This window comes from Triturus cristatus, chromosome 12 (assembly GCF_964204655.1).
Source record: "Triturus cristatus chromosome 12, aTriCri1.1, whole genome shotgun sequence".
NCBI lineage: Eukaryota > Metazoa > Chordata > Amphibia > Caudata > Salamandridae > Triturus > Triturus cristatus.
In genome coordinates this window covers 736,114,331-736,186,419 of record NC_140595.1, presented here as the reverse complement: position 1 = coordinate 736,186,419, position 72,089 = coordinate 736,114,331, and positions in this window count along the sequence as shown.

Genomic DNA, 72,089 nt, shown 5'->3' with positions numbered 1-72,089 from the left:
TGATGGACTGTATGGGTGGGTGTGTGAGTGTATGGTTGTGTTAGTGAGTGAATGTATATTTCAGTTGTATATGTGTGAGTAACTACATATGTGAGAGGCAGTATATATGTGTGTTGGAGTATATAAATGGCTATAAGTGAGAGTGAGTGATTGTGAGAGTGGCTGTATGGATGAGTCTGTGCTTGTATCAGTGATTGTATAAGAGTGTAAGTATGTGCTAGTATTTGTATGAGTAAGTGAGCTGGTGTGTGTATAACTGTATAGGTGAGTAAATGGCAGTGTGATTAATTATTTGCATGACTGACTAGGTGTGTGAGTACCTCTATGGATGAGTGGCGGTGTGTGAGTTTCTATATAGGTGTATGAGTGCATATTATAGTCCTGTACATAAGTATGATTGACTGTACGGGTGAGTGAGTGGATGTGTGTGTAAAACTAACAATCAGTGAGTGTGTATGTAGTTATTGATGTTGGTGTGTCTATGGTTTTGAGAATGGCAGTCTGTAATTTAGAGTGGGTGTATCAAAGGTTATATTAGGGTGTGAGAAGATGCATCAAATTATCACATGGATGATGTCATTTGAGATGTCATCAGTGATGTCATCAGTGATGTCACTGACCATGTCATGAGTGATGTAATATGTGACGTCATCAGCAGTGCATTGCGGGGGCGCGAGTTATAGTTAGTTGAATTAACTATAACGGGGGAATTTCTATGGTTTTGTACGAGTGAAATGTCCAACTAACTATAACTTTCCCTAAAACCTATGTTTTTTTCAGTGAATATATATATATATATATATATATTTCTTGAATCGCCTCTCACACTCCTTTAAGACAGAAATAGACGATAGCGGACCCAAATTATGGTGCAATCTTTTTTTATTTATTTCATGCCCTGCACCACTGCCATAACGCGTTATATATATATATATATATATGTATATTAAAACACGCTGTGGTGATGTTGTCTTGTTTTTTACTTTAATGCTCCAGAACATTCCAACATGGCGGTTGGCCCAGCAGTATCAGGATACGCGGGTCTTTATCGATAGAGTCTTAAGACAATCTGACGCACTCCCCAGAACATAGCACCATCCATGTTTGAGTGAGCACCACATGCAGAATCAAACCCTGGGAGAGGGAGAAACAAGAATGAGGGAGAGAGAGAGAGATAGAGAGAGAGAGAGTGAAGAGACAGCAGGATAAGAGAGAGAAGAGACAGCAGGATGAGAGAGAGAAGAGACAGCAGGAGAGAAGAGACAGCAGGAGGAGAGAGAGAAGAGACAGAAGGAGTGTTGGAATCACATCACCCACACATCTCTCGTACTTCAGGGATTCACAATAGTGTTTTTAAAGGTGAATGTCAAACGTGTACTAAAGGTATGAAAAACAAAGACTTACTGTGTTGTATCAATATTAATTTGATCGCAGAAAAGAAGACATTGCTGATCAGAGTCGGATTGGTAAGGCGGGCACTCGGGCAATGGGTGATGGGCCGGTGTCTGAGTTCCAGCTGTGGGACGATCTTTTGGCCAGGGTGGTGGCTGATTTGGGCTGTGTCTGTGCTGTTCAGATGCCACCAGCGGCCCAGTGAGGGACTGAGAGGCCCTTCTGGAGGCAGATGGACCTCTATTGAACCCCTATTACCACCGGGGTGGAGGTGTCATTACCAGTCTCTCGCTGGGCCAGCATATTAATGTATGCAGATTGAGCAGGGAAAGAGGGCCTGAGTAGAAGTGGCCTCACATATATTCAGGTGTGGTTCATCATTATGAACTGATACATGCACAAACAATCCTGGCGACATTTGCTTTTTTTTGTCTTAGTGAAGCTAGGAAAATGTGTCTTTTAGACATCCCCCCTTTTCATAATACTTCAAACACAGGAGCAGTGTTTTGCGAAAAGGTGCAATCTGCAAATGTGGGCTACATTTTTTGGGGCGCCTGGGCCTATATTTGACCCCGATCCAACCATGTTGCTGATAATGATTACCATAGTGGCAGCCCACAGAGAACCTAAGCCACACTCAAAGGAAGCTGTTAACATCTACTGTGGAATCCTGGGTCGAAAGCGAACCTGGAATCGAAGAGGAAGCTTGAGAACAAGCACAGCACAAAATCCCAAAACATAATCCGGAGGCAAGTCAAAGTTCAGGCAACGTTCAGCAAACACAACCAAATAGAAGCCTATTGGGCAAATCAGAGTACAGGCATCTGGTCAGCCAACAAACTAAAATCGTAATCCAGAGGGTAAGTCAGAGTTCAGGCAAGAAGGTCAGGGAACCTGTAAGGGAAATCAAACAAAAAACATGAGGAATGCAATAACAGTGAACCATTTGTAGCAATAGGCAAGGATTGAATTGAGCAAGTAATGTTGCCAGGCACCTTCCTAAGGGAAGTGGACTGCGTGTAAAGCTTTACTACCCTCCCCATGACCTCCAAAAGTGATGACCTTGACACCCCAGCCGTCATAACTAGACTGCTATAACCATTGCTGCTTTCCCATACATTGTCCAAAAGAATCTGTATGTATGTGTGATGACATGAGGTTTGCCAGGTGCCAATGGTGCCTGAAGTCTAGACCTTAAAACCAAGGCACTGCATCTGTGCTGCAGTGCACAGTAGGCATGCAATGCGGCACACTGCTTCCCAGACTTTTTAGAACCACAACCAATCTTTAGTATAACAAGCGTTTGCGACCCACTGAGCTTTAATAGGTATGAGGCGGCCGGTTTTTAATATAGCTATAGCATGAGGTGGTAGCAAACTGTCATTTACAAACAGCACATTTTCCACTTGAAATGGCAACTCAGTTCAGTTCAGTTCAGTTCATAAGGCTTTATTCGGAGCTTAAAAACAAAGTCCATAAAAGCACAAACATACATAAAAAACTTCATCATTTTAACAATCAGATATATAAATACATTAAAAACAATTTAAAATGACAGATTAGGCCTCGCTTTAATAGCCCGTAAAAGGAAAGTGGCAGTAAAGAAACATACATCCGGTGGCGGGTTAAATAGCAGATTCATAGTGTCTTTTACAGTCCTGACTCCGTGTTTCTGAAAAACAGGTTTTAAAAAAGCTGATCGGAAGTTTCCGTAAAATGGACAGAACAATAAGAAGTGTACAGTACTTTGTGCGGTAATATTGTCACATGGGCAAGGACCTGTTGGGTGTTTCTTAATGCTTGGAAATGCGACCAGATGATGAACAATACCAAAACGGAGCCTTGTCAAAACAAATCGATGAGAGGGTCTAGAAACAAAACTCAGATATGGTTGAAACCCTATCGTTTCACTAAAACTTCCATAAAAACGACAGGTTGTTAAGTTATCACTAGTCCTCCCACGCTTCTCATTTCTGTGATTCATAAAAGTAGATTTCAGCTCATTTTTGGTAAAACAAGAGGCTGCATGATGATCCTCTAATATATTGAGATCAAAAATTTCGGAAAAACTTTCAGAAACAAATTTTACCCATGGAATCAATAGATGCTTATCGGTGGAGAGACAATCTTCAATAATGGCTCTGTTTAGAGATGTCTCTTCCTTTATCCATATTGCACGCCAAAGCATAAGCGGTCTAAGGGCTACATGGTCTAAGAGATGTTGGATCCCAAACTCCCTATGCACCAGATCGGTGGAAGCCGAAGTAGGTAGACTTAAAAGTCTTTTGAGAAAGGTGTTTTCTTCCACTTGTAGACTGCTACTCAGTGCATGCCCCCAGATACCGGCACCATAGAGAGTAATAGAGAGACACCTCATTTGATAGATTTTTAACATGTCCATGAGCCGTTTATCCCCTAGTTTGGAAGCGAACTGAAATACCCCATGGGCACTTTTCGCCATTCTACCCCTTACATAATTAATCTCATTGGACCAACTACCGGATTTAGAAAAGGTGATACCTAGGTAGTTGAAGGTGTCCACTGTTAAAACCTTTTGTCCTTCTATGAAAAAGGAATGTGGCTTTTTACAACTGTTGCCGCACTCCATGACAAAGGTTTTTGATTTGTTAATCTTCAGCTTCCTGTCCTTAATGAACAGAGAGAATCTGTCCATTAGACGTTGCAAACCGATGGGAGTCCTAGATAAAATAACAGCATCGTCTGCATAAAGTAGAACAGGAATATGAAAATCAGGGGTTTTAGGGGTATCGGCCGCTACGGTCTTTAGGACCGAATCAACCTCATTAATAAAAAGTGTAAAAAGCAGGGGAGCGAGTACACATCCCTGCCTGATACCACGTCTAATGGGGAACTTAGGGGTACATTCCCCAGCCGAGCCGTAACGTACGCTCGATCTAAGGTTGGCATAAAGCCGGGCCAAGAAATGAACAATGCCCTCTGGTGCACCCATTTCCAGGAGTTTCTCCCATAAGATCTTATGGTTCACCATATCGAAGGCACTGCTCAGATCTGCAAAGCAGAGATAAAGAGATCCTTTCTTTGCCCTCGTATATTTCCCTATTAGAAGTTCAAGATTGAGACACTGTTCTATTGTTCCCCGTCCCTTCCTAAAACCATATTGAGAATTGGCCAGGATATTATTAGAATCAGCCCATTCTTCAAGTCTAACCAAGAGCACCCTACTCATAATTTTCACGGAGGAATCAAGAAGGGAGATTGGGCGGTAGTTCTTGGCATCACTTCTATCCCCCTTCTTGTATATTGGGACTATAATAGATTCCCCCCATGAGGGTGGGACACCGAGGCAGACTGCTGCATTAAACACAGTCGTTAATAACGGGCCCCAGATCTCTGGTTCTTTTTTGTAGACATCAATGGGCACCCCGTCCGGCCCCTGGGCCTTACCTCCCTTACTGGCAGAGATACTATTCTCAACCTCAGTAATGGAAATATCTAGGGGAATGGCAGACCAGTCGTCTCGGACTACATCCAAGTTTATGTTCGACTCAAAAATCATTGAAAAATGGGAGACCCAACTTTCCACGCTGACGTTAGCAGTCAACTCTGGCATTTCCTCGTTTTTAAGAAATGGACTGTTAACAGTGGCCCAGAATAGGGAAGAGTCTGAGGTTTCAGCAGCTTGTTCTAACTTATCCCATGCCTCTAGCCTTAATTCGGCCTTCCTGTTATTAATTGCAGACCGATAGCTGGCTCTAAATTCCCTTACCAAATTTATGTCTCTAGGTTTAGCAACAAGCGCCTCCTTGAGACCCTTAAGTGCATTGGTACTAGCATGATCGAACCATCCTCTAGACCTGCATGATTTTTCCTTTAGATACACTGTAAATTTGGCATCAATGGCAGTGTTAATATTGGTAAACTTAGGGATAATTACATCCGATACTTTATTATTCTCTAAAATAACAATAATATCGTTTAAACAGCTATTAATAATGGAGTTGGACAAGATATCTGCTTTGTCCCCTTTCCACCTAATTCTAATGCCATTGGGACGATGGGGTTCAATATTAGCAATGATATTAGGTTTAGGACCCCTTTTCGCCTTCCATAGTACAGCTTCCATAGTTAAACAATTATGATCACTGATAAGGTTTTCCACTATCAGAGGGGCTGTACACCACTGGTTAAGGCTGGATGAAATGCAAATAAAATCAATCACAGTGTTTGCATTCCTGCCCGTAAAAGTGGGGATAATTTCACCAGAGTCCCCCGTCAAATTCTCCAATGGTTCCATATCATAGGTCACCAGAATTTTATTAAGTGATTCTCCATATGTATTGTGGGGAAAGTGACAGACACCTTCCCCGCAGCAATTAATAAAACCACATGCCCTTTGAACCAGAGGTGGACAGACAACTGTGTTAAAATCCCCTAACCAAATAAAATCAAACATAACATTGTTACCCGTTACTATATCCGCCAGAGCGGATTCTAAAGCAAATGCCACCTCATGTCTGGTGTTATCAAACACATTATTGTAAAAATTGATTAAAAGGATATTTCTACCCAGCTCCTCAGAAAGCCATAAGACCTGAGAGTGGACCCCGATGGTTACGTGTTTCTTTACAATAAGTGGCGCCTCTACAGAAATCAGAGTCAAAAGCCCACCCTTTGCTCTGCCTGAAGTGGAAGCCACGGCCGGCAAGTGGTAAGAAACAAAACCAGAATAATTAATGGGTACCAGACTCCAGGTTTCCTGAAAACAAATAATACTAAAATTGTTAATAAAATCAAACCAACCTAGACAAGTATCCTTTTGTGAGAGACCAGCAACATTCCAACATGCAATAGTGCACCGGCCTCTATTGTCTAATGCGGTAGGTGTAATTTGGTCAATCCTGTCCGCAACGTCATTGGCTGGCCTTACAATTCTGCTGTCCACTAAGACATCATTTAGATTAACATTAGAGTCTATTAAACAGATAGTGTCAGCTAATTCGTGAGCCCCCTTGATCGGCCTACAATTTCCTCTTCCCAAGGAGACAATCGCAGACCCTGAAACCACCGAAGGTAGCCCCAGTCAGTCATTACAGTCAAGGCCACTCAGGGGCTGGAATCTGTTAAACATAGAGATACTAGGGCCATCGCACATATTCAGGCCGCTAGACCTCCCTTGATAACACTCAACGTCAGATTGAATTTTGAAATCCCTATAAAAGAACCCCAAAGGGCGTAAGGATATTCCTTCATCCCGTGCCGGAAGAGAAGCAGCTTTAATCAGCACTGTAGATGTAAGTTGGGGGTTTCGAAAGTTGATGACTGCACAATCCCCTCCACAAGTCTTGGGTGATTTCCCCACCCAATTCGTTCTTCTAGTGCTTAAAATATCCCCCGAAAGTGCAACTGGGAAACCGCACTGCCTATGGAGCTGTTGGAATCGGGTAGCGTGGTGCAGAGCGGGCGGGCCAAACTCCAGAGGAAATGTGCAAAGCATCCACGCAGTACACACATGCGACACACAAGGCACACTACAAAAAGAGACACTACACCAGTTTCGGTAGAAATAACTTTTGTATTGTCAAAACCACTAGGTGTCAGGTAATCTCTACACTGCGCCAACTGGCGCTCGGTTCCAATTTACAGGGGGGAATTATGTACAGGGCAGGGCCAATCGGGCCCCTGCCGGAGTCATTGCGATTTACAGATAAAATAATTGTACGTGAGAAATAAAGCTCCCATCCATCCACATTAATCCTGCAATAAAATACATCAGGGCATGACGTGAGACATTAGGCCGGAACACCTGTAACGGAAATCTCACAGCATCACAATAAACATGACCGTCCTGGGCATCCCCTGAAGCAGGAAATTAGGTTAGGCAGAGCATCAATACATTAACCTGGCATTTAGACATAACCATTAACATAGCACTTAAGCACAGGACATTCAAAGATAGCGCTGCACCTTTCACGGCGATAGCGCGTTAAAACAAGGCCTTAGCGCGCAGGGCATGGCAACTAAGCATAGCGCTGCATGGGGCAATTGAATCGCATTTTAAATCAGGCATTTACCCTAGCGCTGCCCATATCAATTCAATAGCGCCTTAAAACCAGGACATATGAACATAGCGCTGCTTCTTGCCAATCAATAGCGCTTCAAACATGGCCTGTAAATCTGGCGCTGCACATAGCATAACATTAGGCCAGAAATGCATTTAATTATAGTCCCCGGCAGTCCAGTAGGTCAGGGCATCCCAGGTTGTGATGAGGAAGGGACACTGGGGGCGGGCACCGGCAATGTACCCCGAATTCACCCCCTATCCCTCGGCATTATCTTCCCCCTCACCGGCTTACTGAAGAGTTCCCCGGGCCGATTAGGCACACGTGGCAGCTGCCCACTGCCAGTCGGGGCAGCTGTACCGAGTCCAGCCAGTTCTGGCGAGGTGGAGGTCCCTGCCAGGACCTGGAAGGCAGGGGGTGTCCCTACAGTAAGTATGGGCCCCACGGGGCCCTCCGGGCATTCACCGGGGCGGGCACCGACTATGTGCCCCGACTTAGCCCCTCCCCACCAAGGCAAGCGCGGACCAAGGCCCCACGGAAGATAACGGACCCTGGGGGCGAGCACCGGCAACGTGCCCCGACACTCCCCCCACTCCTCAGTGGCCCCACTCACCAGGACTCTTCGGCCTGCTCCGGTGTGGCTCTCGGCCTCTTCTGCCCTCCTCCTGGACGCTCGAGGGCTTCCGGTGTGCGCGTTTCGCCTCCTCCCTGCAATCGAGGTTGCTAGACGACACCTCGCGCCGGCTTCACCCGGGCAGCACTCACCGGCACTCTCCTGGCGGGGGCAGGCACCGAGGCGTGCCTCGACTGTCCCCCGCTCTTTCCGGACCTCTTGGCCTTCACACGGGCGGTGGGGGCAGGCGCCGACAATGCGCCTCGGGCCCCCCTGACCTTCCGCCTCTCTGCTAACCCCACGGGGCTCTCTTCAGCGCAGGAGAGCCCCGACCACATCCGCGCTTCCTCCCGCTTCACCCGGGCCCCCTCCTGGGACCCGGGGCGGCAACACGGAGCCCGCGAGGCTCACGACGACTTCGGCTGCACCGGGGGCTCTCCTCAGTGCATGGAGAGACCCCCGGGCCGCAGCTCCTCTTCTCGCCGGCTCCTCGTTCTTCTTCTCGGGCCTGAGCCCGTCAGCCAATCCTGTCGCGGCTTCCCGGGGGCGCGGCCACTGACACGGCCGGCGCCCTGGTTGCCGGGCAACACCTGCTCGCGTGCCTCAGGCCTAGCACGGCCTTCACTGAAGCCGCGGCGGCTCTCCCTGGGCCGCGGCGGTGATTTCGGCGGCGGCAAAGTGCGGGGTGGGCACCCGCTTAGGTACACAGCAGGTAACGCGCCGCCATTACGCGGGGTAGGCACCCGCTGTACACAGCATTCACAGGCGGCACACACGCGGGGTGGGCTCCCGCTCCGCTTTACATACGTTCAAATGTGCCCGAGTCACGGGGTGGCCTCCCGCTGGCTTTGTAGGCGTTCCGGGGTGGCCCCCACGCGGCGCTTCCACGCGAACCAGTCCTTCCCTCCAAACAGCGCTACTGGGGCCGTAGCACGGGCGCTTCCCAGGCGCTAGGCAGCCTCCTCAGCTCCAGGGGCATCAGGCAGCTGGGTTACCACACTCACCAGCCGAGCACCATCCGTTTCAGTGTAGCGCTCCCCAGATTTAGCGCTCTCCTTCCAGGGAGCTGGGGAATAGCGCTCTCCTTCCAGGGAGCTTGTAGATAGCGTTTCCTGGTCCCTGCCCCTTGATTGAGGGTTTCTTGAGGGGGGGGAAGTTGCGTTGGTGGCTGCAGGCGGACTACTCAGTCTCTGCCTGTCGTCCCTGGATTCTCCTCTCGCCGGGCCAGATCAGTGGGTAGTTCAGGATCCCTCACTCACTTAAAGGGCAGTGCCTAAACCCTGTCACCTTCAGAGGCATAGGTCCCTGACTGTTCCTACCGCCTAAATCTCCTGCGAGGGCTTCTCCAGGTTTGCGTTGCCCCAACTATATCTTTCCCTCGCCCTGTGGACAGTAGGGGGGGGGTAGGTAGGCTCAGGGCCCAGCACACAGGCCCAGGTGGCGGTAACCCCTGGCAGCAGGTCCCCTCTCTCCCAGGTCCACCCTCTGACTGACTGCATGGCAGCCCAGCTCCGCCCTTTAGACGCCCCTCACCTCACCTTCCAGACAGTGCCAGAAGCTTCTAGAAGCGTCTGGGGAAACTGGCTCTAACTGGCCTAGGGGGAGGGGTAGAGCACCCTGGGTGCCAGGCTTCCCTCCAAAAGCTGGGGCTGCTGGGAAATAATGCCTAGACTGACAACCCAGCTCAGTCAAACGGCGCAACCACACAGCTTTGGCATCCATCTTAAATTACATTTTTAAAATGGGGAAACGCAGTCTGCACACATTCAATCTTTCCATTTACACATTTATTTTCCCAGAAAAGCGAAACATTTCTGGAAAAAGGGCCAAGTCCAACAGGAGCCAATCCACGGTTTTGTTCTTTAAAGATGAATGTGATTCAACAGAGCCGTGGTTGCTTCCAGATGTATTAAAAGGGGGGACATTTGTTAATACTGCTACAAATGGTGCACAGGACGGTGGTAAATCCGGCTGGGGTCTGCTAGAACTATTATGACTTAAATTGGGGTCCATATTTTTCCTCGATACTGAGTTGAGAGTGGATTTAGCCTGAGCCGGCAGCTGCGAAAGGGAGTTAGGTATAACAGGTACAGCAGGGATAGCTACCCGATCGTTCTCAGAGCTAACATTATTACTATCAATCATCATTGTGTCAGATATGTGGTGATTGGAGGACGCCACAACAGATGCCTTCTCTTTATCAACTACAGATACTGCCTTTATGGTGCTTACTGAACTTAGGAGGTTATCCACTAAACCACCCAGTCTAGCTACTTCATTAGTGATTGTAGCAAGTTTAGTCAGTAGGGGTTTAACAAGGAGGTCAAGCTTGGCCTCTAAAGCATTCAGCAAAAAGTCTAGTTGCCCCTTATCCAAACTGATCGTGGGCCCATCCTGTGACTTAGTTAGGTCATGCTGGATAATAGACGTTGAGGGGTCAATTCTTTTGACAGGGCGATTCCCCCCTCGTTTAGGCTGGTTGGTTTTACTGTTAGTTCTACAAGAACGTAATGATCTTTGTGTCCTAGGGGCCTGCGCATTTGGGGTTTTTGGATCTAGAGACAAATCCACACCTGATGCTAATTCAACAGTGGGCGTAATAGTATCAGTGGTCTCACTTATAGAATCGTTGAGATCACCCAAAATGGGGCTATTTGATAAATTTGTATGGACACTAACATTTGGGGTGGAGGATGGCTAAGAAGCTGACTCAGTAGGAGAACAAGGGCCTAAACTTAGTGGCCCCGATCGTCCTAAGGACTTTCTCCTTTCCTGGTTAATTTTGTCCACCATTTTTACTAAATAATTATCCATAGCGGACGACGCAGCCGCTGGTTTAGCTTTGGGCATTGTAAATATCAGCTGTAACACAACCAATATAGATATACACAAAATAACACACTAATTAACTGCGTACATAGATTAACCGGCGAATAGTCAAAGTTAGTAGCCCGCTCCTACCCGCTCCTGTCCCGGACTGTCTCAGACTGTCCGCCCTTTGTCCGGGCTTCGTCCGGCGGCGTCCGCGCGCGTCCGCTGCGCGGGAGCGTCGGGGCGCTTTAACGGCGCCGGCAGGATGGAAGGCAGGCAAAGTGATACCAGGTGCGGGCGATAACAGCAGGCCCCCTGGTAGTTGTGGTCCGCCCAGAGTCCTCAGTTCAATCTGGCCAAGCGGCTCCCGCGGCAGCCTGAGCGTCGGGGCGCTTTAACGGCGCCGGCAGGATGGAAGGCAGGCAAAGTGATACCGGGTGCGGGCGATAACAGCAGGCCCCCTGGTAGTTGTGGTCCACCCAGAGTCCTCAGTTCAATCTGGCCAAGCGGCTCCCGCGGCAGCCTGAGCGTCGGGGCGCTTTAACGGCGCCGGCAGGATGGAAGGCAGGCAAAGTGATACCAGGTGCGGGCGATAACAGCAGGCCCCCTGGTAGTTGTGGTCCGCCCAGAGTCCTCAGTTCAATCTGGCCAAGCGGCTCCCCTTAAAGCCCTGGCCTTACACCAGCTGCTGTCCCACTGGCAGCCCACAAGAAACCCCTCCTGGCAACTCAATTTGCACAGACACACAGTCTTAGTGATAAAACTATGTTGCACACAAATAATAATGTGTGGAAATCGGATTTCAGTCAATAATTGCCATTTGTACATCACCAAGTAAAGTGTGTTGATTTGATTTGATCCCATTAAAATCTGTTTCCATCACACTTCAGAATTACAAAAATGTGCTTCCTTTTTGCTTTCCTAATTGCTGAATGCGTACAGTTCATTTACATATACTTACATTTAGCTGAGTATTATAAAAAATGATGCCCTGTAGCCTTCCCTTTCATACTGCCGGTATCCCAGGACGATTATCACATAATTCACTTATTCTTTCTCTGACTGCAAAGTGAGAGCTTGTAAACACCAAATCACATGTTAAAAAAAATAAGCAACAATTTGTCAGAAGATACAGGTTGCCATTTGACCTCTGTCCTTACAATGCAGCAAATGTGACAAGATAAATACATTAATTAAAGGCATCTTTATTTATTGCTTAGACTTTCGCGAGCCACAGTTTGGGAAAGGCTGCTGTAGCACACGTCCAGAGTGTGGAAATCCACTGAGCTTGTCCAACTGTAGGAATCTGCCCTAGAAGAGCATGTCTCCAATACAAGTCTTAAGTTGGACAGGGCACACTGGCAGATGCACCTTGGGGCAAGGTTATGCATCACTCAGAGCATCATTGTCGGAGTGAGTGCCAGTTTTGCTCCCTCAACTGAACAGGTTTGGCCTCTAGTCTTCCAAGTCTTGGGTGAAGCGACGCCTCAACAGTGCTGAGCAGAGTCCTTATAAGCTGATAGAACATGGATTTTAGTACAATAATTTCATGCACTGTCAACTATTGCAGAGAGTATTTGGGAGGCGGTACATGATGCAATTGCTTGAGTTGGTATAATACTTCTGCAGCAATAACTGGAGAATGCCAATCTAGAAGCCATTGCCATGAGCTACTCTAGAATATACCTGTACCTATTAATGACTTGGCTTTTTAGTATTGTCTAAGGCATGCAAAGATTCTCTTAAATAGACACAGATATTCCATTTTCAGTCTCGAGCTCCGCATCCTTACAGCCAGGTTCTTCACTTGTGAGGCTGGAATGGCGGAAGCGCGTGCAAAGTCTGGCACGATGTCTGCTGGCCATGGAAGGTCAGGGCATGGGTGATCAGAGGCTGGATCTGTGGCATACAGCATAAAAATGACTTCCATTTAGATTTATTGTATAAATCTATCTTATGTGTATATCCTGAAAATCTGGCATGAATACACCCCTGCCACTCCCCGACACCTGGGACCTATTTTGGTACCCACTACCTCAAGAAAGAACCATCTATCATCATCTCAGTTTTGTTCGTATGCCTCCTTAGAAAATAATGACTCCTCAGAGCACAAATGCAAATAAGAAAACAGAAAAAGCACCACTGTTTTACTGAGTCTCTAACAACAGCTGAATCAAAGCGTAACACAGGCCCCCGCAGCCCCCGCGGTGCGAGGGGGCCTCCATGCTCCAGGGGGGACCCCTCAGACCAGTGCTCTGGCCGGCGAACTCCCGATTGAGTCCTAAGAGGGCCCCTCCAAGTAGTTTGCAGGGGGGCCCCCTCAAGTTTCGTTACACCAGTGGTCATTTCCTGAGTTGAAAGCATGAATCGAAGAGGTGTATCAAATTCATCAATGAGTATAAAAGCAATATTTACAAAAGTATTGGTAGGTTTCAGTATGGGAATGTCCCCTGCATTGTAAACTGATGTGCATCCCTGCTCTGTGTGATCCAATGGCATTTGACACTGGTATTCCTATTTTCCTTCAGAGGCGGCTCCTCCGCTATGGCGAAGGAGCGTCGCCCCACTGGTTTTCATAAGTGTAAAACAGGAAAAATAAAATGATAATAACTCACTGTTATTATCATTTTAATTTTTCCTTGCTGAAGCCAGTTATGGGGCGGGCGGGGCTTGGCTGTCATCACAGCCGGCTGGGGGAGGAGTGGTATGGCACTTAAGTGCGAATGACGGTTTGCCTGGCGGTCTTGGGCCGTTCCAAACAGTCATGGCCACTTTGCATGTTCTCCACCGGGCTGTAATGCACAGCCTGGGTGGAGATCATGCACAGTCTTGCAGTCCCCATCTGAGCGCCAAACCACAGCGCTCAGACCAGTAATGACGCTGCTGTCATGGTGACAAAAGACACACAATTGATGGACGGAATGCAGAACAAATTAAAACATTCACCCCCAGTCAAGAGATCTGGGTTAAATCCATCATTCTTTTGTTCACCATGCCATCCCAGTTTAGACCTGGCCATATGCAAATCAGTCTTGACCCTGTGCTTCATGAGAACAGTCCAGCCCGAACTGCTAAGCCTGGTCCTCCATGGACTGGAAACAAGCATCCTAGGACCGGTTTCAGGGTTTCACCCCTCTTCAGCCAGGGAAGGATAGCTTGAATCCAGTGGCACAGTGAGCCCGGGACCCACGTCTGGGCATACCCGGCTCACTTAGGGCGAGGAAGCAAAAGACACACAATTGATGGACGAAATGCAGAACAAATCAAAACATTCACCCCCAGTCAAGAGATCTGGGTTAAATCCATCATTCTTTTGCTCACCATGCCACCCCAGTTTAGACCTGGCCATATGCAAATCAGTCTTGACCATGTGCCTCATGTTAACAGTCCAGCCTGAACTGCCAAGCCAGGTCCTCCCTGGACCAGAAACAAGCATCCTAGGGCCAGTTTCGGGCTTTCAGCCCTCATCAGCCAGGATAGCTTGATTCCAGTGGCACAGTGAGCCCGGGACCCACGTCTGGGCATACCCGGCACACTTAGGGCGTGAAAGTAAAAGACACACAATTGATGGACGGAATGCTGAACAAATCTAAACATTCACCCCCAGTCAAGAGATCTGGGTTAAATCCATCATTCTTTTGCTCACCATGCCACCCCAGTTTAGACCTAGCCATATTCAAATCAGCCTTGACCCTGTGCCTCATGGAAACAGTCCAGCCCGAACTGCCAAGCCAGGTCCTCCCTGGACCAGAAACAAGCATCCTAGGACCGGTTTGGTATTTCAGCTCTCATCAGCCAGGATAGCTTGATTCCAGTGGCACAGTGACCCGGGACCCACGTCTGGGCGTACCCGGCACACTTAGGGCGAGAAAGCAAAAGACACACAATTGATGGACGGAATGTTGAACAAATCAAAACATTCACCCCCAGTCAAGAGATCTGGGTTAAATCCATCATTCTTTTGCTCACCATGCCACCCCAGTTTAGACCTGGCCTTATGCAAATCAGCCTTGACCGTGTGCCTCATGGGAACAGTCCAGCCCGAACTGCCAAGCCAGGTCCTCCCTGGCCCGGAAACAAGCATCCTAGGACCAGTTTCGGGCTTTCAGCCCTCATCAGCAAGTAGAGCTTGGTTCCAGTGGCACAGTGAGCCCGGGACCCACATCTGGCATTCCAGGCGCACTTAGGGCGTGAATGCAAAAGACACACAATTGATGGACGGAATGCTGAACAAATCAAAACATTCACCCACAGTCAAGAGATCTGGGTTAAGTCCATCATTATTTTGCTCACCATGCCACCGCAGTTTAGACCTAGCCATATTCAAATCAGCCTTGACCATGTCCCTCATGGGAATGGTCCAGCCCGAACTGCCAAGGCAGGTCCTTCCTCGACCGGAAATAAGGATCCTAGGACCGATTTTGGGCTTTCAGCCCTCATCAGCCAGGATAGCTTGATTCCAGTGGCACAGTGAGCTCGGGACCCACGTCTTGGCATACCCGACGCACTTAGGGCGAGAAAGGAAAAGACACTCAATTGATGGACGGAATGCTGAACAAATCAAAACATTCACCCCAGTCAAGAGATCTGGGTTAAATCCATCATTCTTTTGCTAACCATGCCACCCCAGTTTAGACCTGGCCATATGCAAATCAGCCTTGACCCTGTGCCTCAAGGAAACAGTCCAGCCCGAACTGCCAAGCCAGGTCCTCCCTGGACCTGAAACAAGCATCCTAGGACCAGTTTCAGGCTTTCAGCCCTCATCAGCCAGTAGAGCTTGATTCCAGTGGCACAGTGAGCCCGGGACACACATCTGGCATTCCCGGCGTACTTAGGGCGAGAAAGCAAAAGACACACAATTGATGGATGGAATGCTGAACAAATCAAAACATTCACCCCCAGTCAAGAGATCTGGGTTAAATCCATCATTCTTTTGCTCACCATGCCACCCTAGTTTAGAGCTGGCCATATGCAAATCAGTCTTGACCCTGTGCCTCATATTAATAGTCCAGACCGAACTGCTAAGCCAGGTCCTCCCTGGACTGGAAACAAGCTTCCTAGGACCGGTTTCGGGGTTTCACCCTCTTCAGCCAGGATAGCTTGAATCCAGTGGCACAGTGAGCCTGGGACCCACGTCTGGGCATACCCGGCTCACTTAGGGCAAGGAAGCAAAAGACACACAATTGATGGGCGGAATGCAGAACAAATCAAAACATTCACCCCCAGTCAAGAGATCTGGGTTAAATCCATCATTCTTTTGCTCACCATGCCACCCCAGTTTAGACCTGGCCATATGCAAATCAGTCTTGACCATGTGCCTCATGTTAACAGTCCAGCCTGAACTGCTAAGCCAGGTCCTCCCTGGCCCGGAAACAAGCATCCTAGGACCGGTTTCGGGGTTGACAGCAGTGTCGTGATTGGCTTAGAGGAGCCTGTGTGCTTCTGGGCAGAGAAGCGAGGACAGACAGCAGAGGAAGATGGTGGCCATTAAAAGGTAAGAGAATTTTTATTTTTTAGCTCCACCCGCCCATCCTGTCCCAACACCACCATTATGTATCAGCCACCAATGTTTTCCTTTGGCTTCAGAACATACTAAATCCTGAGTGCATGTTGAGGCCCAGGCCCGAAATTGACTTTGTGGCTCGGGCCCGGCTTGTGGTCACGAGGGGCCCCAAAAGCATACTCTCTACCAGGCACAAGACTACAGCCTGTATCAGGTGGGATAAGTAGTGTGGACTGTGGTGGCACCATACTGATTTTTAATCTATAGTATTTAGACAGACCATTCTACCTGACCCAAATTGAGAGCGCAATGCATACAGGTCTGCTTGTGAAATCTTCTACTTACATTCAATGCCCAGGCCCTGCGCCGACATCCCTACGTGTATTTTGAGTCAATGTATGCATGGTGAATGGCAGCGGGACTTCATGTTGTTTGCCGGGGTTGAATGCCGGAGCCAGTGGGACCCATTTGGATTGCTCCTGGTTTTACATGGCACAAGTTGGAGATTGTGATACAGGTTCCTCCGGTAGTGGACGTGTATTGCTTGCATTCCTGAGCTAGAGACTTTAACCCTAGATCCTGAAGAATGACGGGATGGAGAGAGAGCTGCATTCAGCAATTCTATGGTAGCCGTCAGCAGGGGATTGCTGACCAGTCCTTTCTCAGCACTGCCACTTGTTTGAGAAAGGGGTGGAGTCAGCAGATTGAGCTGTTAAAGGGACAGAAGATTCAGGGCAGAGTCTGGCCCTTTAGTCTTTGCCCTGAGTGGCTCATTCAGGAAGGCTGATAACAGCCACATGCAGAGCTTCACAATTATTGTGTCTTTTGCAATTATATATAGCACAAACTTGGCCCAAAGGCATTAGAATGATTCACATGAGTACCAGATTACATTACTCAAGGTCAGATTCATTTTTCTTAGGCACGGGAAGGTAGATTAAGTGATTTGCCCAGAATCACAGGATGTTAGCTGCAACCGGGACATGGACCTGGTTCTCCAGTTCCAAAAACAGCAGCTGTGGCCTTTAGGCTCATGTTATAGGTGCCTATGCTTAGAGTCAGGGACATCACTAGCAGCTGGGAGAGCCATCACCTTACACAAAGACTGTGTCTGTACTACAGGCAGAAAATTAGATGTGAAAAGAAACCAAACTGGTCCTGGACTTTATACAGTGGATCCAAACCCCTCCTAAGAAAATTGTGTGTATAAGTGGGATTCAAACTAGCACTGGGGAACAGGACATACAGAGCCAAACCAGCACAACACCATCCAATACCTTGTTCCATCAGCATGCGCCTTTAAAGCTATTGCCTGCTTATACAGAATGATGCGGGGGAAATGTTGCACCCTCTGATCGCCCTTTGAGATGCATGGATAACTGATTCCCGGTGTCCCGGCAGAAATCTTAAATAGAGTACCTAAGGTATCCAAAAACGCCTGCTTCAAACGGATAAACTTTTACATATTCCACAGTATTCCCCATACCTTTACGTATTCCACAGGTATTCCACATACGTGACACCGGATGTTGTTAACTGGTATTTTGGCACTTCGACAGCCGGCTACCCATGATGCGTGGAGGAGGGTGCTGGCTTTATGTACATGTTCTAACCTTGTTCGTCACTTTTGTCCTACTGCATGCACAGAACCGCCACACTTGCTGGCATCGTGGACAGGGAGGTTCCTTGTATCCTAGAACACTGCCTCCTTAGTTGGTTCCCACATACAGCTAAGCATAAAGCCACAAGCAGCTTCCAAGACCTGGCGTTCTTGCTGGGAAAATGGAAGATCACTCAGAACTGGAAGGGTGCGAGGGGTCCCCGGGTGAAGACTGGCAGACAGACCTTGAGAAGTGTGCGGGCTAAGAAGGAGAGGTGCTCATGAGAGAAGCTTGAGGTGGCGGAGGTCTATGGAATTGGCTAGGGTGTGGGAACAATAGTGGATAGTATAAAACACCTGGACCCAACACCGCGGGGAGCCCCGACTGCAGACCACTAATGCATACACTGTATCACAAACTCTATATACCTCCTACATACTGTAAGAGCGGACTCCTATGCGTGAACTGGTTTCTAGGTACAATTAGTTATTTTTGTCGGTCCGAACACGCATATGGCACATCTGTCTGCACCTAAAATATGTTCACATTTGGCAGTAATTGGGAGGCACAACAGGGTGGTACTATTAGGGGGATAATGGGTGTTTACAGCAGGGAAGGCCAATTAACTTTGTCTCAGAATAATCACGTTTTGAATGTGCCTGACAACCTGCTTGAATTGTGTTCTTGAAAGCCAATAACAATGTTTTAAAACAAATAATAAGTGGGACTCAAACTTTCCCACTTTGTTTCGGTTCCAAGCTTCTTCGCTGACAAAGGACATGGGTTCTCCATAGAGTACTCGGAGAGCTGTTCTGATCCACTGCTGATGGTCAGTCTCCCATAGGAGAAGGGATATAGCCTCTCTGATCCATTGCCGATGGTCAGTCTCCCATAGGAGAAGGGGTATCGCCTCTCTGATCCATTGCTGATGGTCAGTCTCCCATAGGTGAAGGGGCATCACCTCAAGGTTGCACATCATACTGGAGAGCGGTGAGAGCTGCTCTGATCCACTGCTGATGGTCAATCTCCCGTGGGTGAAGGGGCATCGCCTCTCTGATCCACTGCTGATGGTCAATCTCCCGTAGGTGAAGGGGCATCGCCTCTCTGATCCACTGCTGATGGTCAATCTCCCATAGGTGAAGGGGCATTGCCTCTCTGATCCACTGCTGATGGTCAATCTGCCATAGCTGAAGGGGCATCACCTCAAGGTTGCACATCATACTGGAGAGCGGTGAGAGCTGCTCTGATCCACTGCTGATGGTCAATCTCCCATAGGTGAAGGGGCATCGACTCTCTGATCCATTGCTGATGGTCGGTCTCCCATAGGTGAAGAGGCATCACCTCAAGGTTGCACATCATACCGGAGAGCGGTGAGAGCTGCTCTGATCCACTGCTGATGGTCAGTCTCCCATAGGTGAAGGGGCATCATCTCAGGGTTGCACGTCATACCGGAGAGTGGTGATTGTGTTCAAGACCTGGAAACCTTCCTGCCTGACAGGGGAGAAGGAGCGACTTGCCCCACAGCAGCTGAATGCCCATGAAGGACAGATTAGATACAGAGTCCTCAGGAAGGGTCAGACTAGTAAATGTGGATTGCTGTGGGAGTGTGCCCGAGGGTCTTCCTCCCGCCTACATGCCCAAGATAAGGCAACATGAACCTATGAATTGCCTGGGTACCCACCCAATAGAGCCCTTGTTTTTGCTGCACCCCAAGGACTTCCACTATGCACCACAGACCAGAGGTGGGAATCCTCCCAGCTGTGAATGCCGGACCTGCCTGAATGGAGTGACTCGGCTTCTATCAGGTTGCTATTGAGAGAAGGTGGCAGGGCCATCCAAATACCCCTGCGACTGAGAATGCATGCGCTCCCACTGTGCGGTTGAAGACTGCACTCCTGCGCTCCTAGATCCTTAGTGCACTTCACCTCAGGCAATGTGAACACCTGAACAGAGCATTGATAGAGAACTTGAATAACAGATTTTGCTGGGATTTTGTTGAGATTATTGCAAACTGCCTAGTCAAAGCATCTGGACTGACCTACTGGTCACAGAACTCAGGAAAGCTGCCCATTTTCTCAACATAGTGAGCCCACACGCGGGTGAATCTTCTGTTGCTCTGAGTAGGAACCCCCCCCAGCAGCATCTGTTGAATTCCGTCCCTGTAGTGCTGCATATTCCTAATATTGAGTTGTGATGCGATGAAAGTACTTCTATTTTTCTTTAATGAAAGCACTGGGCTGGTCAATTGTTTATTCTATTGTTTGACTGCTTGGAGTCTCTACCCCCGCACACCTCCCTGAAACGCCTTGGACTGCTCACCCTTGTTACCCTGAGAGTCAAGTGCAGGATGGGTGTGCATGTATAAATGATGGACCACAGGTCACAAGAGGCAAAAGACTACAGCCCCCACAGTTGAGCCCACGTAGACCCCGCCTGCACTATGGCCCTTGTACCATGTCTGACCGTGGGGCTCAGGTGATATTCATAGTTCCACTCTTCCAGGGCTCCTCAGCCAATGCTTCCACCGTCTCCGAAAAATGAACAAACTCCACCAAGCTACTGTGCTATTACCTACCAGTGCTTTTATTTCTTTGAAGACAATCTTTTCCACTCTTCTCTCACCTCTTTCTCCTCCCTCTATATTATCACCTTCTTTTCATCCCTCTCTTTTCTCTTTCTGTTCCTCACTCCACTTCTTTTACCATTCATACTTGAACCGGACTCTATTTCTTATTCTGCACTCTCACCTTTATCACATTATATAATTCTTAATCTCTTGCTCCACCTCTCACTCTATGTTCTTTTCATGTTTTTCTACTTTTCTTTTGTAAAATATTACCTTCTCTTTCGTCTCTTCCTCACATTTTACTTTATCATTTAATTTTCTTTCTTTAAAGCCCCCTCTTTTCTCTCCCTCTTTTCATCCATGTTACAACTTCTTTCTGTTATCCAATCAGACTTTATTCTAATTCATTCATTTCCCTTATCATTCCTACTATTCGACATACCTCTAGCCTTTATTTTGCTCTGAATCATAAAGTAACAATTTAATTTTGGACATTAAGCCCTTTGTTATGAATGATCTCTTAATTCCTATGTGGCCGATAATAGTAGTTTATACACACAACAAGAGAGTAGGGGGTCTGAGGAAAAAGTTTAAGACCCGCGAGGGTTAGCTCCCCAGTTTAACACTATTCCCAAAATAGAACCCTTGGGTCTGAATTGTAAACAAAAATAAGAAAAACCAAAAGTGAGAGGATACTGTCCAGGAATTAGCCTAAACGTCCACTGGGGTTTCCCTTTATTAGGACGAAATCCCTCACCCACCATAGGTGGCATGCTTCATCATAGGGAATTCTCCTCGTGGCGGGATGCCTAGTCCCGGCACGGGCTACAGCCCCCTCTCTGAGAGGGAGGAGCTCAGGGATGTTTTGTTTCTAGTTTGGGATATACTAAACCCCCCAATGATGAGTAATAACTTGGGTTAAGTGAAAGACGTTGTGCTAAAGAATTTTGTTAAAGTGAAAAAATAAGATAAAACTGACTACCAGGTGCGCAATGTACCTTTATTGACTCGTCCTGGTGCCAGGGTTAAAAAAACGGGCGCTGGCAGGGGTAAAATATACCTGCAAGTTAGTGACGAAAATGGTCTACATGTTTCAGCCTCTTTATCCTCCATGGAGGTGTTGTGGCTTTCGTCTGGACCAACATTTGCTGCTGCTTACTAAAGTGGTGTAACCACAATACGATATTAAATAAAGTGGTATAAACAGTGGCTGATAATCAGGAAAAAGACAATTAGAATTCAATTAAATTAAAACATAGAACAGTGTATATTAACTCTTTAAATATATGAAAACAAAAGAGAATGTCTCTCCATGTCTTACCCGTATGTTGTGGGAAAATTTGCCTCACCTTAAAAGGGCATGCAGCTCAGAGAGGGGGCACAGCTCTGTAAAAACATATATGAGATGAATTGGTGGATTCAATCACATCTCAAGTTTATGATTTGAAATGAGATATATTCAAAGAGTTAATATACACTGGTTTATGTTTTGCGGCAAAATATATTGTCCTCAATTAATTTAATTCTAATTGTATAAAGTAAGAGAAACTAGGTCCATGATGCAAACTCTTTATGAACTACTTGAACCTAATTTATAATTATGCCCCTATGCAGGTATTACCAGTGATCCATTAGGAATTATGCCTGAGAAGAAAAGGATCACTGGTTTTGTATCTTTCTTTCCATTATTTTTATTATTGATTTGAGATATTCAGAATTTTTTTCCTGATTATCAGCCAGTGTTTATACCACTTTATATAATATCGAATTGTGGTTAGACCACTTTAGTAAGCAGCAGCACACATTGGTCCTGACAAAAGCCACGGCACCTCCATGGAGGGTCAAGAGGCTGAAAAATGTAGACCATTTTCATCACTAACTTGCAGGTATATTTTACCCCTGCCAGTGCCCGGTTTTTTAGGTCTTGCCTAGTCAGCGCGCATGCGCTGTCTAGGAGGGCATTTAGCCATCGGTCTGCTCCTTTTCAAGCACACTCATGCTTGTGCTGGCATCCACCGTGGGGGGCGAGCAGCGACGCGCGTTCAAATTGAAAACATATGGCTTTGGGGCCGCCGCTGCTCGCTCCCGCAAGGCGGAGGCCAGCACAAGCACGAGTGTGCTTTAAAACAGCCAGGGGCGGCTGGTGACATTTGAAAATGGCGGGGCGTAAAAGTGCCCCGTAACAAAGTCGCGTCAAAACGCACTCTCAAACTAGGACCAAAACACCCCTTCCCCTCCATGGATTTTCTTCAAAACACTTGCAATCAAAATTAGACCTTCCCAACTCTGATCCCAGCTAAGTACATATCCCGCCATTTTCAAATGTCACCAGCCGCCCCTGGATGCGTCATAAAATAACGCGCGACCAGAGGACCCTCCAACTAAAGTAAATAACTGTATTACAAAAGAACTTACACGCTAGCAATGCACAGTGCACGGGTACATCATAGACAAATCATAAGAAAGCCAGTAAACAGAGCTCTCTGCTATGACAATGTACAGGTACATCATAAAAGAACAAACAGACAGCAAGCACAAGAATGATAAACTCCAGATGCATCATAAAATAACCCACAAGTAGAGCACCCTGCCATACATAGGAATCGAAGAATCATGAAATAAACCACACAGCACCCTGCAATACACTGTAAAAGCACATCACCAGACAACTCATAGCCAGCAAGCAGAACACAGTACAATAACACTGTAAATCAAGGGGCTGGTCTCCCCACGGTGAGCTTGCCTCTCTGTGTCCACAGCTCCAGAGTAGACCCCATCAGATCGTTCCTGGCTACTGTTCCTGCGCCGAGTGCTGCATTGCCCAGGTTATGAGCCTTTTTCACAAGGGAAGCGTCACAATGGAGCCCTTTCAACATGTCACTGTGACATCACTAACCCTGCGTGGGCGATTCCATCTGTTTCCACGCCATTTGGTGGGGGCAGTAAACCCTGCGGAAAATAGCCTGTTCCTTCATAGGATTAGTAAATAGGACCATAAAACCGATTAAGTAATGAGCCTTAACAGAATAACAACTGCTACCCGACAAACTGCCATAGCAGCGTTCTCTGTTGCTGCCTGCTGCAATAGCGACCTCTCCTGAGCAGCCCCCTTGTCTTCAAGGAACCCTGAGCCTCGTGACATCATTCGAAGCGGCTGTGACATAATTAATGTTCCCTTCGCAGAATTCTAGTTATGGTGCTGGCTGCTGTGAAGGGGTCGAGGCGTCCAAGTCAATGTTAGAATGCACGTTTTTCTCAGTTCTGTTTTACATAAATTATACTCTCAATGTAACCCTCCACAGTTTATTTGCGTCTGACCCGCTAAACTCCGCTAGTAATAATGTAAATACTTTCCCTCACTCCTTATGTCAGGGAACAATGCCTGGGAGCGCTCCCTTCCAGCCCCGCGTGGCTGGGTGCAGCTTCCTGACAAGCAGGTACAAAGGGCACGGGATTGACTCAGTCACTCACGGCGCCCGATGAAGATGGCATCATTACTTAACAAAACTGATTGATTAGCAAAAAATTCATTTCACCCCAAGATGCTTTCCGGCAATCTCGCTGATTAGTAAGACCCGTAGGGCACTGAACAAACATTTTCAAGAAAATAAACTATACCCAGAGGCCACCCGGCATCTCATGGTCAGAGAAAAATATTCACTAATATTGAAAAAGGATTCGAGCAGAAAAAAGAGTAAAAGCTGCACTTCATGTATTATTAAAAATTAAAAAATACTTACCTGACCGCCTCTTCTCCTGGTCCGCGTTGGCGCCTCTCTGCCCCTTCAAACGGTCCAAAACACCACGTCCACGTGACGTGACGCAAGTGACTGCAACCCGGCCCTCAGCCAATCCTGGCGCTGCAGCAGCGCCAGGATTGGCTGACGGCACCGCCTACTCCTCGCCCGCCGCCTGCCCATTAGGAGACCGAGGGGCTCCTAATGGGCATGCGCAAGGCAGCAAAAATACAAGTACGCATGACTGGGCACGGAGTAAAAATTAAGCTCCATGCCCACTCATGCGCACTTGTGCTGCCTTTCCCAAAGGCCTCTGACAATGATGTCAGTCAACATGACGCCGGACCGCCCACGGTCCGACGTCATGCTGACTGCCATTCACAGAGGGAGCTAGGAGGGAGCTGCGGGCGCGGGCGGGGGGGCTACGCCCCCACGCCCCTATGGACGCACCGCGCCTGAAAACAGCTGCTGCTTGTTTGCGTCCCAGCAGTAGTCATTCACAGTGATTAAACACAGCGCGGGCCAAGCTTTTTTTTTAATTCCCCCCCCTCACTCTCTTTCGCTTGCACTCTCTCTTTCGCTCTCTCTCTTTATTGTCACAGGTCGCATGTCGCACAGAGACAGCAATTCATCTTACAATGTTCTTTGTAACGACAATTAACAATAGGCTCAATACAAGGCAGACACTACTGAGCCATAAAATATCACATTATAAGTTTTCCCTCGTGCACGGCTCTCTCTCCAAAGTGTCCCATCACATTCCATTTGACTGCATTTCATTATGTTTGCATGTCACTTTCCTACTACCGGCCGCAGGGCCTAAAATGCTTGAATAACTCAAGTAGTGGCAGTACTTTATCTGCTATGATTTCAAAATAACAATCAACAATTGCTTCCATTTATGGAGGAAAGATACCATAGAGCCAACCACAGAGAAATTAACAGGGCTTGTCCAAGTCCAACACCACCACCACATCCACCACCACCACCACGTCCACCACCATCACGTCCACCACCACCACGTCCACCACATCCACCACCAAGTCCACCATCACCACATCCACCACCACCACCACCACAATGTCAACCACCACCACATCCATGCCCACCACGTCCACCACGACCACCACGTCTACCACCACCACCACGTCCACCAACACCAGATCCACCACCACCACGTCCACCGCCAACACCACCACCACGTCCACCACCACCACGTCCTCCACCACAGCCACGTCCACCACCATCATGTCCACCACCATGTCCACCACCACCACCATGTCCACCACCACGTCTACCACCACCGCCATGTCCACCACCACAACATCCACCACCACCACGTCCACCACTACCACCACGTCCACCACCACCACATCCACCACCATGTCCACCACCACCACATCCACCACCACGTCCACTACCACCACCTCCACTACCACCACCACCACGTCCATCACCACATCCACCACGTCCACCACCACCACCACGTCCACCACCACCAAGTCAACCACCACAACGCCAACCACCAGCACCACCACCAGCACCACCAGCACCACCAGCACCACCACCACGTCCACCACCACCACGTCCACCACAACCACATCCACCACCACGTCCACCACCATGTCCAGCACCACATCCACCACCATGTCCACCACCACCATGTCTACCACCACCACGTCCACCAAGACCACCACGTCCACCACCACGTTCACCACCATGTCCACCACCTTGTCCACCTCCACCACTACCATGTCCAACACCACCACCTCCACCACCACTACATCCTCCACCACCACCACCACATCCACCACCACCACATCCACCACCATGTCCACCACCACCACATTCACCACCGCCATGTCCACCACCACATCCACCGCCATGTCCACAACATCCACCACCACGTCCACCACCACCACCACATCCGTGGTGTTCCCCAATGGAATTATGAGATCCATGGTGATCCCCATTGGAATTATGATATCCGTGGTGTTTCCCAATGGAATTATGAGATCCGTGGTGCTCCCCATTGGAAGTATGAGATCCGTGGTGTTCCCCAATGGAATTATGAGTTCTGTTGTGCTCCCCATTGGAATTATAAGATCAGTGGTGTTCCCATATGGAATTATGAGATCTGTGGTGTTACCCAATGGAATTATGAGATCCGTGGTGCTCCCCATTGGAACTATGAGATTTTGTGATGCTTCCCAATGGAATTATGAGATCAGCGGTGTTTCCAAAGAACTGTTAATTTTCACATGGAGAATTCGACTGCTTTCATTTGCTGAAATCTTCCTGTTAAAACATGGGGGAATGAGGGATTACTGAAGAATCAGAACTGGCATTCCTCCTTTCTAAGGGGACCCTTAGAGTCCAACATGTATTGACCCATATTTACCCCCACCTCCAGATTTGCCCCTGGTATCAGTAACTCTGTCGCTGGGACAATTCCAGGCCATTTTCTGTGGGTCTCACAATAAGGGCCACAGTGTTCTGTGCAGAGGCATACGTATTAATGTCTTCCCTACATGCCAGAGCAGCCCAGCACCACTGGTTTTGCAACACCTTCTTACAGCTGGCCCGCAACCAGATCAGAAACACTGCCTTCCAAAGATGTGCTGTGAACTGCTTTCAGCAGCAAACAAAGGCAGGGTTGTATTTAAAGCAGTTTCCTTCCAGGCCATATTACAATTGGGATATTATATTATGCTTCTGAAAGCTTCCTGTCACTAGAGTTTGAAAAGAGAGGCTTAAAAACCACTTTCAGACCCAACCTTTTGAAGATTCTTCTTGCAGATATTTAAGAATGCAAACAACATATTTCTCAGTCATGTACTGCTGCTGTGATTACTAACTGGACCAACCTAGGAAGATTTAAACTGCCCACAATAACAAACATCACTCAGTGATGGCATGTAATATATGTACTGATGTAATCTGACTCAGAACCCACATGATCACTCCCTCTGATCCCTATCTGATTTTTTGCCATGTGATTTACTGTAATGTCGCTGTTGCCATGATGGTCTTGTGATGTAATTTACAATGTTGTCATTAGTATGCTAATTAGCCATTAAAGAAACCTAAAAATACTACTACTTTCTGATCACTGAATATTGGCGGGTATGTGTGCAGGGGTCACTTGAGTACAAATCTAGTTTGTTTTTTATATATATATATAGACTGCACCTCGGGCATGTCTAGACTTGATTTGTATGTTGCGACAAGACGCACTTAACACTTATTGAATCTATATTTTACTTCTTAAATAGGTCTTTGAATGTTCTATCCACATGAATTTCTCTGTATCGTCACGCTCTTGCTCAGGGGGACAGATGCCCTGGTGCTATCTTAACTTGATATACGAGTCATTCTATTTTTTTTTTTTTTTTTTAAATTGACGATTTTATTTTTTTACTTTTAGAATTTACTGACTAGATTTGTAGTATTTAACTGTGTCTATTGTAGTAACTAAGTTTTTGTATATTGTATTGGAGATATTTTTGTAACAATTTTTGTTAATTGATACAATACATTTTTTACTTTACTTACTTTACTTACATATATATTACTCCACAAATTCCGGTTTAACCAGAAAAATGGGCCGCACTCATCGCAGGTACTTTTGATAATTTTTCTTTTCTTTTCAGCATTTTATTATTATTTTCGGCATTTCACATAGACAGGCAAACAAACCTACGCGTTTCGGCACCACCTGTGCCTTGATCACGGTTTCCATGATCAAGGCACAGGTGGTGCCGAAACGTGTAGGTTTGTTTGCCTGTCTGTGTGAAATGCCGAAAATAATAATGAAATGCTGAAAAGAAAAATCCATCAAAAGTACTTGCGATGAGTGCGGCCCGTTTTTCTGGTTAAACCGGAATTGGTGGAGTAGTATTGAGCAGCTTGGTCCCGCCGCAGGGCAACGCACCGCTTCTTGAATGTCAAAACCACTGGGAAAATGGACTGTGTTGTGTGTGTGTAGACATATATATATATATATATATATATATATATATATATATATATATATATATATATATATATGTATTTATATATATTTATATACATATATATATATATAAACATATGCCTGAACTGCTGTCCTAACAAAAGCCCTTCGTGGATTCCCCACGTGGCCTCTTCCTTCTGCTTGCTGGAGGTTCGTGTGGAGTTATATATACATATATATCGCACACACTGCCCGAGTGCCCCACAACCCCCAATGACAGATCCACCTGCCAGGCCCATGTAGTCTGAACGAGTACATGCTGCTGCAATACTGCGTACCCAACATGAGCTCCACTTCTGTCTCTACTTTTCCACTCTCACCCTCCCCCCCCCATTATGAATCATGTTTCTTTCCAAGTAGTATCACCGTCTTTATTTATTTAATAGTTTTATATAGCGCTAGTGTAGGATCGTGGGTGGAATGAAGACGACATGATAGCTTCGTGTGTAGAAAATATGCAGCTACTTTATTCTCATATATTAAATGCCCACCATGGACGAAACGTCCAGACACTTCAAGAAACAAGCAGAGAATCATCCCCAACATTCCAATCCGCATCTCACACATTCCATCCGAACATGGAACACACATTCAAGGGAAAATCATACATCTTTAAAGACACACTAAGCGCCAAAGAAGACCTACCTAAATGCACATGCTACATCACCTCTCCCCCTTAACAAAAAACAATAACGCATCATTGTAAACGAAACAATACATAAGGTATCTCTAATACAGTTCATAGGGGCACATAATCAGTATTTTACCAGTCGCAAACGGGGCGATTCGCAGAATCAGCCCGTTTGCGACCAGTAAAATGCTATTTGCGATGCATCAAGCCCAAAGGCATTCGCAAAACAGGTAATCGCAATTTTAGCGATTACCTATTTTGTGAATGCAGTTAGGGAATCGCAAATTGCGATTCCCTTTATGCATTCGCAAATTACGTTTTAGTAATTTGGATATGCAAATTACCATCAACTTCAAGTTGATTGTAATTTGCAATTCCTTTAAAAAATGCACATAAATGCATTTTTCAAAGTGCAATGTGGTGCATACACATGCCCTTACATGCATACTTACCTTTGTTGGGGGTGCATCAGGGTGGCGTTTTGGCCCCCTTGCACCCTTTAAATTGTAAGCGTAATTTGCGCTTCCCTATTTGGTAATCACCAATTGCGAATGCTGTCCCATTGGACCTCTAGGCCAATAGGAATGAATGAAAAGGCATTCCTTAATTGCGAATCGCAATTTGCGATTTGCAATTAACGAATGTGTAGGAATCGCTAATATTTTAGCAAAACCTACATGCAAAAGGAATTGCGATTCCTTAATAGCGATTCCTTAAGAATCGCTATTAAGGAATCGCTATGCCTTAGCTTGATGCCTGTGGCCCATAATCTTTGAGCTTAGTTGGAACTTTAACTAATATCGAAGAGCGAGTGACTACACCTTTTTGAATAGGTGAAGAACTAGTGCGAGTGAGCATTTGTGCTGGAATTAAAAAGTATCTGCTATATTGTCAGAATCCATAACACTAAAATTAGAGTCGATGGCCTCACTCGTGACAGATACATCAGTGGACAGCATAGAGTCACTATCCAGGTGTGAATTACACGTATTGTTGTAAATGGCTACTTGTGTTGCAGAAATGGGTATGAGGCTATTTTTGTTCCACCAGCCCCTACCCTCCGATAAGACAGAATTTGCTCCAGTGTTAATCACTCTAACAAGAGAAGTGAACTTAGATCGACCCTTCAATACCTTGTTGGGTTTTTTAATCAACACCCAGTCATTGACCTTCAATTTTTCTTCACGTACATTATGTTTGGTATCATACCAAGTCTTTTGTTTGTGCTGTTTCTCCATCACTCTGTTTCTGAGGCCCATTAAAACAAAAACCTTCATGTTTACATGAATCACTACCTGAAGCCAATTTTAACCAACCAGGAATACGTTTAGTCTTAGCCTCTCGACCTCTCATACTTCGGAATAGAGAAACACCTTTGGTAGAATGAGGCGTGGTTCGATAATTCCACATTTTATCTTCCAAACATTTTTTCACATCTAAGCGAGCTGATAAAGCTGTCTGAATGCCTTCTTTTAAGATACGATTGGCTCTCTCTACGATGCCATTCAAAGAAGGACTATAAAGCGCTACCTGAAGGTGAGTTACATTTGTGCTTGTCTAAAAGGTTTTCATTTCTCTAGAAACAAAATGTGTAGCATTATCTGTGACCAGGTATTGGGGACAACCTTCAATTAGAAATACTCTTTTCAGCAAGTCAACGGCTGCTTTGGTGGAAGGAGAATCAACAAAAGTATAGCACATCCATTTAGAAAAATAATCCACCAAAACAATTAGAAACTTTTGACTAGATGGTAGCAAAATAAAAGGCCCTGGAAAGTCCATAGCCACTTTGTTTCACGGTCATGAAGGTAACAGGACTGGATGGAGTGGCTTGACCGTGCTGACCCAATGTTTGTCTGACACAATACATTCAGGACATTTATCAATCAAAGCAGCAACTATTTTGTCCAAACCCGGCCACCAAAAATACTGTCTCAGTTTCTTACATGTTGAAGAAATACCTAAATGGCCTTCATCAGCTATAGAAATAATGCATTCACGTAGACTTGAAGGTGGAATAAAAACAGTGCCTCTCATGCAAATTAAACCTACACAAGAGAGTTCTGATGCCACACTAGAAAAACTACGCAATTCTTCATGTTGCAGTTTGCCAGCAGACCATCACATTTTAGTGAAGTTAATGACCTTTTGAAGAATATCATCTTTTTGCATAGCACCACTCCACTCTGCCTCTGAAATTATACCATTACATGCACTCACCACATCCAGTAAGGCTACCACACATTCGCCATCCCCTCCTACCTCAGCTTCCAAATAAAGAGGCATGCGAGATAAGCAGTCCGCAGTTAAGTTCTTCCCACCTTGAATGTACTTCACCAACATGAGAAATTCTTGCAATTTAGAAAGTAACCTTACTAGGCGCGAAGATGCCTTACCCAGTCCATTCCCACTCAATAAAAATACGAGTGGTTTGCGATCAGTTAATAAGTCAAAACATATTCACCAAATGTATGTATTGAACTTATGCACTGCCCACACACATGCAAGCGCTTCCCTTTCAGTGGTACTGTAATTTGCTTCTGCGTTTGATAAGGCACGTGAGGCTAAAGCCACAGTATTTTCATGACCTTCCACAAACTGCCCAAAAACAGCCCAAATACCTTTCAAACTTGCATCCACCATAATGAATGATTTACCCTTAGAGTCAAAAGGCTGTAACACAAGAGCATTAACAACAAAAGACTTTGGGCCTGATTTATGAGACTCCTTGCGCCTCCGGAATGTCACTTTTTGTGACGTTCCGAGGCGCAGAAGCCTACTTGATATTTATCAGGCAGCACTAAGCCACTTTTTTTGGCTTAATGCTGCCTGATAAATATCAGTCCCTTCAACACAGTGTTCTGCGTTAAAGGGGCGTGCAATGGGTGTTGCTGGGGGCATTCCCAGCAACATCCATGGCCTTTTGACACTGCCCCAGATTTACGAGAAATCGTACATATGAGGCAGCGTCACAAGCTTATGCCGCCCCAGGGGAGGCGTAAGGGAGGCACAATGAGGAGAAATATCTTTATTTCTCCTTGTTTTTCCTTTTTTCTATGTGTGCTGCATTCTGCATAGATACGGCGCATTCCTGCATGCGTGGTACTCACTCAAACCTAACAAAGAACATAAAGCATCCTTGTCATTGGGAGCAGGAGCAGACTTAATAGCTTCAACGTTTCCAGCTTTAGGCCTGATCCCATCTGCAGAAATTGTGTGACCTAAGTACTCAACCTGCTTTATAAATAATTTGCACTTACTTAATTTAACAGTCATAACATGCTTATCTAATACATTTAAAACTGTGTCCATAGCAGGCATGTGTTCTTCCTTCATTTTGGTGTACACTAGTATATCATCTTGAAAGACGTGTACCTGACACTAATCCCCAAACAAGGTATCCATTATCCTTCGAAAGACACTTGCCGCTGAAGCAAGGCCAAAAGGTAGTCTCGGGTACTTAAATGCCCCGAAAGGAGTAACGAAGGTGGTCAGACCCTGTGACTCTAAACTAAGAGGTATTTGATGATAAGCAGAGTGGAGATCTATTGTTGAGAAGAACTTGGCACCTGCTATGCTGGCCATCATTTCTTGTATGCGTGGGACAGGATGACAATCCACCAAGATATTTTGATTCAATGACCTCAAGTGCACACATAATCTCAAATACCCTAATGGTTTCCTTGTCAAAACGGCCGGAGAAACCCATTCAGATTAATCCGTCCTGTCAATGACTCCCTCTGAGGTGAGAGACTCCAGCAGAACTTTGAGTTCCTCTCTTATGCTCAAAGCCAGGACGTACTTTGTGGATAACTGGAGTGTAACCTTCTTTGAGTTTTATAGTATGTTCAATACCCTTCACAGTACCTATAGCATCGCAGAAAACTTTGAGAAATCTCAGGGCCATTGATTGCACAATGTTAGTTTGGCTCTCCACTGCTAGAACGGGCATCTCTCCCAGAACTATTGATACATCATGCCCAGGGCGTAAATATAGTCCTAATTTGGCCTAATCCATCCAGCCAATGATATCTCTGCCCTTCACCGCAACGTAAACCTTGGTATCAATCTGTCTCCCCAAACATTCAAGTGATGATATATAATAACCCATGAGATCAATATCCTGTTCCCCAAACGCTTTAGGAGAAATGTCAGGGGAATTCAAAACAACATCTGATGGCCAATGTTTTAATAATGTAGTGTCATCCAAGATGGTGACAGGTGCACCAGAATCTGCCATCATAACAATGGTTTTGCCATTCACCGCTGCATGACAAAAGGAACCTTTAAAAGCACTTATCGGTTCCACTGAATTTGTGTCAATAGTAAGAATCTAGTTTGAGAATTTATCACTACATTCCTTAAGCTCATCTGAGGTGGTAGCTATATCAATATGACTTATCTTGACTTTATCTGAAGTGACTGGTACGCTTCTACAAACACTCACAAAATGCGCCCCCTTATGTCACCGATTGCCTCTTTTTGATAAAGCAGGACAACCAGGATGTTTCCCCATATGGTTCCTAGAACTACACCTATAACACATTCCCCTTTTTAATCTGTTGGAATTGGGTTTGTTAATAGTAGCCACTATAGAATCCTCCGTCATTGAGTTGACAGAGGGCCCTGCAGCATTACTGTTACTTTGAAACATTTAGTTATTCATAACTTGTGAAGTTATAATAGACCTCTCTATGCTTCTAGCAGTATCAATCGTTTCATTCAAACTCAGGTTAAAAGTCTTTCCTGAAACTTCTTTGAGTAACAATTGAACGCAAACTGATCCCTTGTATAAATGTCCACATTGTTCTCAAATTTAGACTTTGCTGCCAAAACACGCAGCGTAGCAATGTACTCCTCTACTGTCTCATCCATTGCCTGCTTGCACTTTGAAAAATTATGCCTTTCCAGCAACACGCTTGCTTCATCCATATATTGTTTACGCTTTCTTTCCTTGGCCTCTAAGTGTACGTTCCAGGGAGCATCCATATTCACAGGAGCTGGAACCATTAGTAAATTGTCAAATACTCTTTGTCCCGCAACACCTAGATAGTTGGACAACAGTGCTGCTTTCCTAACTGGCAAATAACCATTGGCATCAATAGCTGTATTGTAATTTTCAAAGTTACGTAACCACTCTTCCTATTTGATCTCCGGTCTGCCTGGTTTCTGTAAGAAAGGTGGAGGTTGCATTGCCCCTTGAACAGTAGCCATGATGCGGAGGTTATGCGAAGCATCAGTGTTTTTTTTTCTTTAAACAGTAGCAACAGTTAAAACTCTCACCTGAGAAAGGCCTGTGAAGTACCTTCCAATGTACTCTGCAGCACAAAAGGATGATTACAACCCATTATTTTCCTGTGCGCTAGTTTTTTTTTTCCTTTTTATATTTAATCCAGGAACTGTATCCCCTCAGAGAGTTCGCGTGAAGCTACTCGCGATAAAATCTGGAGGAACGAAACAAAAAATAAATAAATAATAAAGATGGCCGCCTGCGTCGAACTCACGCTCCCGACACAGACGCGTGAACCAGAAACGTGGCGCTTTCAAAAAACGCATCAGATCCCCAACCATGAGTTCCAAATCAGGCAGTAAATATAATGGGGCAAACTCCGATAACAGTCACACAAAAGATTATTGATAAACTCACTGTCGCCGCACGAATCTGAGATCTGTACGCCGGTCTGAGATGTTGTTTATTGCAGCAAACTTTTTCCTTCGCGTTTCTCCTGTCGGTGGGCACCCTGAGTGGATCTCGAGTGTAGCTCTTCACTTTTCTTGAAATCTTCTTTCACCACCCCACTCCTGGTATGAAAATATAGGATCATGGGTGGAATAAAGACGACACAATAGGTTTGTGTGTAGAAAATACACACGTACTTTATTCTCATATAGTAAATGCCCATGATGGATGAAACGTCCAGACACTTCAAGGGACAAGCAGAGAATCATCCCCACCATTCCAATCCGCAGCTCTCCCGTTCCATCCGAACATGGAACACGCGTTCAAGGGAAAACCATACATCTTTAAAGACACACTAAGCGCCAAAGAAGAACTACCTAAATGCACATGCTACAGCTATCCAGACCCGAAGGGATCAGAGCGCTTTACAACAGTAAATGTTCACATCAAAGATAACAAGTCTGTACAGAGCATCTGAGTCAGAGCGTTTTACAACAGTAAATGATTACAACATATATTTAGGATTTGTATTTAGTACAATGTGTCACAGTTACTTGAGAACATTGTACAGTTTGAAGTGCATGTCTAGGCAAATCCGAGACATCAAGGAATTCTGGTCTTATATAAACAACCTGTGTCCTCATTACATGTCATGTGATTGCTCATTCCGCTCCGCCTGATTCCAAGTGGGTTGTGTTTGTAAGTTTCTTTATTAACTTCTTGTTGCAGGATATTAAATATGTACAAAAGTCCATTAGCCTGTTGTTCCTTAATCTCCAGCCCCACCAGGAGCAGCCTGCCTGCTACTCAGCCCATCTTCCAACTGTCACCACTCATCCACTCAGACACCCAAGCATTCCAAGCATCACAGTCACACCACCATTCCACTGCCAACACTCATACTGACTGAGCAGCAGGGAGATAGCTAACCAGGGATAGATATGATAACAAAAGCAGGATATAACAGGTTGGTTTTTCCACACCCGTTTTACGCTGGTGTGGCAGAGAACGAGACCGGATACTATGGTGTGGTAATGCCGCAGGGTTAAATCTCGAGAGGCTTTGGCTGCAGAAGAAGCCAAGTCTCATTTACTGTTTCGTTCACGACGGGCAAGCAAACAATGCGCCCCCTTGCCAGAAATAACCTTCCCCTTCTCTCCCTCTCCAAACTTCATCCCAACTCAGTGGCCCTCACATACATTTACAAACTGCTGGGACAGATGGTAAATGTGTGCGTTATACCCCACGCAACTTTGAATTCTATGTGGTATTACCATTCGGAAAAAATCTATTTCACATTTATTTCCCCTTTCCATGGAATTTAACTGGTAACTTCAAAGTAGTGGGTCAGAATTACCGCATGGTAATGGTAAATTTACCCCAGTACTGTGCGACTCTTCATAATAACTTAAGAGTGACATTGTCACAAATCAATAGATAACAGCGAATCCACATCAGAGTAGACTCAATTTGCGTCAACTCTCTGCCATTCTGGGGGAACCTTTATTGGAGACATAAAGGTGGGGTAGATATTGGCACTGATGCCACTCTGCCAGTATTTGACAACTGGGTGACTGCCATAGGGACTGTAAGGATCATAAGAAAGAGCAGGGCTGATGGCGCAGAGGCCCCAGTTGGCTCCCAGAAGCCATCTTCAAATCCGATGCTGATCTCTGGTCAAAGTAGCTAATAAGATTTTAATTTTGCAATAGTACCTGACTCTCATTCACAGAAAAGGTGATCTTGTGATCCTGGGAACTGCAAGATCATAGCCCTTTTGGACGTAAGTGCTAAATATTATGCCTCTCTGAACCTAGAGACTCCCTTTCCTATGGAGATCAAACAAATCATCTTTCTTTTCATCAGAGTTTCCCCCAAACTGAGGAACTGCAGACAATATCATGGCACTCTCCATGCTTGGCCACAGTTATATACATGGCACAAATCTTAACATTATTGACTTCAGAAGGGCATTTAATGGAATAAACTGGAGAGTCTATGGCAGAAGCTGCACAACTGGGGTCTCCTCGCAAACTACTACAAGCGATTCAATGCCTTGATACAGATATGTAGGTGTGCACCAAATTAGGGGCGAATTCCCAAATAACACAGACAATCCATACCAATCGGGGTCTGGAGAAGGCCTGTGCTCTGGCCCCACTCCTTTTTAATTTGTATGCCGCAGACATAGGCCCAGATTCTTATAGCCAAAGAGCGTGGCCTCAAGGATAGGAGGCTTTCGGGTGTGGATCCTGCAATACACTGATGCTACAGTTTAATTAGATTGAGGCACCACTGGGTCACAAGATACTTTCAGGGCTTTTGGAACTTATTGCATAGACGATAACTTGGAGGTTAATGCAGAGAATTCTTGCATAATATGATCCATTAAAATACTCAAAATTAGAATCATTGGAACCTACATGGAAGTCACATAATAAGGTCTCAGACATAAATATTTGGCTGTTACATTCCATGAAGGAGGAACACTCCACACAAGGCCATTGTCCTAACTTTGGCCTTTAGAAATTTGTGGACGTACCTTTCCTGCCCTTCTTTAAAACGTTTACTAAAGGTAATTGAGGCAAAATATCTGCACACATTAAAACCTTTCCAGCTTGTTTTAAAACAAAAATGTCTGGAGCTGTCTCATTGCCAGCTTTCAACCCTTTCAGCGCTCATGACGGAACCACTCCGTCATGAGCCACGGGTGCCGTGTGCTCATGACGGAGTGGTTCCGTCATGCTGCGGCCGTTGGCCGCCGCTCCTCCCACGCTGCGCTGATTCCCCGCCTGTGCGGGCGATTAGCGCAGTGGGCGGAGTCATGACGGAACCACTCCGTCATGAGCACAGCTCAACCGTGGCTCATGACGGAGTGGCTCCGTCATGAGCACAGCGCCACCGCGCTGCCCCCAAACCCCCCCCAGCGCTGCGGCGGAATTCCCGCCGCAGCCAAGGGGTTAAGAGTATGTATTCCATCCTAGGGCGACTTCCCAGGCCCAGATACACCTGGAGTTCGGTCTGCTCAAAATGTTTTTGATTTTAGCTGCGGATTCAATATACTTCTGGCCACACATCCAGGGATGATTTGTTGGCTAGACTAAAATATCTTCTGTGGCAGAAAGTCTATAACGCATACATGCATTAATAAAGCCCCTGGAAACAAGAGTTAGAACTAAGAATCTTTAGAACACCTGAGTTGTAGATCAACCTGGAAGACGAGACTTACTCTGAATTTATTCAAGCAGACTCTTAAATACCAAGTCAAAATTAAATCTTTCAAGGAAGATATGATTCAATGTTTTCAATTTAAACATGCATCTTTAATTTCTGGAAGCTACAAAATGTGGCACCTCTAGGACAATTTAACAGGCAAAAATAGACAACCTGAGCATGTGGCTTGTCCAATGTGATCTGGGTGAATGTAAACAAGAATGGCGATGAGACGGAGTTTCACAGTATCCGCCACAGCATTGCTACTTTTGTAATATAAAAAGGAATCCTTAGCACCCATATTCTGTGTTATTCCTTCAGTCAGGTCAGAAATTTGTTTTGTTGACGTCTTTTGAAGGAACATGAATACAAATGTGACCAAGGACTTCATTTCTGAAGACCTACAACTTCTCACAGAGGTCACAATGTTCCGAAGGTTGCCTTTGCACAATCCTAATACATTCATGTATTCTTATACATTTATGAAGGTAATGCTGTGGCAGTGTATTGTTTTAATCAGTGTTTAATGGTATTCATGTAGCTGGGACCTCACACCTGTGATTAGCATTTTTTTGGTTTCCATGTTGGAGGCTGTGGCGGAAGCATTTGTCATATTACATTTTTGCATATTGAGATGGTTTTATTAACTATTCAATAAACGATTTATTATTTCATTTCATTCAGGCATGCCTAGTGTTATGGGGTAGTAGGAGTCTGCAAAGGATGACCCCTCTATGATATTCTGCGTTCACTACTTGCAGATCTGTAGCTTAGCTAAGTTCAGGCTGAATAGCTCAGGTTTTCACATTTTCCAAGAGAATGGTTTCAGTCTGTTACTCTGTCCCTGATGCCATTCCTAAATGAGTCCTTGTGTTATACTTGTATGAATTTATAACCATTTAATGCTGTATTGTTCAACTATGACTCTTATGAATCCCCTCCTGTACCTCTTGTAAACATATATAAAAATAGAGAGAGACCCCTTCAACTGGAACAAAGGGACTGGAGTACTATCTGATAGTTTCAATTGAAATATCCCTTGTGTACTAGTACAAGAAACAATCTTATAAACATCACATAACATGTACGCACTCTGATACCTTCGGGTCTAGCTAGCACTATAAAAAACTCAAAATAATAATAATACTGGATGGTTGTGTTCTATTATAAAAGGGAGGTGCAAAGATTTGTGCCTTGCACTCCAGAGATCTGCCTCAGTGTTCTATACTCTTCAAGCCGACTAGGGGTCTCGTTTATGAAAAGTAATGCATCGCCGGTTGAAAACAGCTTTGCAACACTTTTAATTGCGCCCTCCTTGCGACACCTTGGACGCGTCGTATTTACAGTAAGGTGCTCCATGTCGCAAGGATTGACCAGATACGTCAGGAATCCTGATGTATCTGATGTCGCAGTTATGACACGTTCCTGGACTGTGTCCTAAAACAGATGCAACTCCAGCAATGTGTCACTACACATGAGCGAGTCCCAGGTAAAAGGGCCTGCGTGAGTCCTTACGCAAGGATTTGACGCAGTGAACTCGTTGAAGTGGCGCAGTGAAATCTCATAGACTTCACTGCGCCACTTCTACAAGCCTTTTTTACATAGGAACACTCACCCTGCATACATTATACCAGACGCAGGTATAATGTAGTAAGAGGTTTACAAACTGAAGCATCTGCCTAGGTGCGTCACTTTGTAAATATGGCTCAGTGTGGCGCATTGTTTACGCTGCAGTAGCGTGACAATAAGTGATGCAACGGCAGCGTAATCCCTTCATAAATAAGGGCCCTAGAGATCCAAAAATGCCAGATTTTGCATGCACCCATGGCATTGGTTTACAGCCGTATGAATAATTGAAGGCACGCCGGCTCCTTGCACGAGCAGTTCTGAGAGGGCCATAGAAATCAAAGGACCCCAGGAACAAACGAATACATACTCAAATTGGAGTCAAGGATTCGTCTTTTAAAGGAAACAACCGTGCAAGAAGGGATTCCGGTTATTGGTCAGACTTCGCTAGTTGACCATAGGTATATAAAGAATGGTGAACGCTTTTTCAAACTGAGCAGGTAGAAAAACGGCCCCATTTTTAAACTAAGTTTTCATTCTATAAAGCATTTATTATCTCGCAATAGGGGAAATATATCCCGGTTTGCTGATATGAACAGTTGGATCTATTTATCAGTGATCAACTAGCGCCTTAATTACAGAGAACCATGAATTATAGATGTTTTAATCACCGAGAGTACTATTCCATGTAGTCTTGATAAAGAAGGTTGAACTATTACCAAACCTTCGAAACGCGTCGACGCCTGTCCACCACGAACTCACCGCTCTCAATTTACCCCAAATGCTGATGAATTTTGAAACATTGGGGTGTTTTTGTATAGTCTTTGGTAGTGGTTGTGGTACCCAATGACAAAAATCTAATGTCTTTATCATCTCTCGTGTTGTGTCTCTTATGAAAAGTTTTGTGAAATTGCTGTTTTTGAAATTTTATATTTGTTTTTCAGATGAAATGTTTTTAACTTTTTAATAAAACCAGCATATCAATGCACCAACTGTAAGTTTTTGTGCCAACACGTAGACTACTCGTGTTTACAGTGTTACCTGGGAGTGAATGTGAAATAGTAGATTGATGAATCGATGAATGGTTGAGTTGTCTGTGAAGGAATTTTGTGGTAGTTATCATTTTTATTGGTACTCCCAGAGGAGGCTCAATTTAGAATTTCTGTTTGAATCCTAGTCCTTTGGGTCACAAAGGGGCCCTCTCTTTTTTAAGGAACCCAGGGCATTTCTTCCAAATATCCGTGCAGGGTGCAAAGAGCGTTAATCTTAATTCTCACATCTACTTGCAGGTAAAGGGGTGCTTGCAGAGCTGGCTTCACGCTTTCACCCTTCCAACTGTTGCATGTGTTGCTTTAGTGTTTGGGAAGCCCAGTACCTACTACATCACACAAATGCCACTACCGAAGATCTTGTCAGTCCCCAAAGATTGGTGGAGTGGAGTGAGAGAAGGGTCTTTCAGAGGAAGGACAACTGCAAATTGGTGCCCTTCACCACGGTGTTGTGTGGGATGGAAGACACGTGTCCACGGAGAGAACTCAAGCGTTTTGCACTTTTGTGGTGGTAAGCGATGCGCTGCCCATATTCTAAAGCTATACGAAAAGGAACGACTTTTCATCTGCTGGACGTAAGAGCTGATCCTTGTCTTTGCTTGGTCCGACAAGCAACATTTTCTTCTATCCAGTGATAGTCTTGGTTTAGGCCATCTGCAATTTTGGTCCAGCCTTTGCGGGACTTTTCCAATCAAATGTGAATCTCGGTGTCATATGCGTATATTTGAAAGTGTACACTTTGGTGTTCTAGCACCGGAAGCAGGTGCCATGTATAAACTGTAGAACAATGCAGAGCACGCTGAGCACTGAAGGGCCAGGTAGGACACCTTCTGCACAGATGAGGCTGAGGGCTAAGTTCTTTTTGGCCGTTATTCAGGAGGAAGGCACTGAGCCAATCCAGAACTCCCCGGGGGCTCGCTGACCAATCCCGCGCAGGCTTGGTCATGACGTGCAGCCTTCCTGGAACTTATGCAGCTGAATGTGATTTGGGGCTGGACTGGCTTACATTTGAAAGTTTGCCCTTGGCTGAGAGGCACCTGTGCAAGTGGACAAGAACGGAGAGAGGGTTAAACACTGTAGTTCTTCATAAGACAATTTCCATACAAGTGATATTGTGCGCCCAATTTGAAGTTATTAATTTTGAGGGAAGAAACACATTGATCAAGACCTGTTCTAGAGATCAGACTCACTTCTGAAGTCGACACAATGCCATGTATAATTTACTGTGTCACACACAGAAGAGAGGTCAAACAGTATCACAACAGAGTGCCCCTCTTCATCCACTGAGGAAAGGATTTCTTCTCTGGTGCTCGCCCGTGTGGTTTCAGTGCCCTTGAGGGCATGAACCCTGACCTTGGCCCTGCGGATGGTGTTTTTGACTTGGCACATAGTTTTGCTGTTGCTTTTTGATCGTTTTTCAGAGGTTACGCTGGTGATGGGAGGGTCACTGGCTAGAATCCTTGGGCCTATTCTATATATCTTTAAAAGTGGTGTGACATTAGATTGCTTAAGTGGTTTAGTGACCAAACAGTCCAAAAGAGATGCAATAATCACACGTGATGTTGGTGGAGCAGGTAAAGCAAAATTTTGTATACCTTCTCTATTTTGCATGAAAATACTAATTACGTAATCATTCTAAATATTTACCTGTATTAATCGTTTGGAGTGTTATGATTAACCAACACATGCACCTTGATAAACACGAGATACACGCGGGACTAAAATGCTAAATTGCATGGCGAATAATTCAATGATTAACAATGGTATGCAAACTAACTGTAGGATGTGTTGAAATAGAGAATTGCATGATTTATGTTGCTTTTGTGACGTTTTGTGCTCCTAGTGTTGCGGAATGGTGAGTATTATTGCTCTAAATGTTGCTATAAGCTAGGCAAATACTGATATATATTGGGATTAGTGTGGGTTAGAACATTAGAATCTTCATTTCCATATATTATTTATGTTTATGTTTGTTTTGCTTAAGTTGGCATTCGGGCCTACTAGGCCACAGTACTTAAGATGGAGTTCGAAAGTGGCCACCGTCATTTTAGCGCGATGCCTACTGCTCAGACTCGGATGGCTCTGAAGATCTCCAGGCGACCTCTAACAACAAGACGATGTGTTCCTTGTCAAGGATAGGAACATGGAGGATTGCCAGGACCCAGCCAGTGTGATTGACTGAAAAGACAATAGAGACCTGACCCGGACGTCTACATGTTGTTACTTCGTAACTTTCGCCTGTGAACCCAAGAAAAGAAATACAATTCTGGGAGATGTCATACTCTGTCCCATGGGAAGCAAACAAACTTGGGAAAATCACCACTTCTTGCAAATTCAGAGGGTTTAGCCAATCAGAACACTTCTGCTGTAGAAAAAGTTGCACATTGTTTTAAAGTAAGGGGAAGAAAGAATATAAAAGGGGGGTATTTGGTAAAACAAAAAAAGCCTGTACCATTTTCCCGTTGGTGACTGCTGGTGTGGAGAATCGATTTGCTAGAGCGATCGCCTGGTCCTTTGGCTAAATTTTGGGGACTGTGTCGTGCTGAGAGATGTCCCTGGACTTAGTTGGGTTCCTATTTAAGTCTAACAGGCCGATTCCATCTGAAGGGATTTGAGTTATGCTGTGGGTTGACGGGGTCTTCTGGAAATGTGAGCCAATATTCAAATTTAGGTAAATATAATTGTTATGTCAATTTGTGTTCAAGATCAAAGTGTTATAAATCACTCATTAGAATTCAGATTGGATTGTAATTTGATTATGCTAACGAAGTGAATTAATTTGATAAACTAAACATTACATAATAAGAGATGAGTTTGTGATTATTTTCTTGATAGGGTATTGAATAACTGAAAGGTTCAGAAACTTTAAATGTGTTTTAGCCGGTTCTAAATCACCATCAACCAGTCCAACTAATTGGTCCATCGACCAAGTGGTGGAGTGCCTTGATGTTAAAGTTAGGATTCTATAGGTGCAGATGTATATAATGTATATAATGTAAAGGTATTACTCCTGATAGGTAACAAGGTACCCCCCCCACATGTCCAGCGCTTCTTTTTCTCCTGTGCACAGATTCGAGTGAGACATATGAGTGTTGGTGTTATGGGCCCCACCAATGAATGCGTGTATGAATGAGTTAGTGTGATGACGGGTCTGTGACGCAGGGAGGAAATGCAAATTTGCCCTTTTCCGCTTTTCCGCTGGAGCAATGTCTTTGGTGAGAGCCGAGGTTAGCTGTTTCAAGCAGGCAGTAGAGCAAGCTTATGAAGACATGTTTCAGACTTTGGGCGTCAACACTAGTCTTAATACCGCTCCCCTATCAAAGGTTTCAATGTTAAGAAAAACCCATATAACAGGAACAGGAGGTGATAAAGTAGTGTTGGCACTGATGGCCTCTCCAAAGTATTACCTCTTGGAGTCAAAGGATGGCACGGGGTTGTTGCAGTGTTGCAAAGAAGCATGTGGGATATTTCCCAAGGCCTCAGGGTTTGGCAATTGCTGGAAGATATTACAATTATCTCTAGAATAGTTTGATGCCTAGTAAATGTGTTTCATGAAGTGTCCATTCTTGTCCTCTCTAGGCCTTCGTCCTAACCCCTCCTGTATACTTTGCAATCCTCTGAAGGTAGACATGGCCCCTTGCTGACACAAAATGCTCGCTTTAAATATCCAAATGACCACAGTTATACCTTTCTCTTGGCCGGAGGGGTGGGGGGAGGGGTCATACTTTGGATTGAAGGACACCAGCACTTCACAGCATCACTTCTAGGCTTTTAGAGGGGCAGTGTCAGCACTTCACAGCAGAATTGTTGTGATGCTTGTATCAATACAGTGCAGGCCTAAAGAGTTCTCACACGTTTGATGGACCAGGGTGAGTGGGAATGAAAATGAGAAGAAAGACAGCCACAGACAGGGTGCTTGAGAAAGGATGAGTCAACAGAGAAAGGGAAATGGTGCAAGAATGATGCTAAAGGGAGAGAACAAGAGAAATAAAGGCTACAGGTGAGAGTAGAGAGAAATAAAAAGAGAGCGGTGAGATAGTAATAGAGAGAAAAGAGGAATAGAATGGAAGTAGGAAAGGTGGTGAGACAGAGAGGAAGGATGGGCAGAGTTGAGCAGAGAACGAGAAGAAAAGAACGGGTAGGAGGAGGCAAAGTAACAGAGAAAGCGACAGGTAAAGGAAAGATGAAAGAAGACAGAGAGAAAGTGCTCGGGACAAAGAAAGATTTGGGATGAAAAAGAATGCATTGAGCAAGAACTAGAAGGAGATGATAAGGTGAAAGGGGCAAACTAAAGGGGGAAGGGAGAGGAGAGACCGAACAGTAATAAAAAGAGAAGGTGGCAAGAGAGGGGGATAAAAAGAGTGAAAGGAGAGGAGTGAAAGGAACTACGGCAGAGAGGAGCGATAAAAGGGGAACACAGGAAGAGAAAAGTAAGACAGAACATCAAAGTAGGTTGAGACAGAAAGCAAAAGAGTGTGAGAGAGTAAGATAGGAGGAGGGGTATAGCACCTGAGGGGGGCAGGAGAAGATATTTCCTTGTATACCGACATATTACATACTCAACTGCCATTTGTTTGGGTACCTTTGTAGGTCAAGCCTCGACAGCGCTTGCGCTGTCTGCATGACCTGTTGTATTGTATTCTATATGGTTTAAAATTTTAAGTGGTTTCTATTGGCTGTTGCTTTTGTCATTCAGAAATGCAGGCTTTTTATTGGTGGTGTTGAGCAACTGTCCCTCCCTTTTGTGCTTGTGGCGATTTCACTTAGTGACTACGTTGTTTGGCCCACGCTGTTCCATTTCCAGTGCAATTCATGTCTTCGGCATTCCGCTCACGCAGCCTGCTTTTATAGTGCCCCTGGGGCATAAGCAGGGACCTACTAGAGTGTTCCTGTTTCAGCACACACTCTACGGTCCCCCCAGAGCACAAGCAGGCATCCACTCCAGTGTGCCTTTGTTGTTGGAGAAACCCATGCGCTGAAGAGTTTCCCAGGGACCGGCATGTTTTCTAAAGACTCGGGCTGCATGCATATTGCGCTGAGTCCTCCAAGCCGCCTCCTGACATCACCACCGCATTCAATAAAAGTTTTTTTTTTGTTTTCTGTGCTTCCACATTGCACTCCTCGTTTTATGATTGTGAGGCTTTTGAAACCCTGCTTGAACCGTTGAATGAGGCTCTTGCCTGGTGGGGTAGAGGTGGACGAGCCAACAAGTTAAAAGGGGGAGCTGAACAAGAGCTGAGCCAATATATGTTCTGGCTCTTAAAACCTATGTAAGAGTTCTGTTTTTTTGGGGGGCAAATTGCGTGACCTATTGTATTGCAAATGCTTTTAAAAGAAAATAAAGTGCATGTTTAAAATATATATTGCAACAAAAACGTGCACATTTAAAATACATACTGCTATAAAGCAGAGCAGCTGCGTTTTGCTTTTACTTACTATGCTTCATTGTGGTATGTATTTTACACATGCACACTTTTGTTGCGGTATTTATTTTAAACATGTGCACACTTTATTTTCTTTTGTTGCATTTACGACGTTTCTTACAGTCTAAAATGGCGATATACACATTTTACTTTTCACTCGGCTTAGTCCCATTTTTATTACCACACAATTCCACTAGTTTAAGTACATCATGATGATCTACCGGCGGAGTTGCGGTATTGTTTGCCTTCATTTGTGTAAATTGGGGGTTGTGTGTATGTTGTGCTTTCAATAAGGATCAGGGCAGATAATTACTTTCCAATTTCTTATGCTGATACGCCAGCCACACAGTTTTGTAGGGGTTAAGATGCGGACTGAGTGCTCTCTTCCTCCCTGCCAATACTGTCTGTTCGTTTGAGGTGCACATTGTAAATAAGTCACCATTACTGGGTCACCCCCCACATCGCCTCTCAGCTTTGTTATTGTCAGTTTGGGCCCTCCCAGGCAAGCGAGCTAGTGTGGTGTTGCGGTCTAGTCCGCGGCGCGCACTACGTGCGACGTCACCGGACTTCCGGCGACGGCCATCTTGGATTCGGCACTAGCGCGCCGATTCAAATCGAGATCGGAGCTCCGTACCGGCGCTCCTGCGGTGAATGCAATTTAAGGAATAAAACCCATCTACCTTACTACAACGCCTAGTGTCATCTGTGGAGGGGCACTACATGTAAGGAAAGGGGCAACATTACAATGGCGACGAGGAGGTGAAACGACCTAGCGCTGCTTCCAGGGCGAATGCCACGTGGTGCAGGCTGTCTAGACCCACGGTCACCACCACACCAGCAGGGGCGCGGCAGTGTCACGGAGAGCGGCGGAGGGGGCGCATCAGGACGGAAGGGTCCCTGCCCAGCCTGGTCCAGGTCTACAACAGCCCAGCGGAGAAGGGGTTAGTGCCAGTGAGGTGCACGTGGCCAGGCAACTCCATACACCGTGGCGGGGGTCACAGGAGGAAACACAGGAAGCGGAAAGTCCGGCCAAGGCGACGACCCAGGCGAAGGGGGCTCCAGTGGCAACAGTGCGTCGAGTGGTTCGAGCCCAGGAACGCGGCGGAAGGGAGCCGGGAGCAAGATGAGTACCACATCGTCCTCGTTGCCGAACCCAGTACCATTCCTCACGAAGGCGGGAGTCCCAGAGATGCCGTGGGAAGACTGGAAGCGGTATTTCATGAACTACCTGTTCGCTCTGGAGGAGGAGGGTGACGCAGTGTTCCCAAGCTCGCGAAGGAAGAGGATACTCCTACATCATCTGGGCCCGGCGGGTCAGAGAGTATACGACGACCTGGTGAAGGTAGCGCGGCCCGTAGGAGACAATGATGTGTTTCAGCACGCGATTGACGATCTGGACGCCCATTACCGCCCGGCGGTGTGTACAGCCGTCGACAGGTACAACTTCTACCACAGAGCGCAGCACAAAGGGGAGACGATCGACCAGTATGTAGCGGCATTGCAGAAGCTGGCCCTGACGTGCAAGTTTGGGACCTTCCAGGAAGAGTTGATCAGGGACCAAATAGTAATGCATACAGTGAACACGTCCATCCAGGAAAAGCAGTGGGCTAACGGAGACGAACCCCTTAAGACAGTGGTAGCCATGGTGAAGAAAGCAGAAATGTCCAAGAGATGTGCGGAGGCGGCTAAGAAGGACCGTCTCCCAGAACAAGCGGTGTGCAGGATAGAGGAACGGAAGAGCCGCGAGGGACAGGCGGCGGCAGAACAGCACAACACGCGGCCGTACAGGAAGCCCATGACCCGGGGCGCGAAACAGCAGGCACAGGGACAAGGGAGCACCAACACGTGCTACAGATGCGGCTGTGATAGACATGCCGCCAACGACAAAGTGTGCCCAGCGTTCCGAGCTAAGTGTACGTACTGTGGTCTGATGGGCCATTATGAAAGAGTATGCCGAAGGAAAACACCAAGGCAGCAAGTGAAGTACGTGGCACAGGAGACGAGCAAAGAGGAGGAGCAAGAAAGCCAGGAGGACGACGAAGAGATCCTGATGATAGAGGATCAGATTTTGGGGATCGACGGTGCGGTCGACAAGAAACCAAGATGCGACATGAACATCGGGGGAGTAGGAGTTACAATGGTCGCAGACTCAGGTTACCCCTACACGATCATAAGGAAGAAGATATGGGAGGAGGACTTCGCACCGGTTACTACACACCAACTGCGTCCCACGGACATCCATCCGGTGACATTCACTGGGGAACCCATACCGATGGTAGGGTATTGCCCCCTAACATTCGAGTTCAAGGGCAGAACGTGCGAAGGGAAATTGTATGTGGCAGAAAAGGGGCCATCAGTGTTAGGATGGAAGGATCAAGGAAAGCTGGGAATAAAGTTGAACCCGGGAGGACGCGTACAAGTGCTCATGATGGAAGAGGACCCCGGAGTGGGAGCAAGGCAGTGGAAGGAGGAGTTCCCCGAAGTCTTCAGAGACGACATAGGGAAGTTAACCAAATTCACGCACAAAATAAACCTGAAGGAAGGAGCCCGACCGGTGTCCCACAAAGTGCGAAACATCCCGTTCCGCACCAGGGAGGCAGTACAAGAGGAACTGCAGAGGTTAGAGGACAACGGGATCATCGAAGCCATCGACAATGCGGAATGGTTGGCCCCCTTAGTCGTGGCGCAGAAGCCGAACGGGAAGGTGAGATTGTGTGTGGACCTCAGGGAACTCAATAAGAACATTGTGGTGGACAAGTTCCCTCTTCCCCGCATCAATGAGATGCTAGCCAAGACCAAGGGCGCCAGGTGGTTCTCCACTGTAGACTTGACGTCTGCGTATCACCAGATCGCACTCCACAAATCGTGCAACCATCTCACATCATTCATAACACCATTCGGGTGCTACAAATTCTTACGGATGCCGTTCGGGCTTGCCTCTGCAGCGGCAGTCTTCCAGAAATTGATGTACCGCCTGTTCAACAAGATGGAGGGAATCCAGTTCTTCCAGGACGACATCTTGGTGATGGGCACCTCCAAGGAAGAGCACGACCGGAGGCTAGCAGACGGTCGGCAAGAATCGCCAAGATGATGCTGCGACTCCTCGACTACATGTACGACGTGGAGTACATCCCGGGCACCAGGAACCGTGTGGCGGACTACCTGAGCAGGGCAGCTGCAAAGGAATCTGCAGAGGCGCAAGACGCAGAAAATTGGGCAGAGTACGCAGTGGCGTTCATGGGCGATCACGAAAAAGCCATCAGCAGGCAGGAATGGGAAGAAGAGTATGGGTCAGACGAGAAGGTGAAGGCAGTCAAAACATATGTGACGCAGGGGTGGCCGGAGAAGAGGCTACTCAGAGAAGAACTCAAACAGTACTGGGAGGTCAGAGAAGAACTGTCGCTGGGGGACGACCCATGTTTCCTGTTCCGGGGTAACAAGGTAGTACCCCCGATGGCGCTGAGACCTAGAGTGGTGGCCATTGCCCACGAAGGGCATTTGGGAATCGTGAAAACGAAGGGAAGAGTAAAAGAGGACTATTGGTGGCCAGGGTTGGACCTCGCAGTGGAAAGACATGTCAGAGCGTGTGAGCAGTGCAGCAATGCAGACAAGACGCAAAGAGTGCTACGTCCACCGCTGGGACGCTTCGACTGTCCGGAAGACCCGTGGGAAGAAATCTTAATAGACGTCCTAGGCCCCATACAAGACGCCAGTGGTAACCAGAAGTACCTCACCGTGGTCGTGGACAGGTACTCGAAGTGGCCAGAAGTCCATGTGGATGAAAACGCGGAGACAGATACCATCTTGGGGTTCCTCACGGACGTGTTCATCTGGGAAGGAATCCCCAAAGGGATCCTCAGTGACAACGGCCCACAGTTCACGTCGACAAAATGGGAGGCCTTCATGGACAGAAATGGGATAACAGTCAGACGCACACCGGTCTACCACCCCGCGGGGAACGGAGCAGTAGAGAGATTCAACAGAGTAATAATGGGGTCAGTGCAAGCGGCCATCGGTCAGGGGGCTAGCTGGGAGAAGGAACTTAAGCGTCTGCTATGGGCTTACCGGATAACTCCCTCTTCCACAGGCTACAGCCCGTTCCGAATACTGAGAGGAAGAGAACCGTTCACCAGAGACAACGTGGCCTGGAAGAAGCTCACCGTGCAGAGTCATTGGTCGCCGGCAGTGGTGCGCAAGAACTTGGAGAAGGCGCAAGCCGTGTACACAAACTACTACGACTCAAGGCATAACACCAAGGAAGTCGCATTGGAGAGAGGAGAGTGGGTGAGGGTGAAACTGCCTACACCGGGGAGGAAGGGGGACAGCAAGTTCACGCCCCCATTCCAAGTGGTGGAACCCTATTCCACATCAGCCTTACTGAGCGACGGGAAGATATGGGCCCAAGATCGTATGGCAAGATGTACCAGGGCCGACGAGACAGAGCAGAGAACGGAACTGAACAGCATGGAAGGAGCCGGGTCCACACCGGCGGTAAAAGGCGAAAGTAGGAGACCAGATGGAGAAGTAGGAAGTGTCCCTCAAGGGACCTGGAGTCCAAGAGAAGGGGGAGTCGAGACTCCAGGACTAAGTGACCGAGAGACAGAGTTGGGTGGTCCTGAACTTCGAGAAGCGAGTGGAGCGGCGTTCCCGAGTGGGGGGGACACCACCCCTACCGCAGGCACAGGAGGCAGGAGGACACGCTGCGGGAGGAGAATAATGCTGCCACGAAGATTCGAGGAGTTCAGCCTAGACCACAAGTAAGACTGTTCAAGTGTGAAGGAGGGACTGTGAACGTTGTGTTTATAAAGGAGGGAGATGTGGTGTTGCGGTCTAGTCCGCGGCGCGCACTACGTGCGACGTCACCGGACTTCCGGCGACGGCCATCTTGGATTCGGCACTAGCGCGCCGATTCTAATCGAGATCGGAGCTCCGTACCGGCGCTCCTGCGGTGAATGCAATTTAAGGAATAAAACCCATCTACCTTACTACAACGCCTAGTGTCATCTGTGGGGGGCACTACATGTAAGGAAAGGGGCAACATTACAGCTAGCCAGCATCCATCTCATCTCCAACCAGTGACATTTCTTTTGTTTTGTCTTTCGATTTTTGTAATGTGTGGGTTTGAACTGCAATTTGGAAAAAGACGAACTGCAGTACATACAAAAGTGACACAAAGGTTGTCAATTAATGTATTTACATTTTTGCTTTGTGAAAGAAACTGGGTTAACCGCCTTGCATAAGTTTGGTTGTGCTTTCGAGCAAAAAATACCTATTGCTATCATTACAACTGTAGTGTCGTTAGGCCGGAACAGACGACACCGACACAACAGGTATTTTGGTGGGAGCTTTATTCTTACACTTCTGCCTTCGTACTACCCCTGCTCATTACTGTCCATCCTAACTCCTCCTCCTCCTCCCTATGCCCTTCCCACATTACACTTGCTGGGCTGGTCCTAGTGCTCGTCACATCCCACATCATTACATCTCCCCCTTCTTACACAATTTGAAAACACCCGTGAGGTGTCTGTCCATATCAAGCTAAACAACAAAAGAAAGAAAAACATCATATTTACAGTTCTTCAATGAGACGAACAGGTCTTCGATGAATTTGCTGGGGTCGGGGAGCCACCTCTTGAGTCACCATCTCCCCTTCACCAGAAGACGTGGAAGGCCGATGCTCACTTCCTATCTCCGGTGCATTCTCTTTCAATGCACTATCAGGCACAACCAACTTTTCTCTAACAGTGGGCGTGCATTTCTGAAAGTGCGACACATTCCTTGTGATCCTTTTATCCTCTGATTCAGCTGTAACCATAGTTCCTTTTTGTTTGGTCACCAGCAGTGGCCAAGCATGATATCAACAGTTAGCTTTTCTTGATTGGTCTTGCCGTACCAGCACCCAGTCTCCTTCCTGAATGGCTAGCTATGCAGCTTTCCTCCGACTGTCCGCATATTCTTTCATCTTCTCCTTTTTCAGTCGGTCTCTTGCGACTAATTCTTCATGATCAGAATCTCGATGAGTACCACTAGCTATGTCTTCCCAGACTGGTATTCTTGTGCGCACTGTGCGACCCAACGTTAAGGTTGCTGGACATCTGTCTGTGGTAGTACGTGGCGTGGTTCGATATGCTCGTAACACCTCATTTAAAGCCACTTGAACATCACACTTTGAAAGTTATGCTTGCTGGATGGATTTTTTTAGAGTGGACATAAATCTTTCTACCATCCCATTGGTCTGCTGCCACAGGGGAGTGATCTTCCGGTGCCTAAAATTTAAATGACTGGCAAATGCAGCAAAGTCTTGTCCATTGAATGGCAGGCCATTATCTGTTTTCACCATCTTTGGTATGCCCCATGCTGCGAAGACTTCATCCAACACAGGTATGGTGATGGCAGCTTTGGTTGACGAAATTAGGTGTGCAATTGGGAACCGTGAGTACTCATCCATTATGACTAAGATATATTTGCCAGATTGCATCGGGCCAAAGAAGTCTACTTCGACATGTTGCCAGACGCCGTCGGGCAGTTCTGACATTTGTAAGGGCGCAGGTGGTTCCTCTCGACTTACTAGCTGACACTGCGGGCAATCTTTTAGTGTGAGTTCAACCATTTGATCAAGCGTAGGAAACCAGACCCGCTCACGCAGCGCTCTCTTTGTAGCTACGATACCTCTGTGCCCTTCATGTGCCAAGTTGATAACTCCTTGGCGCAGCTGTTTCAGAATGATGATTCGCTTGTCTCGTGGTAAAAGACCATCTGAGGTAATGGACAGTTCATCCTTCACATGTCTAAAAGAGGACAGTTCATGACTGTGAATTTGTTTGCTCTGTCCGGGCTCTTCCAGATGTCTCCAGCTATTTGTCTGAATACGATGTTTGACATTTTGTAAGGTGGCATACTCGTTGGTGGCTTCAAGGATGGCCTCTAGAGGGACTGCTTGTGGTTTGGCTTGAGCCACTACAAAGTTAATGTATTCCTCCGCTAATGAAGGATGCCCCAACGCTCTATCCTGGGTGGCATTTTAGCTCGGGGATTTCCAAAAATGGTTAACAGAGCCTGGTGGTCCGTGATTAGCGTAAAGTGTTTGCCGTAGATGAAAATGTAAAAATGTTCACAGGCCCAGACTACCGCCAAGCCTTACTTCTCGGGTTGAGAGTACGCTCTCTCTGTATCAGTTAGGCTCTGACTGGCATATGCTATGATGTAACGTTGATCACCCTCTCTGTCATATTGAGCTAGTATAGCTTCAAGTCCCACGGGACTCGCATCCACCATGATTTCAGTTTTTCGCCTAGGGTTGAAATAGGCAAGGTTATTGGCAGACTCAACAGAGGTTTTAATCGAGTGAAAGGCTTGATCACATCTCGTGGTCCACTGGAATGGGTGGCCTTGTTTGGTCAGCTTTCTCAGAGGGTAACTGATAGTGGCGTAGTCCTTGATATAAAGTGCACAGTAGCTTGCCATGCCTAGAAATGAGCGCACATCCCCAGCATCTCGAGGTCTGGAAGTATCATTCAATGCTGCGATCTTTTCAGGATCAGGTCTCATGCCTGCGCCTGAGAAAATGTGTCCAAAGAACTTCAATGTGGATTTGTGGAATTCGCATTTGTCTTTATTTAATGTGAGGTTGGCGTCCAAAAGAGCGCGACACACCCGGTCCAGCGCTTTTTCATGTTCTTGTATCGTTGCTCCACACACGAGAATCTCCTCACTGTAATTAAGAGTGTTAGGAATGTGATGAATTACTCTTCTGATTGCCTCTTGAAAAATCTCCGCAGCGAACGAGACACCAAAACTGAGCATTATGTATCTGAACAGTCCTTGGTGAGTCGAGAATGTGGTGATATATCTCGATTTTTCATGAAGTTCAAGCTGATGATAGCCCTTGTTGAGGTCTAATGTGGAGAATATTTGCGCCCTATTGAGTGATGCAATCATGTCACTGATATGGGGTCCTGGGTGTCTCTCTCTCTCGATGGCTGTATTGGGTGCTCTCATATCAACACAGAGACGCACTTTGCCAGGGGAGCCCTTTTTCGGTACTACAACCACTGGAGAGACCCAGGGAGTGGGTCCTGATGTTCTCTCAATGATGTCAGCCTGGAGAAGATCCTGCAGTTCCTCCTCTACGGACTGTTAAAGATGAAATGGGATTTTCTTGTGATGTTGCGCTACGGGTGTCACATGTTCATTTATGTGCAAACGAACTTGACAATGAGCCATTTTTCCGAGCCCGGTGAATAGCTTTGGAAATTTATGAACTATGTCAGGTTCGTCATTAACTCGGTACAATATTTCTACTAATTGAAGTCGTTCCGCCGTGGGCAGGCTAAGAAGACAATCTGCTTCAGGACCATCAATGAAATGAATGCAAGCTGGAATGGTCCTATCCTTGTATGTAAGATTAGTCTGGAATTGTCATAGGCACGGTAAGGGTTCTTTTGACATCCATGTGTATACTCGCACTGCAGCTTTGTGCATGTGCGGTTGTGGATCCATTTTATTGTATTCTGCAACTGAGATGTAGTTGAGGGATGCCCCACTGTCCAGTACAAATTTGGCCATGTGTGTATCCATTTGTAGATGGAGTTGCGGGTATTTCTTCAGCCTATCAGGATCTGCGACCATGCATACATATTCATCACTGTCTTGAGATACTGGTGATGGTGATCTCGACTCTCGAGATTGTGATTGTCGTGATTTGTATGTGCCATGAGAATGAAGGCTGGATCTTGAGGAGCCAGTGGACAGATCTCTGCGGTTCCACACCGCCTTGGCATGATGGCGAGTGTTGGATTGTCTGGATTGTCTATAATTATCTCAGTGAGTGTCTTTGCGGTGTGCTTTGCAGACATTCTCAAAATGATTGTCCCTGCCACACTTCCTACAACTTTGGCCTAGCGCAGGGCAAGTGTCTGTGTGAGGGAAATCATATCCACAGCGATAACATTTAAGTTGACGCTCCCGTTGTTTGTCAGTCCGACTGTGACTGCGATGACGATTTGTACGGTGAGACTGAGTTTTGGATCTCAAGGATCGTTGTTTTGCAGGGAGTGCCTGTCTGTGGCACGAGATTGAAGCCGTATTGCCTGTTTCGTTTTTCGCCTCTTCCAGCTTCCATTCGCTTTGCATGTTCTTCCGCCTGATAGTGGACTCGCGTCATTTCTTCGATCTCGTCAAGAGAGTAATTTTTCTTTAAGAGTCATCTTCGTAATGACTCAGACTGGCATCCTTCTATGATTCGCAGACAAAGAGCGTCTTGCGTTGTGAAAGAATCAAACTCACAGTAGCAAGCCAAACGTCTGAGGCGCGTGATTAATGTACTCATGGACTCATCCTTTTCTTGAGATGCCAGATTGAATGTGTAACTTTCATAATCACTGTTCTTCTTGTGAAGAAATTTCCTGTTTAGAGCGTCACGCACATCAGCGTAAGACGACACACTCTCAGTCGGAAGTTCCTATATAATCTAGCCAACCTCTTTCCCAATTAAATTGCGTAGTGCAATGAGCTGCTGACCCTCATCATTGACATGTGAACCTTTCATGAAGTCCTCAAAATCTTCAAGCCATTCTTGCCAGCGGAGGCCCATGCCACCCCCAGAGATGAGAACTAGGGGTTCCGGCAGACGCGGAAATGGGACTCCGATCACGGCGAGTCTTTGGCCTCCTGTCTGGGATGTTGATGTAGGGGACTCCGGCCTGGTGCTGGCGCCAGCGGAGGCATGACGCTGTCTCGATGATGGAGACCCAGACATGGTGTATGGATGGGCAGTGCGCAGATATGTAACCGATGAGCAAAGATATGTCTGACCGCTGGAAACTGCGCAGCTCCCCATCACTTGGTGCGGATGCAGTGAATTTTATAATGTCAATGTTTGGAGGAACATGTAGAATCAGCAGCGATAGGCCTAGTAATACATTGGTCCCAACAATTAAGAAAACGTGGATCGGGCACTATTAACATGAATGATCTTCAGTGGTCTGCAGCAAAACTGTGTAGCCCACTCCACTATTTTAAATCTGTTTTTGTTTGCAGGCAAAAGTATGCAAATGTAACTTCCCTGGTGAGTTATACTGATTTTTCAGCACTGGCCTGACTTCAATATGGCCGCCGTACCCTCCTCACAGTGGATTGGTTGAAGCGCCTGACCTCAAGATGGCCGCCGGGGGAAATCTTGCTCCTCGTGAGATTATAGGCCAGAATTGGAGTGCAGGCATCGCGGGAAGAGGCAGACACCGGGGACTAACTGGAATGTAGACGACCGGCGAGATGATAGGCCAGAATTTGAGTGCAGGCAACACGGGAACAGGCAGACACCGGGGACTAACTGGAATGTAGACGACCGGCGAGATGTTAGGCCAGAATTTGAGTGCAGGCAACACGGGAACAGGCAGACACCGGGGACTAACTGGATTGCAGACGATCGGCTGCCTGGTCCACCGCACATATCCCGCACGGCCGCAAGAAGCATACGTAGGCACAGGGTGGCAACATGGGCACTGACCAGCCCGAATCCTGCGCAACCAGGGTGAGCTCACAGTCGCGTCTAGCAAGCAGCACGGCAGGAGGCACACGTGACTGGGGTGGGCTCCCGGGTCGCGTCTTTCAATCAGCACCGCAGGATGCACACGCGACCGGGGTGGGCTCCCGGGTCGTGATATCGCACAAGAGGTCCAGGGCAGCGGAGCACTCACCAGGCCAGCAGGGCATGAGTGGTAGACACAGACCGGGTTGGGCTCTCGGATTGGAGGAATACGCAGCAGCTCCAGGGCAGCGGAGCGCTCAGCGGGACACCCTGGCACCAGTCACTCACAGTCAGGGTCCACGACCACCTTCGTCGCCAGATGTAGTGCCGTTAGGCCGGAACAGACGACACCGACCCAACAGGTATTTTGGTGGGAGCTTTAGTCTTACACTTCTGCCTCCTCCCTGTGCCCTTCCCACATTACACATGATGGGCCGGTCCTAGTGCTCGTCACATCCCACAACATTACAACAACTAAAGGGTATGTCGTGTTTTCTTTCTAAAAAACGCGTCAGCTAAATGAAATACATTGTTTAAATTATAAAAAATGTTAGTTATTTAAAAGAACTAAAAAATGTGCATGTATTCTGCATGTTTTACAAAAAGATTATTATTGTTTATTTATAGTTGATCTATCTTGTTGTGGAAAGATGAGGAGGTCAATTTTCTTTACAGCTGCTTGTGCACAAAGGATGTGGGCTCTGGGCGAACAAATGTGCAGCCGTAACATCCCCAAGCTCGAAGATTCCTCTTTTGCTCCTGTCCCTTACACTACGTCTACCTGCCCCTTCACCATCTCCCGCTCGCTCTCTTCACTCTTCCTCTCTTTCCTTCCCACTCTCTCCTCCCCATCTCGTGTTGAGAACCCATAAAATGCTGCCGGTTACTTTATCTGGGTGACTGCAATGCAATTTTCTTTCCTTATTACGGGGGTTTGCATGTGATATTGTCATGGTGGTGACTCATGCATGTGGTGGTTACGTGGCAATGTGACGTGTTTCTGATGACATTTGTGACAGTATTTTTTATGTGTAATGCTGTTGTCTGCCGTGACTTGTGTACGTAATGATGTACATCTTGGTCACGTGCACTTTAAAGTGTGCGTTTATTTGTATGTAATGGAGTATGTGGATCGTAATTGTGACTTATGTATCTGGTGATGTATGTGGCAATAGTGTGTGCATGTGATAACGTACATGGAAGGAAGGAAGAGTCAGCATAGCTTTTCTGCTCAGCACTTACTATTTTAAGCACACAAGCATTTAAGGTCATACAGTACTTTATTTGTTAACAAGGGTTTCCCATTTCAGGACTCAATAGTAGCGGTACATTTGTGCCTTCAGTTCCTTGAAATCTAGGCCTCTGCTAACCACATACTTCCGATTACCCAATATTTGTGGACAGGCCTTATGCATAATGCAGCACATTTTATAATAGTATTACAACTTTATTTAGTAAGGTCAAAAACTAAAATTAAGGACGCTATATTAAATTTGTTAACACTAAAACAGCACCTTTAAATACAGGTAAGGACATCGCCTTAATAATTTCTTATAAGGCCCAAAGGCGAGAGCGATTGGCTATGCCAATGCTTGTTTTATTATCTTGCTCTTTACTATAACAGTCTAGAGCCTTGTGACTTCGAGGCACGCGCACACTGTCCCCCACCTACGCCAGAAGAATTATTCCATAATGACTTCACGATGTCTGCAAAATATTTTCCAGATGTCCTGATTTCAGCGGAGCTTTCCTTTACGTGACTGGGACACTTGGACACAAAAATGCAAAAACGCATAAAAAAAATCTAGTGCTGTGCGCCGTCGTGGACACCGGGGGGCAGCATATCCTAACAATAAAAAAAAACGCGACCCCGCTCCTCCCCCCCCCCCATAATGAAGTGGCATATTTGGCATTCTGCATTTCCTTGCTTTCTTGCCACATTCCTTTTCCCGCTGCAGGCCGTTTGTTCTTGACTTCCATCATCAAACCCATTTTTCATCGCCCACATCTGGTGCAAATAAAGAAGCCTGCTGCGCAATGTTTCAAGGACCTACCTTTCAGCGGCGGTTTCCTGTGCCAGGACATCTGGAACGAAGCTGGCAAGACAGCTCAATGGGTTAAAGTGATTAACGGCAAGGCCACTGAAATTATGCAGCAGGGGAGGACCAAATTATGCGGCACAGGAGGACCAAATTATGAGGTGTAAGTGATGCACCACATTTTGTGAATGTATTAATATTTTTGTCATATTAAGACATGGTAACTCTGCCTGGACAAAGATTCCACCTATTAGTGCCCATTTAACATCCAAATAAAACAATAGGATATTGGAAGATGACCAGTTAACCTTTGCGAAGGGCGTGGGGGCATGTGTTGACATATTTTTAGAAACTTTTGATCCGTTTGAGCTAGAAACAACTTTTTTAATTAACATCTGCAGATTATCTAGAAGATGGTGGATTATGTGGCAAATCAATAATTATGCAGTAAACCACTATGCAGCCACAGAATCGCATAATTCCAGTGGCCCTGCTTAGCTGTGAAATCGGTGTGCATGCTGTAATTTGCAAGTCTGAATCCTGGGGGACCTATTTGATTCTTTCATCAATCTAAATCAAACAAAACGAGTATTGCCCCATTGTATAATATCAACCTCACTAATTAAACCCCTTCCCCAACTAACTGGTACTTATTTTATCCATCTTAGAAGGGTAAAAGTTTAAGTCTGCCCCGCGATTCATTCATGTGTTAGTGTCGCAGGTTGCACTTAGATCTGATTGCAGAAACTCAGGGGGATATTCACAAGGACTTATCTCCGATTTAGCTTCACCTTAACGCATCAAGGGCCTCATGTAGGTAGCGAAATACCGGTCGGTAACGGCCGATTTTCGGTAAATATGCCGTTACCGACCGGTATTCAGACAAGTGAGATGTAGGAGTCCAAAAACCACTTTTCGGTAAATATGAGGCGGTAAATACCGATTCATAGTTACCGAATTCTAAAATACCGATTCATATTTACCGAATACATTATTAACGAATCGGTAAATATGAAGTGGTAAATATGAAGTGGTAAAAATTGAAAATGACATGTAGGAGCAGTCGGTAATTAAGAAATCCAGGAAAATCGGTAAATAAGAGTCGGTAATTAACACGGATGGAAAGCAGGTGGTAACCATCAACAATGCACATAAGCAATCCCAAAATGCAACAGCGTGGACAACATGGCCGCCATGTACGTCATTGCAAGGCGCCTACGTCTACAGGCAGCAGGACTGAGGGTGTGGCGACGGGAGGAACAAATCTACAGACAGCGCATCACACTATTCCAGCTGACTGATGCAGAGATACATGAGAGGTACAGGCTACACCCCGAAACCATCATGGACTTAATCAGGGACCTTCACCCACTCCTGGACCAGCCAATAAGAAGGGCGCACGCCATACCCCCACATGTGCAGGTGCTCTGCAGCCTACATCTGTTGGCATCCGGCAGTTATCAGGTGGTGATAGCTGCGGTGGGTGGGGTATCCCAGAGTTGCCTGTCACGTTTCTTCAGGAAGTTCCTGGATGCCATGATGCAGAGAATGCACCACTACATCAGCTTCCCAAACACACAGGCTGCACTGCAGAAAACAAAAACAGACTTTTATCACATGGCACAGTTCCCCCATGTCATCGGCTGTATTGATGGTACACACATCCCAATCTGTCCTCCAGCTGACACAGAGCACATCTACAGGAACAGGAAGTCCACCCACTCCATCAATGTGCAGGTGATCTGTGATGCAGGGAACATCATCACAGATATTGTTGCAAAGTTTCCTGGGAGCACCCACGACTCTTACATCTTCCAGAATAGTGGGATCTACACACGACTGAGAGCCGGAGAATTCGGAGAGGGATACCTGCTGGGTAAGTAACAGTGACGCCCCTTGAAACCTGCAAATCAGAGTGTATAGAGGCATGTAACTGATGGTTCCCTTTTACTCATCCAGGCGACAGTGCATATGCATGCCGTTCATTCATCCTCACTCCCTACCTACACCCAGCAACCCAGAGTGAGAGACGATACAACGTGGCCCACAAATCTACACGCAATGTGGTGGAGCGCACGTTTGGACTGCTAAAGAGCAGGTTCCGCTGCCTCCACAAGAGCGGAGGCGCACACCAGTACAAACCCATCACCTGCTGCAAGATAATTGCCACTTGTGCAATGCTGCACAACCTTGCCACGAAAAAAGGTACAGATGTGGAACTAACATATTTTGAGGACAACGAGGATGAGTCAGGCCAGCCAGAGGGCAGCGCAGCTAGAGTGCCAACTGCAATCGATGGGAGAGAGAGACGGGCAGAGATCACATGCAACTATTTCTGAGTAAGTGAGGGGACACAGCGAGTCGTGAGAAGTCATGACGTAGTTTAATGTGGCACCACGCCATGAACACATGAACAGGCCAATCTGGCAATATGCCATCTATACAATGAGTATGTCCAGGGTTACGTCACCCAATGGCAAGTGGATAAGCAGGGCCACATCAATGTTTGCGCATACGCGCTGCAGTGGTGGATTGCACGGCCTGTGCATCCTCACTAGAGCCAACCCCAAGCCGCCTGCTGCTCCTGCGTGCTTCGGGGACGGGGGGTGTGATGCTGCTGCTGGTGTCGATGCTCTCCGCAGCATCCCCTGCAGCAGTTGTCGACGCCTGACTTGTCAATAGCACCCCTAGTGCACTTGTCACCTGCACCATCCCCCGTGACAGGTCGCTGCAGCACTGTGTTAGGCCCTCCTGCATCGTCACAGAGCGCCGGCAAAGTAGGGAAGTCGCAGTTGCCAGACGGTTGAGTGCCCTGCTGGTAGTGTCCCTTCTCTGGCGTTCCCGGCGCCGTGCTTCGATGTCAGCATCTAATTTGCTGCACAACTGCTGGATTGACTGGGACATGTCCCGAATGCCCGCAGCCATGCCGCCAATGTTTGTGTCCATGTTGACTAAGCTTGTCCTCATCACCCGCATGTGCCTCTGGACTGACATTACTGCCTTTGATTGCAGGCGCTGTTGCTTCAACATTTGGCCCTCGAGCCCCAAGAAGACACCATGGCCGTCAGTGGGTGCTGGTGGACTCTGGACACGCGACCTGCGGCGCCCTCTTGCTCCCGTCTGTGCTGCCTGTGATGTTTGGGGCACAGTGGGATGGCTCCCTTCCTGGGGCCCGGTGCGATCTTCTGGGCCCATGCTGTCGTCTGACGAGGTGTCTAAGGCTCGTAGCCTGGCTGCTGGACGCCTCCTCATTCTCACACCTGCAAGCGGAGATGTGGCCGGTGAATCGAACATGAGTGGCGATGCTGGCTCTGGTGGTGGTGATGCTGGCTCTCGGTGAGGTGATGCTGGCTCTGTGTGCGGCGAGGCTGGCTGCGTAGGTGGTGCGGCTGCAAGTGGGCCTGCTCCCTGGTCTGCACTCGTGCTGGCTAGAGGTGATTTTTGTGGCCGGTGTGCCGTCTCCCCTGCAGCATGCCCTGTACTGCATGATGTCACATCTGTGGACAGAAAAACAACATTGGCTCAGTGTCCCCGAAGGGCTGCATTGCAAGCGTCACAATAAATCATTTCACATTCCAATCTGTCCTCTGTCTCCTTGTGCCTCGAGTGCGTGACATGCCTTGTTGCCCTGTGACATTTACGTCATGGTTAGTGTTGCCCTGACTACATCTCCCGGAATGCATTGCCTGTCTGCACTGACACGTGTGGACTGCAGTGTGATTCTCGTGTCACAATGGGGGATGTGGGATAGGGGTAGGGGCGGCTACATTGCTGTGCTTTCGTCTTACCTTGGTGTGTTGCGGCTCTGGCAGAGCTGTCAGCGTCTCCAAGACCCACGACGCTCTCTTGCTCGAGTGTGGCCGCCACCAGCTCCTCCAGTTCGGTGAGGGCAGGTGCCCTGTTGGTTCCACCTCCGGTCTGGCTGGCCTCCTTCTGGATGTCGCCCATCTTCCTCTTGGTCACAATCCTCAGGTCATACCAGCGCTTTTTGAGGACCTCAATTTCCCTGTGGGTCACTCCCACAGCATTGACCTGCGCCTGGATGGCCAGCCATATGTTGCGCTTTTCGGCCTCAGGCACTTGCAGGGATTGCCTCCCAAACAGCTTCTGGTGCTGCTTCACCACCTCCTCCACCAGCACCTGGAGTTCCTTGGGGCTGAATTTGAGCTTCCTCCTCCTTTCCCCTCCGTCTTTCTGTGTGCTCTGGCTGGACATGCTGTTCGTTTCCCGCTCGCACATGCAACTGCTCCCTGCCACTCCTCTGCACTCCGAGCCTCTCCAGGGTCGGCTAATTATGTACACCTGCCTGGGTGTGGCCACTTCGGCTAATTGTGTACACCTGCCTGGGTGTGGGCAGTTCCTGGTTGGGTGGGCTGTCGTTGCACAGGATTAGCTGTTTCGTCAAGTCATGTGATGTTATTTACCGAATCCGTACGTACCGATTCGGTATTTTCCGATTCGGTAGATACCACCTCGGTATTTTCCGATTCGGTAGATACCACCTCGGTATTTTCCGATTCGGTAATTATCACCTCGGTATTTACCGAATCGGTGAATTCCGATTCGTATTTACCGACTGTTACCGAATCGGTAACTGTTACCGAATTTTTACCTACATGTAACTTACCGATTCTAATTTACCGATTCGGTACGGCTCGGTATTTAAGAACCGGTAAAATTTATTTACCTACATGAGGCCCCAAAAGTGGAGATAGATTTAACACCCATTCACAAGCTGTTGCAAACTGCAGACATCGCCAGTATTCCCGTGATAACTGCCCCAAAATTTATCTCCACGATGGACACCACCAACTAACCCTAATGAGATGCAGAGTAGGCGTTCCTGTGCAAAAACACACGAAAAAACCACAACACCACTTTCACAATGAACTGCCAGATCTGCGATGCAAACCAAAAACATGTGATAAGCCGCGGTAGCAGCAGGGAATTAACACCTGCCTTTTGCTGGTGTTAAGCAGGACGACTACCTGCAGCATAAAAGGGAGCCCAGCCAAGAGCCACACCGGAAGACCCACAGATGCCATGGAGACAATGATCATGCAACGTGGATACCCATGAGGGCCACAACACCCACCGCAACCACCCCAGGCCCGCCACCACCCCCAGGACCTGTCCCCCCCCCCCTGGAACACCACAGAGGCAGCGTACACAAAGGCAGCGGACCCACCTGAAACGCAATTGCTACACAGACCCAACACCAGAGAAGGACATTGCCCACTACAGGCCCAAAAGGACAACCATCCCCCGCATCCTGACCCACATCCCCCACCTGCTGACGGTACCAAACCAGCGGACAACCAACATCCCTCCACAGACAAAGCTGCCGGTTGCGCAGCACATGCCGGTCTCTGGTACCATCCAACCCGCAACTGCTAGAGTCGGAGGAGTCACACAGCCAGCCCCATCCAAGGTTATCAGACCTGTCCTGGATGCCAACATCAGCCTGGTACCCCAGCACCCCCACGTCACCCAGACTGCGCAGGAGCAGCTGGAGACTAAGCAAGGCCCCTACGCCATAGCTGGATTCCCTCAAGTGTCAGGGACAAGCAACTGCACACATGTGCCCCTCGTCCCCCCTGCCCACACTGCACACAACTACCACAACAGAAAGCACACGCATACCATGAATGTGCAGGCAAAAGTGGACCACCCGGGACTCCTCAACAATGTTGGGGCTACTCCCCAGGCAGAGTGCATGAAACTCACACCTCCCAACAGTCCATCATAACCCAACGCTCCCAGGATGGCACACATGGAAATGCAGTGCCCGTTGATAAGTCCAAAATAAACACACCGCACACCTCCAGCCCACAGTCATGCAACTCACGACACTGCCAATGGGCATGCAGCACAACTACATTCAACATGACACACAATATGCCAACCGACCAGACACGACAACACGACTCCATTGGAAATCCGGCCTTGCCATGCCCACAACCCAGCCAAGGCATGGCACCACAGACACACAATAGCAGGATGTGAGGAGAGGCATGGAGCAGGACTGTGTGACAGCGGCAAGTGACTAAGGAATGTGAACCTACCCAATGCTAGGTGTGGCGTGGAGGTGCCAGACAGACCACAGAGTGCAAACCACGCAAATGGCCATGTGGAGATCAACTGCTGGTGAATGGAGTGTAGTGTCCAGTGGACGCTACCATGTCCCCACAGGCTGTGGGGCAGAACGTGGAAATGTCGCATGTTACGTCTGCCCCTGCATGCACGTGCATAGTGGGTTGGACCTGCGTATGCCAGGCCTGCATAGGGGTGTGAACAAAAAGCCCGTCGCACTGGTCGTGGTTCTCATTCGGAATGGACAACGCGTCTGCCAGGGCAGTACCTCTCAGCCCGCCACGAGTCCTGCGCCGAGTGCAGCGGGGCCTGCGTCCCTCTGCGCCTGCTGCACCCCGGGCCGCTGGTCCCCAGACCAGTCGTGCCTGCCCCAGCATACCAACGAGGCTCCGCTCACCTGCCTACACTGGCGAGTGTCAAAGAGGGCCCACCACGTGCCAGTGCAAGCTCCTAGCACCAGTTCCGCGACCTCCGCAGCCTCCGCAGACCATCGCTGGCCCCCCGACGCTGGCCCACATTACTCCTTTCTCATTGACATACTCCACCGGCGTCCCCTTCGGCCCAGTAGGTCCCACATGTGGAACTGTGTCCAGAGTCCTGAATGGCAGTGACCCCAAGCCCGTGGCAGCGGCCACAGCAACAGACTCCCTGCGATCAGTGAGGCATAATTCCATATCGCAGGCCTGCGACACGTGGCGCCACTAACCTTGTTCAACGCAAGCCTGCGACACATGGTGCCACTAACCCTGTGCAACGCAAGCCGGCAACATGTGGAGCCACTAACCCTGTTCAACGCAAGCTGGCGACAAGTGGTGCCACTAACCCTGTTCAACGCAAGCCGGCGGCACGTGGTGCCACTAACCCTGTTCAACGCAAGCCGGCGACACGTGGATGAGGGCTCAGGCCTACCCTGCGGACCAGTAGGTCCCCCATCCAGCACATTCTCGCGAATCATGAATGGCAGAGTCCACACCAGTGAAAGCGCGGAAAGGGGTAAGAGGAAGATGTGACTCAGTCCGGACAAAAGCCGGATTAGAGTTACGGAGGTGATCGAAGACCATCAACAACTGACCTGGTGCCATCAACCCTGTTCACTGCAAGTACGCGTCTCGCATGGCGGTAGGCCCGTGCAGGACGCTGTGCATCCGGGGCCACTAACTCTGTGCAGCACAAGTCATGGGGCCTTTATGGTTGAATGGTTGTGTCCTTTACGATGTACACTGTTGTCGATTTCTGACTGCACCAGCAGCCCTTGCCGGCTGGTGTGCTCACACCCCACACACATCCAACACAGGTGTCACTCGGTATGTGTGCCTCCTAATAAATGTGGCCGTGCGCACATGCCCGTAGCCATTCACACCATCTGAGCAAGTGTGTCCGTGTGGTCATCGTGTCAGCATGATGGGCACGGGCCCTGCAACATCACAGTGTGCTGTCTTCAGCGGATGTTACCATGTCACCTCAGCGTTGGCAGTGACCCTGGACATGTAGCTTCGCACGCACCCCCCAGCATGCACAAGCAGCGTGTGCTGGTCCGGCGTACGTTTGATCAGCGCAGGGGTTTGCTGATTCGGCAGGGGGAGCAGGGAGTGGCTCGGACCTGGCCTTGAGCAGGAAGTGCGGTAATTGTGTCTCTGTGTTGGGGTGTTGTCACCACCAGAGCCAGAGTAGTTGATGTTGCAATGTGGTATGCACCAGGAGGGTGGGCCCCCACGTACGGGGACATGTAGGAGCGCAAGACAGCTCGGGGTCTTGGCACATGCATGCCAAGTGTTATGTGTATCAGTCCTGCGACCCAACAGGTATTTTGGTGGGAGCTTTAGTCTTACACTTCTGCCTCTTCCCTGTGCCCTTCCCACATTACACATGCTGGGCCGGTCCTAGTGCTCGTCACATCCCACAACATTACAACAACTAAAGGGTATGTCGTGTTTTCTTTCTAAAAAACGCGGCAGCTAAATGAAATACATTGTTTAAATTATAAAAAATGTTAGTTATTTAAAAGAACTAAAAAATGTGCATGTATTCTGCATGTTTTACAAAAAGATTATTATTGTTTATTTATAGTTGATCTATCTTGTTGTGGAAAGATGAGGAGGTCAATTTTCTTTACAGCTGCTTGTGCACAAAGGATGTGGGCTCTGGGCGTACAAATGTGCAGCCAAAACATCCCCAAGCTCGAAGATTCCTCTTCTGCTCCTGTCCCTTACACTACGTCTACCTGCCCCTTCACCATCTCCCGCTCGCTCTCTTCACTCTTCCTCTCTTTCCTTCCCACTCTCTCCTCCCCATCTCGTCTTGAGAACCCATAAAATGCTGCCGGTTACTTTATCTGGGTGACTGCAATGCAATTTTCTTTCCTTATTACGGGGGTTTGCATGTGATATTGTCATGGTGGTGACTCATGCATGTGGTGGTTACGTGGCAATGTGACGTGTTTCTGATGACATTTGTGACAATATTTTTTATGTGTAATGCTGTTGTCTGCCGTGACTTGTGTACGTACCCCAGCACCCCCACGTCACCCAGACTGCGCAGGAGCAGCTGGAGACTAAGCAAGGCCCCTACGCCATAGCTGGATTCCCTCAAGTGTCAGGGACAAGCAACTGCACACATGTGCCCCTCGTCCCCCCTGCCCACACTGCACACAACTACCACAACAGAAAACACACGCATACCATGAATGTGCAGGCAAAAGTAGACCGCCCGGGACTCCTCAACAATGTTGGGGCTACTCCCCAGGCAGAGTGCATGAAACTCACACCTCCCAACAGTCCATCATCACCCAGCGCTCCCAGGATGGCACACATGGAAATGTAGTGCCCGTTGATAAGTCCAAAATAAACACACCGCACACCTCCAGCCCACAGTCATGCAACTCACGACACTGCCAATGGGCATGCAGCACAACTACATACAACATGACACACAATATGCCAACCGACCAGACACGACAACACGACTCCATTGGGAATCCGGCCTTGCCATGCCCACAACCCAGCCAAGGCATGGCACCACAGACACACAATAGCAGGATGTGAGGAGAGGCATGGAGCAGGAATGTGTGAGAGCGGCAAGTGACTAAGGAATGTGAACCTACCCAATGCCAGGTGTGGCGTGGAGGTGCCAGACAGACCACAGAGTGCAAACCACGGAAATGGCCATGTGGAGATCAACTGCTGGTGCATGGAGTGTAGTGTCCAGTGGACGCTACCATGTCCCCACAGGCTGTGGGGCAGAACGTGGAAAGGTCGCATGTTACGTCTGCCCCTGCATGCGCGTGCGTAGTGGGTTGGACCTGCGTATGCCAGGCCTGCATAGGGGTGTGAACAAAAAGCCCGTCGCACTGGTCGTGGTTCTCATTCGGAATGGACAACGCGTCTGCCAGGGCAGTACGTCTCAGCCCACCACGAGTCCTGCGCTGAGTGCAGCGGGGCCTGCGTCCCCCTGCGGCTGCTGCACCCCGGGCCGCTGGTCCCCAGACCAGTCGTGCCTGCCCCAGCATACCAACGAGGCTCCGCTCACCTGCCTACACTGGCGTGTGTCAAAGAGGGCCCACCACGTGCCGGTGCAAGCTCCTAGCACCAGTTCCGCGACCTCCGTAGCCTCCGCAGACCATCGCTGGCCCCCCGACACTGGCCCACATTACTCCTTTCTCATTGACATACTCCACCGGCGTCCCCTTCGGCCCAGTAGGTCCCACATGTGGAACTGTGTCCTGAGTCCTGAATGGCAGTGACCCCAAGCCCATGGCAGCGGCCACAGCAACAGACTCCCTTCGATCAGTGAGACATAATTCCATATCGCAGGCCTGCGACACGTGGCGCCACTAACCTTGTTCAACGCAAGCCTGCGACACATGGTGCCACTAACCCTGTGCAACGCAAGCCGGCAACATGTGGAGCCACTAACCCTGTTCAACGCAAGCCGGCGGCACATGGTGCCACTAACCCTGTTCAACGCAAGCCGGCAACACGTGGATGAGGGCTCAGGCCTACCCTGCGGACCAGTAGGGCCCCCATCCAGCACATAGTCGCGAATCATGAATGGCAGAGTCCACACCAGTGAAAGCACGGAAAGGGGTAAGAGGAAGATGTGACTCAGTCCGGACAAAAGCCGGATTAGAGTTACAGAGGTGATCGAAGACCATCAACAACTGACCTGGTGCCATCAACCCTGTTCACCGCAAGTACGCGTCTCGCATGGCGGTAGGCCCGTGCAGGACGCTGTGCATCCGGGGCCACTAACTCTGTGCAGCACAAGTCATGGGGCCTTTATGGTTGAATGGTTGTGTCCTTTACGATGTACACTGTTGTCGATTTCTGACTGCACCAGCAGCCCTTGCCGGCTGGTGTGCTCACACCCCACACACATCCAAAACAGGTGTCACTCGGTATGTGTGCCTCCTAATAAATGTGGCCATGCGCACGTGCCCGTAGCCATTCACACCATCTGAGCAAGTGTGTCTGTGTGGTCATCGTGTCAGCATGATGGGCACGGGCCCTGCAACATCACAGTGTGCTGTCTTCAGCGGATTTTACCATGTCACCTCAGCGTTGGCAGTGACCCTGGACATGTAGCTTCGCACGCACCCGCCAGCATGCACAAGCAGCGTGTGCTGGTCCGGCGTACGTTTGATCAGCGCAGGGGTTTGCTGATTCGGCAGGGGGAGCAGGGAGTGGCTCGGACCTGGCCTTGAGCAGGAAGTGCGGTAATTGTGTCTCTGTGTTGGGGTGTTGTCACCACCAGAGCCACAGTAGTTGATGTTGCAATGTGGTATGCACCAGGAGGGTGGGCCCGCACGTACGGGGACATGTAGGAGCACAAGACAGCTCGGGGTCTTGGCACATGCATGCCAAGTGTTATGTGTATCAGTCCTGCGGATGCATGAGTCAGTTGCCTGGCCTCATTCGCAGCGCAATCACAGCCAGCCTCGGGCTGTTCACCTGTGTCCGCCCTGTCTGGACCATTGGCCTACACTCACGTGGCTGCACACCTTCAAAGGCCAGCATCACGGTGTTGTCAGCATGCCGCTGGACATGTGCGGACAGGCATTAAAATGGTGTGCCGTAGGAGTGCACTTGATGCAACCGCGCAGCGCACACAAGTGTGGGGGCTTGTGGGAGGGAGGAGCAGCTGTGTAGCAACATAACACACAGTGAGGCCGCTCATGTGCCATGTGCTGGGCATATCATCCATGATTCGCAGGGTCGCAGATATCCCACAACACCCACAACAGGCCTCTGTACATCTCCTGTATGCATGCAGATGGTAAAATTACTGTAGGGATGAAAGGTCCTTTATCTGAACTATCAGGTGGTAGCACATCTGCAGCTCCGAGCAGGAACTTGGATGTGGCCAGCACCCCCTGACAGATACGATAACATTTGCTTGCGACTCCCACACTACGCACTGCCCGACGTGAGACCAACGTGTACACATCCCACATGCAGAAGTACTTGGTCGTAGTTAGTGTGCGTAAAATGGCCTTCACACATACTCCCATCCCACCCCAGGCCTGCACCCGTTGCACACGGGCACTGCTCATTGCACTGAGCTGTGCCATTTCATCCACAGGACTGCAGCAGGGCAAGCCAGTGCCGCTTCAAGCAGAGCCACTGACGCAATGGCAGACCATCCCGGACACATGCTCGACTCCAGTCACGTGAACCTGTACCGTGCACGTCTGCTGCATGTACTGGGGGTCCTGCCATTGGCAGTGCTGTGGATCAGTTCCCGGCTGAGCTTCTGCCTTGCGGACGTCACCTGTGTTCAGCCTGTGTTGCATTGTCGCTCGTGCATATTCGAGTGGTCCATGGATGTCTGCCTCTCCAACGTAACGGTAGCTGACCTGGATTATGACATGTGTGTGCACCCCCTGTTGGCCCACGACCAGGAGTGTCACCGTGATGCCCATTTATGGCATGCATGGATGTTTGGCATGCAGGCTGGAAACTGGACCTGGGAGATTGCACGAGTCGTCGTGTGCAGTGAGCACATTGAGCCACTACCCGATTGGGCTTTGGTGCACATTGGGTCCAGTGGTTGGAGTCAGCCCATCTGTTCGGGTCAGCTGATGGGTTACGTCGACGACATGTCAGATGTGGTGGACAACGATCGCTCATTGGAGAGGTTGGCCTACGCAGCTGCACTCGCGTTCATGGACGAGTGACAAGGTACCTGCAGCCACAACTGAATGTGACCCATTGCACGTGTCCCGGCGCCTGGTTGCATGTTGGGAATCTGTTCACATGTCCCAAGACGACAGTGGACATGGCTGCATTGGCCTGGACTCATGATCCAGGCGCGGACAACAGAGCTGAAGGGACATCTCACACACAATGCAGCACACACACATGGGAAGCAGAGCACCCCAACATCAAACACAATGTGGTACAAACACCAACATTTGCACAACCGAACACAGGACACAAGTGCACCCGCCTGTGGCCGCTAAACAGCCATACGCATCTGGCTAAGTACGAAACAGGGACATGATAATGCACAAGTACAAACCCACAGTCCTGATGGCGTAGCAATGCACGTATGGCAGGGAGCCAGAGAGTCTGTGACACACACATTGGCATACAAATCAAGACACAACACAATTGGAGACAAGTGAAAGTGCGGAAACTTTATCAACAAGTGTGTGTCTGTACGGCCAAGAGAAGTGCCACGATATGCAGACCAATGCAGCAGCATGTCTGAATGAGGAACGTAGTAAAGCGCCCATGTCCACCTCGGGGGAGTCCATCACCAACATAAGTCAGTGCCAATCCGCGTTGGTTGTCCATTTGGCTCATCCTTCTCCCTTTCAGGCAGTGTGGTTTTCACTTCTGTGATTGTTCAGGGGTGTGATTTTGCCGGGTTGTGTGACTTGTGCTCCTGGTTGGTGTTGTTACTCTTGGGCATGGTTTGTCTGCAGTTGTCCTGTGCTAAATTGTGCATGTGGGCCATTGTGCCCATCTCCCCCCGTCCCCCCAGTCCCTGCTGGTTCCTCTCCCTGTTGCTGTTGTGTCTGTTGTTTTGGGCAGTTTCCGGACCCCGAGTCCTGCCACCATCTCCAGACTGAAGTGGTGGACACCATTTCCTCCATGTCATCCAGCTCCTGGTGTGGCGCTGGACTTCCACCTCCGGTGTGTGTGGGGCCCGGCCTCGTGGCGTGGGCCTCCTTGACCACTAGCCCCCAGATCCAACCCATACACCACCCCTGGTCCCGGGTTATAGCTGCCCGTCCTTCCCACCCCGTAGCCACCGAAGAACCCTGGCCCCCATGTCCCGATGTCCCGATGGCCGGCCCGGGGCCCCAGCGAAACCTAGACCCTGAACGCGACATGCCCGGCCAAGGGAGAGGGAACCCCCCCCCCAAGCAAGACAGGGAGGAGTAGTCTCTGTCACACCTCTGACCTCCTCTCAACAGAGGGTTTCGATCGCCCTCCGGACCCCCAGGGAGCTGGCTCTCCGCATGCTGGGTGTCTGGAGTCCCTCCCAGGCCAACCTGTAAGGATCAAAGAGCCGAGCGGCAGGAAATCCCAACACCGCCCCCAGAAGCCAAGACCCCTCTCTGTGTGGACGCCGGACTTCAAAG